The sequence below is a fragment of the Anas acuta genome, chromosome 3, assembly GCF_963932015.1.
Source record: "Anas acuta chromosome 3, bAnaAcu1.1, whole genome shotgun sequence".
NCBI lineage: Eukaryota > Metazoa > Chordata > Aves > Anseriformes > Anatidae > Anas > Anas acuta.
This window is the reverse complement of record NC_088981.1, coordinates 23,470,752-23,531,699: the sequence shown is the minus strand read 5'-3', so window position 1 is coordinate 23,531,699 and position 60,948 is coordinate 23,470,752. Positions and strand designations below refer to the sequence as shown.

Here is a 60,948-nt window from a genome sequence, read left to right as displayed (position 1 = left end):
TGCCCGCTGTGCGGCTTGGAAAAGATGAATTTCCCTGCTAGCAGCTCGGGCACTTCCACCAGGTGCATGTGGCAGCCGCGGTTTCGTTTGCCCAGAGTGCATTTTACAGCACGAGGGCAATTCCTCAATTAATCGCCAATTAACCGGCAGTGTGCGGCTGGCTCCTGGCAGCTCTCCCCCAACCTGTGCCGGCATCAAACCGTGAGCAAGGCCCTGGGCAGCTGCAATCCCACCACCCTGCAAGCAGCCCCTCGGCAGGAGGGGCAGGGAGGTGAACCAGCACCACCAGGCTTTCTGCAGCCAGCCTTTGGAGGCAGGTAGGTGCTCCTCAAGGTCTTGATTAACCTCATTTTTGCCCTGCTTTAAAGGGAAGAGCGCGTGGCGTGCCACCTGTACGGCAAAGAGAAGCGATGTTGCTTAACCCAGCTGCTCAGTCCCATTGAACAATTTGGTGTGTTTTCAGCAAGCTGTAGACTTATTTGGGCTTTGCAGAAGAAAACCGTCACGTTTTGCCAGCCCAGCCTCACTGATTGTCCCTTTCCAGAAGCTTTAGATAATTATTTGGTCTGATGTTTATCATTTAAAGAGTAATTCATGTGCTAATATGCATAATCCCGCAGCACAGTTTGATTGCAAGATTTTAGCACTACCGTTGAGCTGCATTGTTGGGATTCACTTCTCTCCTCCTTGGATGGGCTCTAATTAGCGCAGTGCCAGGAACTGATTTTCCTGCCTGTTCACAGCACGGAAAGTCTTCGGCAAAAGCTACCAGGGGCAAAATGCTTTGTTCCTCTCCAAACGCTGAGAGAATTTGAACTTGGAATTTCACTGATGGAAGGGAAAATTGGCAAAATGAAAAGCAGTTCGGAGGCAGGTTTTCAGGAAATATTTATGAAAGTTAAAGTATTTTTACACACACACACACACACAGCCCTCCCAGAGTCATCGCTTCAGTGAAGGCACCACAAGCTGGCAACATGTTTGCACTGGGAATTTCCAAATTTGGGGGAGGATGCAGATTCCCTTTCTTGCTCTTGCTTTAATGACACTAAATGAGCAGAAGTTGAAAGCACGCAAAGCAAAGTGGCTGCTTATTCACGGCCTGAGACAGGGCTTTGTACGCCCCAGATCACGGCTGTGCTTTCCAGTCATGCCACAGAAGATGCAATCTCCCTAAAAACCCGGCCTTACTTGTTTGTAAGTTGTAGTTTTTTTTTTCCCAAGCAGTAACACGGCCAGGACAATCCCCACCAGCAGATGATGGGCGTATGGAGGAGCCTACCTACACCACAGCTCTCCCTTGCACCTCACATGGCAGGGGCCATCCATCCACCACCTGACACACAAAAGCAAAAAATAAAGTCAGAAACATTATCACCACCGAGTCATTTCGGATGAGCTGAGACCGAACCCAAACCAGGAGCATTTTCAGCGTGGCAGACATTTTCCCTCGCTTCCAGAAAAGAAAAATATGAGTCAACAGGCTAAAGAAATCGCAGAGACAGGTGGTGGGACATGCTGTGTGGGGTTCAGTATTTGTGCAGTTGCTGTGCTCCTCACACGGGCCTGTTTTAAAATGAACCAAAATACCGCTGGCTGCTCGCGGTTCGTGCACACTCATTGCCTTCAAGACAGTAGAAATCTGTAGCTTTGCCCCCGTGATTTTTATTCGTTTTGAGACAGTTTTGAGAGCTTCTTTGGATTCGTAATAATCAAAGGTTAATGGGAGCTCGTTTCCAGCTGCCTAATGAGAAGTCATGCAAAGTGGGAAAGGAAAACAACTGAACAGCAAACACGTAAACCCTCCCTCTGCACCTCGGCCTGCCTCCTGCTAACGAAGGAAGCCGTATAATTCTCTTATGGCAGGGCACAGCGTTTTCTGGCTGTCTTTCTGCGTGGATGTATGGGTTTGGTTAACAGAAGGTGTATCACTTACATCACTTGGCTAGCGAAGTGACACTTTGGGCAGGGTGTTCTCCTTCGGAACCAGTCTGTCAGCACTAAGGTGTTCAAAACCCAGGATGATCGGATTTGGGTAAAACCCCAAGCACACTTTCACACAGACACACAAAAAGAAGAAATGCCTGTGCTCCAGAAATGCATCCATCGTGCTCTCCACTTCTCTCTACCACATTTTCACCGCCTGGACAAACCATCAGCGGGACTGACCTGGTATTTCTGGGGTAAAGTGATCAGCACACAGTCAGCACCACGGCAGGTCACTTTTGCAGGATGTAAAACAGAAGCAAAAATGCCACTTAGGAGCAGCTACGCAGTTACCTTCATAACGCTGCAGTGGTTTCTTCTCCGTAAAACTAAGGAAAACGTTTTCCCAGCCTGTTTTGTTGCTCTGGTCCTGGTCTCACAACGTGCTCTGCAGCCACTTGGAGCTCCGCACGCTGCTGAAGCGCTTGTTAGTGGCAAGTGACCTGCAGCCGAGGTTGTGGATTCCTATGTTTTGTGAACTACTTGGATTAGGAACGAGGATACAGAATTTGTGAATCATTTTCTGGTTGATTATGAAACACCATATCAGGAGAACTAATTATTTAATTTGAAAACATTCTTAGTAATATATAAAAATATTTGCATTCGAACTTTAAAAGCTTGGAAGCATTTCTGTCAGCTAGAGAAACTTCCAAGCCTTCTTCATCACTGAAGTAAGATCTATTAAAATTTAGCTGGTTTCGGGGTTGCAGATGCACTGCACTGAGTTAACCTCAGATTTGTAATTGAAGGTTTAGAGATAAAGGGGAAGGGAGAGATGGCAGCAGTCCACCCTTGTTTATCTTGTGTAAGCAATTTTTGCCCCAGCCCCGACCAACAGGCTTCTGTCTCCAAACCGCTGTTTCGAAAGGGGAACTTCACATTGCATAAGGAGTCTCTGCATTTTACTTTACCTTCAGTTATGTGGAGAAATACTGCTTTGTCAGGATTTAAGTGCTGCCAACAAGAAGACCTCAGTATGAAGACATCGCTTTGGCCAGGCTGCCGTCTCTCCACGCAGGCTGCTTCCCAGGCAGCGAGGTGTGACACCGAGCTTCTGCCGCCTGATTTTCGGCACCGTTTGTACCGCAGGGTGCCGAGGGTGGTGCTCGCACTCTCCTCCCCTGATGCAGCAGCTGAGGCAATGCTGGCTGCCTGCTCGGCCTCACAGTTCAAGGTCTTGGTTTCACCTGTGATCAGTTTAAGGACTTTTCCCCTACTGGCCACAATCTTTGGTTTCTGCAGACAGCACCTGTAGGTCTCACAGCGAGAAGCTGTGAGCACTGCAGAGCTAGAGGGGAAGAGCAGAGAACATCGCTTCTTCACCAAAACAGCTGCAGGGAAAAACAAAACCAAACGAAACAAACAAACAAAGATAGCTGGGCCAAAAGGAAAATCCACACACACCGAGTTGCTCGTTTTTCTCCACCGATGCCACAATTTCCTGTGCTCCCCCTAACCACAGCCACCACCCCAGTGAAGCGTTCTGCCTCCATTCCTAAAAAAGGCTCAGACCCCCAGTCCCTCTGCCCTTCTCTTTCCGGGTGCTGCTGGTTTTGCTAACACCATCCCAGCAGAAGCCGGCCATCGGGAGCACCAGAGACGGGGCCTCGCTGTGCTCCTGCAAGCAGAGCAGCCGGCAGCAGCCGCTGCATGAGCCCTGGGCTTCGTTATCCCCCCAGGATGTTATTTTGACATTACCTGGCATCCGTGGATGCTTTTGGAAAGGGCGCACAAGGACAACAGCGTTCAGCCCTGGGTTCAATGGGACATTTTCAGCTCGAGCTGCTGACCGGGGTCTAAAGCCCTCTGGCTAACCTCGCGCATCCTTAGTCAGGTGTTTGTGGCACAGCTAAACCCCTCCAAATACATCAAGGAAAAGCCAAACCCATGAGTCTGCAAATGCTGTCGAGGTTTCCAGCAGGGTGCCTGCCTTCGGGGCACCGCCAGCACCGCCCCACGCAGCGGTCCCGACGCAGGGGCTCTGCCCACGGAGTTTGCCTCAATGTTTGCTTCTGCTGCTTTCCTGGTGCTTGGGAAAAGAAAACTGGGACGTCGTGGTGCCGGGTGGCATTCCACCCCCGGGCTGCAGCATATGGAGCAGACACCTCCTTTTTCGTGACAGCTTGCCAGCTAACGCGCCTAGGTCTCTGCCGCGCGCTCACCGTGTGCGGGGAGGTTTTCAGGGAAACGAAACCCATGGCTACTGAGGCTGGCTAATAGTGCTGGTGGTAGTTAAACACAGTCCTTTATTTCTTTTAACAGTGCAAGAGGAAGAGCTAATTCCCTCCATCTGCAGCGGGCTGGGGAGGAGGCCTGGAGCATCCCAGGACCCGGGTGCCAGGCTGTGCCTCCGGTCCGTGCTGGTTAACACCAAAATCTCGAGGCTCTAAGCCCCACATGCAGCATTTCTCCTCAGGCCCTAAGGAATTCACCCGGCAGCTCCGGCGGGGCAGAGGGAGCCGAAGGGGCCGGCAACACAAGCACAAATGCAGGAAACCCAGCAGGTTGCACGTCCTGTCCCACGGCATCGCCGCGGCTATTCTGGGCTGGCGTGAGGAAAGCCGTGGGGGGCCTACAGCACGGCGGCCAGAAACGGGGCTGCCTTGAGGAGAGGGGAACAAAGCACAGCCACGCACAGCCCCTGGGGCATCGGCCCCTCGGGTGGGGAAGCAGCACCGGGGAGATGTCCCGGGAGCTGCGTCTGGTCCCCGAGGTGGCCATGCGACCACCCAGGGGAGCAGGTCACGGTCTAGGAGCAGCACGGGTAAAGGCAAAGGCAAGATGTAGGCCTGAGGCTTCCCTTCCCGTTAATTAAAAATCCCCTCATTAGCATGGAGGAGAGGAGAGGAGAGGAGAGGAGAGGAGAGGAGAGGAGAGGAGAGGAGAGGAGAGGAGAGGAGAGGAGAGGAGAGGAGAGGAGAGGAGAGGAGAGGAGAGGAGAGGAGAGGAGAGGAGAGGAGAGGAGAGGAGAGCAGAGCAGAGCAGAGCAGAGCAGAGCAGAGGAGTTGCTGAAGTCGCACCAAGCTCTCGAGCAGCTCGCGGCAGATACAAGTCCTGCCCCCTCAGTGATATTCCTGGCAGCTGCATGTTTCTGCAGTCGGTGCTTTTCTCCCAACAGAGGTGACAGGCCGCAGTGTTTCCAAACTGAAACAAATGGAGCTGAAAAACACCGAAGCATCTTCTGTCCTTGGGCAGCTCCGCTCCAAAGATTTTGAAACCAACTATAGCAGGACAGGCGTCTGTTAGCAAAGCCGCTTTATTGACCCGTGCGTTAGGTAATTAACAACTGCCAACTAACAGCACAGGACAATTTTTTCGTTCCTTTCCAAGGCTATTCTTCTTAGGAAAAAAAGTGCATTTTGCATGATTGCAGTTAACTCTTCGAGTATCAGAACCCAGCAACTATTCGTGTAATCGCAGCAGGAGCCCAGGTGGTCGGAGGGCACCACCTGACAGCCCGTGTTTTAACTCCTCTCCTCCTCGTACTTGCTTCTGAGATTCCGGGTGAGCATGAAAGCGCACTGCGACTTGTCAATTCCTTCCTAAGGACTGAGCTAAGGAGGAAATCCCAGCTAACAGTACTTGACATTCAAGAGCTCCATGTATTTGCTCAGGACTTTCAGTACTTCATGAAAAAAAAAAATAAAAAAATAAAAAAAATAAAGTTATAACATTAGCATTTATTTAAAAGGAAGCCAAAATGCAATTTCAGCAATGAAATCTGGCTACGCCAATTATATTTCAGCATTGTTCTGAAACAAGATCCAGGACATGAGAAAAAAAAAAAAAGCGAAATTAATCCCACGTGCTTTGGGGAGACATGAAATGTATTTTTCAGTAGTGTGGTTTTGTTCTTAAGCCACGGAGATAACGTAGCAAATGCGAAAAAATCTGAATGTGAGCCTGCTAAAACACGGTGCTGCACCTCGGAGGCAGTCAGCAGCACGGAGCAAAGGTCAGAGGGAATCAGACCTCCCGTTATCAGCAGAGCTACATTTGATTTGGAAAATTGTCAAGCCTGCCTTTAGCTCAGGCAGACGGAGCATCCGCCTCTTCCTATCCGGCAAGGAAAAAGCCAAAATTAATACAGAGCCGGACAACTAAAACACATATCTGAAAAGGGAGTAGCCGATGCCTTGCTATGAAGCTAAAATAGTCTGAGCCTATTTATCTGCTTTTAAAAATAGTTGGCAGTGCTCCCCGCGCGGATCCCGGGCCATCCAGCTGCACGGCTCACCCCCTCGGCCCCCGGCTCTCCATAGCTGAAGAGATTAGAAGGTGCAGCCCAAGGGGGGCAGGGGAAGGAGAATGGCAGGAATCTTTATCCCTCCTCCCCAAACCCCAGCACTCGGTGTTTCATAAACCCAGACGCCCAGACGTCAGGAGCACAGAGCAGCATCAGTTTGGCTCAACTTGTTAACCGGCCGTGGGATGCTCGGTGGGCTTCTCTTTTGGGAGAGTGGGTGAAAGGAGTGAGCCCTGCTATAACCCTGGAAGTTAAAATGAAGTGAGTTTGTAGAAACACCAAAATGCTTCTGATTGTAAAACACCCATATAATCCAGTAACTTCCAGCCGTTCTCCAAGAGACAGGCTGTACCGGCAGCAGCTTTGGACTCACTCCTGCGAGTAATTCCTCGCATGCAAGTAACTACTCGTCAGCCCGATGAAACGATTCATGAAAGCAGAAATTCGCAGGACTGAGCCCTTGCCATGACTTTTGGGGAGCCGCAAGTTGGAGCTAGTCTTGCCTTTTACATAACTACGTGTGCATCCATGCTGAATACCGTGAGGCAGCAATAAGAGATATCACCAAAAGCCTAGAGTGGATGCTGCACACTGCCGAGCCCAAAGCGATAAGGAGCTCTGCAGACGTGAGTTACTCTGCTGAAAAGAGCGAGTTTCAGTGAACTGTGATGAGCGCAGTGAGCGCCCCGATTAGTTCTGCCCCCCAAGCAGCAGGTTTCCGGATGAGATATGAACTAAACACAAAATCTTTCACCCAGCGACGTTTGGCACATCTCTGAGACATTTAATCAGAAGCATAAACAATCCAGACACCGAAATACAAACCGATTTTGCCTTAAAATCAGCGTTCCGTTTCTTTTTATTTTAAAAATTCAGGAATGTGATACACAATACAATCAGCTCCCCACCACTGCAGTGTTCACTCACATGAGATTCGCTAGTTTCATGCTTTGTGGAAAAAAAAAAAAAAAAAAGACAGATTGCGCAGTGGTTTTGAATGCTCCTGGTATGCTGGAACCACAATCTTCGGGATAAAGCCGGTCTGTGTAACCACAGACAGGTCAGGTGAAAAAAAATCAAGCTGCACTGCAAGGTAGGAGGCTGAGGCTGGGTCAAATACAGCCAGGAAGAACCCCAAAATTGCGTTCCTGCTGCTGCACAGCCACCTGACCTGACTGTATGCCTTCGGTGAATTGACCACTGAGGGCTGGAGAGACTGGAGGGCCCCGTTACCACCAGCTGGTGCTGGTCCTGCTCGCAGCACGCCGCAGGACAAAGAGGCCGCACGGCTCCCCCTCCTGCCCCCTCATCACCATCATCACATTCGTATCCTGTCCCGATAATAAAAATAACGCGGGGGAGAGCTTCTTGTCTTTTCAGCTAGCCATTGCCTGCAATGGACACAGTAATAGAAAAATATGACTTCTGGCACAAAAAAAGATTAAATAGTTACAGTGGAATTAGTGAGCACAATTCCAGCTACGCAGATGCATTTACAGAGACCGTCAGCCAATGGTGGCAACCGCCACGACTTAAGGGTTGCTCTCTTTCTGTAAAAGCAACAGGAGAGAAGTAACTCAGGCTTGTCAGTGCTACAATGGGGATTTTTGGTGATTTTTCTTTTTTTTTTTTTTTTTAAATAAACTAAAGAGCAGTAGTATTTATATGGCGCGTTAGTGATATACAGCAGGACCTCAAAAATTCATACTAATGACTGAGACCAACTTTAAACTAGCAAGCAAAATAATTAGTGAAAGTTTACCATAAAAAGCAAGGACACATTTCAAAAAAAAAATAGTACTTTGTTCGTTTCAAAATTTACTTGGATAATACTTTGTAGGATACTAGCAGTGGTAGCATATTTTGCAAACGTAGTCTCATACAAGATCTCAGTTAACAGTCAACTCTAGATCATATACAGGTAACAGGAGAAAGCGTCAAGGTAACCCAGACAAAACAAACCCAGGTATAAATAGCATATTAGCACATTTCAGTCAGTTCAGGAGACTGTACAACCAGCGTGACCACGGAAGCGGCCCCACAATGCTGACACCAGTGGGGCACAGCGCTGGGCTGAGGGGACGCAGTCACGCATCCCATGGATGCACCTCCCCAGAAAGAGGTGGGGGGCACCCCAAAGGCACCAGCCCCAAGCTAACCAAGCCCCCGAGAACCCCCTGGGGCCGAGCACCACAGGGCTCAGCCCCGCTACTCTTCTGCCTTGGCGCCCGGTGCTCGGCCAAGGTGCAGGGAGCGAGGCCAGGCAGCCGCGCGGGTACCGCACAACACCGGTAACCCACCCGTGGATAATCGAGAGTTGACTGCAGTGCTCTGCTGAGAAGTTCGGTAAGACTACTGGCACAACCCGGGTGTGATGAGCAGCAGGCTCTTCTGAACTACGTGTGAGCAGTTATCATACAAGATGCGCAGTAGAAATGCGAACTAGCAAGGTGTTCTGTATCTGGAGGCAAAGCTACATTCCCTTCACTAGCAAAACATTCTTTTAAAAAAATCTACATTTAAATACTGTTGAAAACCTGAAAACCACAGCATCAAAGAATTTTGTAAGGCCAAGACTATCCTCAGTTCCCTCTGGTGTGCCAAGGTATTGCAATACATTTGCAGGAGTAAACACAAAGTAATTTAGTATCTCGTACTCCTTCCAGCGCCCTCCAGTAACAGATCTCAGTGTTCCTCACGCAAGAGTTAAGCCTCACAACACCCCTGTGAGGTAGGTATTATCCCCATTGTAGGACGGGGAAACTGAGGCAGAGTGTTTATCTGACATGTCCAGAGTCATACAGCAAACAGTGGAAGAAGTGAGCTGCTTTCCAGTTTGGAGCACGGGAGCAGTCAATTCATCACAAGCCATTATTTCCCACACACAGCTTCCAGGTGGATCAGAAGGGTCAGGGTTTTAGCCCAGATTCCTTTCCTCTTCAGCTCTCATCCAGTCTCTGCCAAACTCCCAGTCCACGGGCCAGCTTCTCTTCTGTTAAGGTGTAAGTTGGCAGCACACTGTAACAGCTTCGTTAGAGCCAGTTGTCAGTTAACTGATTTAACATCTTAAACCATAGAATCAGATACCTGCAAGTGAAAATTCGTGATACACGTCTCGGAAAGTGAAATACAGTGAGTGAAATCCCACTCCCCCAGACACTTCAGCAGAAGTCAGTGGGACGCTCCCGAGGGTGCGGCGGAGATGGGGACTGCAGTCACTGCAGGTGCTCACAGACACTCAACGACCAGCAAAACGCATCGCCGAGTCACTTCGCACGGAGGCGACCATCATTGCTTTTGAAAAACATGAGTTACACTGTCAGTGCTCGACAAACTTTCCCCCCACAGAGCTCTTACTGACATAACCAAGGAATTATTTATTACCAGCAGAGCATCAGTTAAAGTTGAAGCCCCAGCTCTTCGTTCCTAGCACTGAGTCAAATATTCTTTAAGCTCGAGGACTTCTATGATGAGACACAACATGGAAATAATGAAAAACACCAGAAAATACATAAAATATTGAAGTATGCGTTACTTTATCTGCCAGTCTCACATCTTGATCACAGAGCAGTATACAGTAGCTTGAACTTCCATTTCGATAAAAACCCTTTCACATCTGATATTGTCACAGGCAGTTACCTTCTTTACCTCGCTACCTTACCAGAAAAACCGGGGACAGCTTCTAATGATCATATGATGCTTCCTTTAAAATATGCTATACGATAAATTTGTTAGAAAAACCTTCACATTTTTTTATTATATAGGTTTAAGAAAAATATGTGAAACTGACAAAGTGGTTTCCAGTTTTAAGTAGTTATATCTTTAAAAACGTTCTATCAACTTTGGTTTCCTTAGGGCTTCTAAATAAACAATATATTAAAATATCTACAAATCAAATATTAAAGGAAAGAGCAGGTCCAAGAAATTTGCAATACAATCGAGTTCCTATATGCTTATCCCTCAGATACCTTTTCGCTGGAAAGAAAAAAGTAGTTTGAAGAACAACAAAAAGTGTCTCGGCTGAAATGCTGGAACTGGTTTTCTGACGTTGTTACAGCATCGGTGCACTTTCTGTCTGTCTCAGTACAAAGCCAGCACAAATATTGTATCATGACAGTGACATTATGTTCTTTGAAACAAGCATTCTAGGTTTAGCAGTATGACGAGAACAAGGACTTCAGCAATTACACTACTTGGCAAAATTGTGTCTCCAACATCTGCCTCTTCCTCCTGCAACGCAGCTGTTGTCAAAGTCACCACAACTCGGGCAGCAGCACCCCGGGAGTTACAATGACGACTCAAACTGCTCGTTTTGATCGGTGTTTGCCTCTAGCTTCACTGAAGGAACACTCTCCGATTTAGTCCTTCTGGTTTTGTTATGCGGGAATTCAATGACAACCTCTGAGCAAGAAATACTAAGCGAGGAAGATTTTTCCGTCTTCTTTCCCGTACTGTCTTCCACTGCTCCGCAGCACTGCTTCAAAGCACACTGAGTTCTGCAAGGAAACTCGCATTTCCCTCTCCCTGATTCGGAGCCAACGCTGGCAAACTCGGGCTGAATGGTCGTCGCGTGGATCCCTTCGTCGTGAAAGATCTCCTTGATGCGCTTTGCCACCATCATGTAGGTGGAAGGGTCGGGGCACTTGATGTGAGCAGTGCCGATGATCCGGCTCCCCGCCAGCTGCCAGATGTGTAATTCGTGGACTGCTTCGACTCCTTCGAGGGTGCGTAGCTTTGAGTTCAAAGAATGCACATCTATTTGTTTGGGAACAGTCTGCAGAAGTATAAGGGCCGACTCCCTCAGTAACGGGTAGGTTGTGTAAAGGAGTATGCAAACCATAATCAAACAAAGGACAGGATCTAAGTACAGCAACCAGCAGGGCCCCGCCACCGTAACGCTCTCCTGCTCAGACTTGTTGGCTCTGCCAAGTGTTGGGGCTAGGGTAGCGTTCTCCATGCAGTGGTTATTGACGCAGGGATTAATGCAGGGCCCATCTTTGGGGCACGGATTCCACAAGCTGTAGAAGAGCAAGGCATTCACTACCACAATTACCGAACCTAAGGCATCTCCAAAAACATGCAGAAATACTCCACGCATGTTAAGCTGCGCGCTGGAGTCTTCTTCCACCTCCTCTACGTCCAGAGGATAATGGCCAGCATTCCCATTCACTTGTAGGTCAGCCGCGTCGTCTTTCACATCACCTGACAAGAAAGCAGCGCAACGATTAGCCACATGGTCCCACACCACACGTTACCACAATTCTGTATAAAACAGGAACCAATGAGAAGCTTGCCCCAAAAAACAAGCATCTCGACCCATAGCATTCAGCAACGTTTCCCCTGGCTGAGAAACGTTCAGTTGTTCCAATAAGCAATCCACAGTCTCAAAGGTAATCGCTCGTACACGGCGTTTAAAGGTGTCGAGTGGCCAAGTATGAAGCTGAATGCATTTTGTTTTACCAAAGGCTGTTTTCACATTTTCCAGTTGTTTAACCATCACTGTTTGTTTCTTAAAACCACACGCAGACTTGCAGAACACATACATACAAGCTGTTCAGTAGCTAACTAACTGATATTTGCTTCCTCTTCTGAAAAGCCAGGAGAATGCTGGCTGAGAGTTACATTACTAAAATCTCTCTTGAACCATAGGAGTGCATTTCTATTTAATATCACATTTTATGAGGCCAGAAGCTCAAAAGCAGTATGGCTACTGCTTCATTGTCACTTTTTTTCTTTTCAGGTTGAGTGGTTCATTTCCAAAAGACTTCTGAAGCCAAGGAAGAGGGAGCTTCCCTGAGATGGCGCATGCAGCCAGCCGAACTGTGAGGTACCACGAGCTGAGCTTTTGGGTCTAAAAGGCAGAATTTATCAGCAGCATTAACTCCAGGACAGTACACGCTACCACTTACATTCTCAGAGGCTACAAACTAGTGTATTTGTATTCTGGTGTACCTGAAAACACATTTTCAGTACTTTTCTTCAAGCAACTTATAGCTGTTGAGTGGCATATAGCTGCTGATGCCCAAAGCCATGTAATTAGCAAATGAACATTTCAGTGCCCTCCTTTGTCAAAATCAGCTGTGATATTACCACTGCACCACACCTCGCTAGCTATATAAGAGCAAAGGTACGTCCCATTACGAAGAGGTAGCATGAAATTTTGGGGAAAAAAAATACATTTTGCAAACTTCACAACTGAAACCAGTGTATAAGTTGGACCTCTCGTGCTTCTTCAGGAGATCTTTGGACAGCAAACTCTCAGTGTCAAAGAAATGTAACGAGCATTGGTCACGGGCCTGACCAAGTACAACGAGGAGCGCTTACTGCTTCCATGGTCATTCAGTTCAGAGCTTTGTAAACATTAACATGTTAGTATGACCTCCGGCTTCTGCCACTCTGCTCTCATGACTGTAATTCTGCCATCATAAAAGTGTCTGCAGGCTCTCTCCTCCCCAGAGAGGAGGTAGGCTCCTACAGGGACTGAGCAGGACAGTCCCGAGCCCCAGGCTCGTTTTGTTGGGCTCCACACGTCGTCCCAGGCTCCAGCTCCGTTTTGCACACAACTTATAGAAGTTATTAAGTATGGAAATGTTCCTGAGGCCAGCAATTTTCCAGAGAAATTAATAAATTAGAGGAAAACAGCTCAGGTTACAGAGTTCAGACCTCAGTGTCCACAATGAGAGCAAGGAGAGGCCCTCTCCTGGAAGCGCTGCAACGCAAGGAGATCTGGAGAGTCTCATCCACAAGGGGCAGAAAACGGGAAGCGTGGCTCCAGAAAGCGCCAGTCTTTTTAAGGGTAAATGTGCCAATTGGAATTTTGATTCGTTTTAATCTACCTGTACCCGCGCAAGCCCGGCCCCTAAGGCTATCGCTAGGTTTCCAGGTCAGCCCCGGGAGAGGAGGGTCCACCCCACCCCGGCTCCAGCAGAGGCAGGCACAGCACCCCTCACCGCTACCTCGTCCCCGGGGCAGCGGTGAATAACCCCAGCCATTGCATAACCATGACATGGCAGAGCAGGAAACATAAACTCACTTTAAAGATTCTCTGTGACCAAAATTACGCCCCATTACTTCCTAAGCACCCACAACCAATTACCTTTTGTTGCCAGGACATCCACGGGACGTCCCGGACACGCTACCCCAAAACGGGACGCATTTTAATCCACACTACAAGTCAATCTCTTAGCCTACAACCAGGCAAGAAGGTAGCTAAAAGCACAATTTATGTTTCAACAAAGCCAAGATATCAATTAGATCAACGGCTAAATGAGTTTTACATTGTTTAAAACTAATTATTAAGATACCTTTGTTGGGACTAACACAACATTAAGAGATTATTATGTGGTCAAGAAAATAGCGTAATGCATTCAGGGGAACTTTCCTATCCTCTTGTAAAACCTATCTTTTCTAAACCAGCAGAACGCTAGAGAATAAAAAGAAGGAAAAGAGAAATAAACAGAGAAACTGCAAGTTTCTCACATGTGGACTGGAACATCTGAAATACCGAAACTGTAGCAAAGTTCACTCCAAGGAAGAAAGCTCAGTGTAAGCTAAACCAGCGGTGTCCTGACGCTGCCCTGGAAATAAAGGAGGGACGCGGGTCTGAGGACTGAACCCTTTCCTCCCTGTCACTGGGATGCCACACGACTGAGGCTGAGAAGTGGCAAACGCACAGAGGACTTGGCTTAGACCAAGTGACTTCCACATAAAGCACCCAGGCTTCTACAGCTGTTAAAAACAACAACCCAAGGAACTCCCTCCCACAAAAAAGGCAGTTTAGTCAGCATTGGGAAGGGAAGCTTTAATTTTTTGCTCTGCACACAAGGGAGCGGGGAGCTGCCTGCTATGGACAGCTGAAGGAAACTAACTCCAAGAGACCACGTGTGTGCCCTGACACCAGCTCTGCATTCAGCACCTATCGCACCACTTCCCCAGGTCTGGCTGGCAGTTTCCAAGAGTTTCTCCTTCCAACACGCATGTCACCAAGAAGTACAACACCACAGTGCAAACAGTGTGCTGTGTCCCAAGGGAGAGCCCCTCGGGCAGCTCAGAAGCCACCCCGTGGAGGGGTCTGGCTGTCAGGAGCACGGTGCTGAGCTGCGCCGGGGCTGATGCACGGCCAGTTCGGGAGGCGTCAGGGTAACACTGTGTGACAGCTGGTGTCGCTAGGTGAAAAGCACCCGCTGTGTGCCCTCACGGCCAGCCCCAGCTTCTCCCAGGGGAGACCGCTTCACCCTGAGGCTCCTTCACGCTCTCACCTGTCCGCACGACAAAGGCACAATGCGAGGCGCTCCTTTTAGCGCCCGGGGAGAAGGTTTTGGGTAGGGCTGCCACTGCTCACTGCCCTTTCCCATGGGGACAGGTGGGTGGTCCCCACGGAGCTTGTGCCGGGGGGCACGAGGACACCCACCGGGACACCCACCGCCACCCTCACGCTGCCTTCCCCCCTGGGGGCTTACCCAGCTTCTCCTGGCCGACCCCGTTGGAGCTGCTGCAGTTCTCCACCAAGGTGCTGGTCTCCTCCCGGTGCAGCGCGGCCTCCCCGTCCCCGGGGGGCTGCTCGGGCTTGGCTCCGCCGCCCAGCCGGGGGTGCCGGCCGCCGCCGCCGTGCGAGTGGCCGTGTCCGTGGGCATGGCCGTGCCCGCCGGCGCCGTGGTGGTTGAAGAGGCAGAGCCCCAGCAGGTTGACCACCAGCCCCGCCACCCCCACGGCGATGACCACCAGCGGCTGCTGGATCTCGTGGGGCTCGGTGAAGCGCTCGATGGCCTCCAGCAGGATGGTGAAGCAGAGGGCGGTGAGGAAGACGGCGTTGACCAGGGCGCCCATCACCTCGGCGCGCACCCAGCCGAAGGTGTTCTTCTTGGTGGCGCGGGTGCGCTGGGCGAAGCGCACGGCCACCAGCGCCACCACCAGCGCCATGACGTCGGACAGCATGTGGAACGAGTCGGACAGCATGGCCAGCGAGGCCGTCAGGCGGCTCACCGCCACCTCCAGCACGAAGAAGAGGAAGGTGAGCCCCAGCATGCACAGCAGCCGCGCGCGACGCTGCTGCCACCACCACCGCCGCCGCCGACGCCCCCCCGACACCGCCGCCGCCGCCGCCGCCGCCATCCCGCCGCGCCGGGGGGCTCCCGGCCCCGAGGGGAGGACGCGGAGCGCGGAGCCCAGCGCGGCCCGACCCGGCCCCGGCCCCGAGCGCGGCCCCGGCCCCGGCCCCGCCGCCGCTCCCTGCCGCGGCGCCGGGCGAGCAAACTTTGCACCCGAGCCCCCTCACTCTTTCCACACGGAACCCGAGCCGGCCCGGACACGCCCCCCCGCCCGCTGCCCATTGGCTGACGGCGACGCCCACTCCCGCCCCCGCCGCCCGCCTCGCTCGCCATTGGCCGGCGCCGCCTCGCGACGGGCCGGCCCCGCCCCGCCCGCCGCGCCCTCAAGAGGAGCGGTGGGAGGGCGGGGCGCCGCGTGACGTCCCCCCCGCGCCGGGGGAGTCCATTGGCTGCGGCGCCTCGGCCGCGCCCCCCCCGCGTCGCCGGCCACGCCCCGCGGCGAGCGGGACTCGTGCAAAAGGTGCGCGGCTCCACACGGCCCGGCCGGCGGGCGGGGCGGGGGGCTCCGTGACGTCACGCGCGGCCGTTACCCGCCCGGCGGCTCCCCTCAGGGAGGGCTGAGGCGAGGCTGGCCCCGCACAGCCAGACCCGCACTGTGCGGGGCTTACAGCGTGTTAAACATAACGTGTGTTAAACATAACGTGTGTTATACATAACGTATATAACATGTACAGAACGGGTATAGTGTATAACACCAGTAACACTTAACACATCTATAACATACAACATCCATATCACATATAACACCTATAACATATATAGCACATGTAACACCTATAACACATAACACCCATAACACATATAACACCCATAACACCTATAACACATATAATACCCATAACACGTGTGACTCCTATAACACCTATAACATCCACAATGTATATAAATGGGCATTCACACATAACAGATTTCCTAAGAAGGGGGTAATTTTGCTCAAGAAAGCTGTAATGTAGCAAAAGCTACATTCGGGCGCTAATAAATCACTATAAATTTTATTGAATTTGCTGTAGACAAGGGCAGACAAGGGAAAATGATCTCCTGAGACATCTGGGGAAAAAACAGATAAATGTAATTACAAAAAAAGGCAGGGTTGATTCCTTCCTTCACCGGCGGCGTTGCAGGGGGCCAGCAAACGTGGCAGCAAGAGACAGGGTGCCCGAGAGTATCCGCGGGTGGGAAATGAAGGGAGAGGACACCAGCAGCCACCGCTGTGTGTGTGGAGGCAGTGAGGCCGGTGCTCTGACAAGGAGATGTAGCAAGACTGCCAGGGCCTGTTACTGTACGGAGGCAGAGGTTCAGGGTCTGTGCAGAGGTTTCTGACAGCTGGAGAGCACGACAAGGCGGTCACGCTACCACACGGGAGGAGTATCAACAGGCCCAACAGACCGGTAGTTCAGGACCGGCTTACGCTGGCCTCAGCAGTCCCAGCAAGTCCACATCTGTCCACCATGTCTTTCTGGTCTTTGTGCGCCGTCTCCTCCTCACTTACACTGCACTGTTGTGCTCTTTACGTTACAGGCACAGGTTGGGCACCACAGGCACTGCTCTACTGCCCTATGACCCTGAGCTGTATCTGCTGTGAGATTGTTCATGTGTCAAAATCTAGGTCTGCTCTGTTTTTAGTTCAGCTTGGGAAACCATATGGAATGCTTTAATGACAACCAGCACTTCAAGAGTACTGTAAGAGTGTCAGCAGTTAGATTGCTGTAATGTTCTCCTCATCTACTTGACTTCCCATATGCCATAATATCATTTAATAAGGTGTTACACGTAATCAGGCAGCTGAGCAGCCATTATACTACAGTGGAACATGTGTCCTCTCCTCACCACCACCACCGCCTCGGCCATTAGTTCATAAAGAAGAGTTATCCAAATTACGTTATACGGGTCAAGGAAACTGGCACAGCTCAAACCGTTCTTAGTTCCTGCAGGTGGGGTGGGTTATCATTTCACGGGGATCAGTGTTAATCCAGAGGAATTTAGGTAGCAATGCAGGACAACTGAGCACAAGCTGGTTCCCCCATGATGTCACTGTGCTTTTCTAGGTGACTCGAAGTACTCGGTCCCCTCCTCACGAAACTAAGGACGGTACTGATATTGATGCTCTACTTACTAATTAATAAAATTTAATCAACATTGAACATAAACTGTGTAGAGAGCTTTCTTGGCTTCTTTCTTAGGATGTAAATAATGTCTAGGTCAATTTGGGATCCTTTTAACATTTATTCACCATAAGACCTCCTAATCTCTTCAAAGATACCATACGGCTGGTCAATTTGCTGCTGTCTTCCCCTTCAGGGACAGCACAGCACATTCTTGATCCTGCCCTTGTCCAGCGATAGCTTTTCTTCCTGCTATGCCAGGCTGAATACCGAATTTCTTGGGCCCAAAAGTTGTGAGATGTGGACCGTACACCTCAGGAGACTGGGAGGCCATGACTGTTTGCCAGGCTAGAAGTGATAATGGTTCCTCAGGCCTTCTACTGTCCCCTGATGAAGAGGGACGGGCATCTAGCTTTGTCCTAGGGGACCCAGCGGCCACTGTTTTATTCATTTACTTCAAATATAGGGCCGTGGGCTAATAATCCCCAGTGGGATCCCAGTCCCGCTGCTGGTCCTGTCAGACACAGAGCAGCAGCTGAGCTCCCATCACTACCTCTGCCCCAGAGTCCTTCTTGTAAACCAATGTGCTCTGCACTGCCGTTCCCAGGCTTTTCTATTGTTTTACCATATATCAGCATCCAAGAGGAACAGGGATAGTTCCTAAATTTAGGGCTGTCCATGTGGCAACATTATGAATTTTAAGATTAATAGCAAGATGACTGATAAAGGTACCTAATCAAGCCGTAAGATGATGTGCTTACAGGAGAACATTTTGTTCCTGCTTATGTGTTTGAAGAGAATATTATATCTTCAAAGCGGGGAGGACTGGTGTTGTTTTTTTGTGTGTGTGTGTTGGTTGTTTTTTTTTTTTTTAGGCTTCCAGGCATTGTGACTAACCCAATTCTTTTCTCGGCTCTGCTTCCGGTCCACACATGTGGAATGTACAGTTTCCAAATCTGCTTGCTTACTGCAAATGCCCCGTGTCGTGAGGGGAGAAGTAACTCTGAATCTCCAGCGTGCAGCTACACACCACCCCAGATCTGGGTGACAAGATAGCAAAAAGCTAGAAAGACAGCTGCTGCTTGTTGCCTGGTCTCGGGCAAAAATTTCTGCACTGAGTGCTGCCGAACTCTCAGAGTCCGCTCTAAGCGCTGTGGGAAGAATTAGGACTTTGGTTGGGAGATTCACTATTACTCACATGTTTGCTGAGTAAATAAAGTCACTGTTTTTCCTTTGAATCTCTGTGCAAGTTTGCATGCGGAGAGAGGTCAGCCACAGGAGGCTCTTCGTCGCTACATGTCTTTCCACTTGGAAATGACTGTCTGTAGGCCTCCAGTGCGGTCACATATTACAGGGCACACAGCCTCCTTTTAACACCTAACTTGTTCCCTTTCTGTGCAGTCATCAGACCTGTCTGCTTTTAATAAGGGCTTGTGGGACTCTGACAAACATGACTCCATCTGTCTGTTCCACTTCAGGGCTGTCAGCGTTCATTGCAGGCTGCGTTTCTTGCAGGCAGTGTGTCTCTGTTAACCGTCCTTACAAGGTTTCTTCAAATTAGATCCAGCCAGCAGCACCAAAGGGAACAAAAGCATTCACTGTCCAGTTACCTGTACTACCAAGTTGATTTCCTGGAATGAAAAACAATACAAATGAAAAGCGAGTATTACTGTTCACACAGCTCTGTGGCAAAATCACTATTGCATCCTGATGCAGGAAATCAGCTTTATCATGGAGAGGACTTAAACATGTGTTTGCAGATAATTAAAAGGCCTTCTTTGAATAGAAGCAAGTTCAGCATGTGCTTAAATGCTTTCACTTGTGGTCTGTGAAGAAAGTCTATAAGCTGCAATTGGCTCAAAGATAGGAAATGAAGAGCATCTTGCTCTGTAAAGAGATTTCTTCTTCCAGGTGGTTTCTGTGTCTGCAAAATCTGGGCCCTTTGTAAGTCAGCAGCAGAACTCCAGACAAGCTGAGGGGTCAGGATAACATTCTTTATACCTCTTCTGAACCTTGCAGAGCAGATGAAAGAAAAAAAAAATCCCCTTCTGATTTTTTTTTTCTCTCTAATAAAGAAAATGGTTCTAAAATATGCCTCTTATGTTCAGTTTTGACCTTTCCTTTGTATGTTGGTTGTTTTGCTTTCTTGCTATCCGTCCATTTATTTGATCCAATAGCATTTGGCAGCCTGCAGCTGCATCATAACTTCTGCCACGATTAGCTGCACAGCCGATCTATAACTGGTTGTAATCAACATGCGTTTTTCAATGGACTTGAGAGCATTTCCTGACTGGTTTGATTACCACTCACTCTGCTTACTGTACAATTAGTATTTTTTTTTAAATTCACAGGTAAGCAGGTGAAATTCTTGCTCTAATCAGCTGTGAACAAATGTTGTGGTTTTAGAGCTAATAACTTATTCAACCAATGTTCAAGTGCACCCTACTAGAAAAATCATCACTATATTAATCATTAAAGGAAAAAAAAAAAAAAAAAAAAAAAAAAGGAAAAAAATGGTGTTATTCACTTTTCCACACAATGCAGCTTCCCACTGGAAAGATAAGTAATAATGATTCAACAGGGATGGGAAAATTCTGTAAATATAGAATTCATCAAATGAAAAAAAAATGACTATACACCTGTCAGTAACATTTTTTATTATTACTGAAATAAATTATCCTTCATATGGCGTTTGAAATCATATTTGTTAAGGTCTGCCTTTTATTATTTTTAGAAAGAGCATGTTCTCTAGCTGTAATCTAAGCATTATCTGAATCTAAATATTCTTCATTAATTTAATATAATCAATGTATTTGTTATTGATATAAATATTCTTGTTTCTAACATTTACACACGTCATAATCTCATAAGTGGCTGGAGCCCTGGCACACTCTGCTCAGCAATTTGTTGTTTGGAACACCTGTGGGACAAATAGAACATCTATGACATGCTCTGAAGTTCGCTTTCAGCAGAGATCCTCTTGGACATGCAGCCAATGCACTCAGACTGTGCTGGTTAAACTCTGGAGCCTCCTGTCATGTTCAGGTGTAGGATCCCAATGTGCTGGGCACCCAGCTTTCCCCCGGGACAGCTGGCAGAAGCCCGTGCCACATATACCAGAAATGCAACCACGCTCCTAGGTGGCTGACTCTGGAATGTGTCTAACCTAAAAAACGGGTTTGGGGAATTTTGCTCTTTAGGGACCTGTCTTGGGCATCACGTTGGTGGTTGTGTTTTTATTTTATTTATTTATTGAATAAGTGCAGTTTTCTCTCCCTTTCTGCAGTTGCTGTGTGAGGACCAGGTGACAGGTGGGAGGTGGAGGCTGGTCGCTCACGTCAGGTGGTAACTCCAGCATTCCTACACTGCTGCCATTACCAGCCTACTTCTGGGACACCCCTCTTGTCAGCAATGCAAGTGAATCTGGGTGGCTTTGAACTCCAACACTCATTTTCCTCCGTACCGGGACTTGAACGCTTCAGGCAGAGAATCAATGGGTTTTTACTGAGCACAGACGCTGAGAGAGACGTGCACTTATCACTGTTGTGCTGCTTGCAGCAGCTGCCTGTCCCACCTACCTACAAAGCCTGTCAGTGACTACACAGTTTTCTGGCATTAAAATTGGTTATTTGGGGGCAGGGGTTTCCACTGTTTCTATAGGACGCTGGATTTCATTGATGCAGGACTTTTAAAAGTTGCTTGCAGGAAGAAAGGCACTCAGGTCCCTCCAGATAAGTCCCAAGAAGTCCCTACAAGACCCGTGAATATTGCAGAGAAATCATAAATGTGCATGTTCTGGCACTTGAAAAGTCATTTCAAAACTAGTTCAACAAGTGCAATTCTGAATCATGTGAGACTGCAAAACACCTCCGTGTAGAGAAGAAGAAATGCCCTATGGAGGCACGTTTTGCCCTAACAAATGGAGTCATGTTGGTACACCTCTACATCTCCTGGGAGCCCGGTGACATCAAGGGAACACCATGCAAATATTTTATTTCAGTCCCAGGGACTGCACTAGCCAATGTCAGAACTCCGTGCAGGAACAGTATTGGCTCGGAAGAGGAAAATCCCCAGGCAAATTGGAGCGAAAGCCATCGCGCTGGCTTTGTGTTCAGAGTTTAAAGGATGGTTCCTGGAAGGGCCATGAGCACAGGATGCGGCACATCTTATCGCTTCTGCTCGGCGAGACCAGCCTGCCAAGCAGCCTGGTGGCACAGGAGCTGCAGGACGTGCTCGGGCACGGGGACCCCTGTGAAAGGCTCACAGGCTCCCGCTCTGACCCCGCACCAACAGGTCTGATCTTGAGGGCGGCCTCAGGCTCATCCTGGGCAGGCAACCCAGGTTCACCTGGTGTTTCCAGTCGGCTCGTCTACCCACCCAGCTCTGCTGCTCCTGGTGCCACAACACGCATCAGGTCAGAACTGCATCCAGCCGCCTTGATGACACAGGTTTGTTCATGTAAAGCCTTTTAAGCAGCTGAGAGCTTCATCTTACCGTTTATATTTTAGATATTAATTGTATCAGCTTGAGAAGGACACGTTTCCCTTTATTACACAATGGATATATCCATGGAAAATCATCATTTATTTTGCCACTCAGAGTGTTTTTGTAATAATTCCTATCCCTTCCCCATTTAGGGCTGTAGGTGCTGTGGATAGCTGTTCCTCAGACACTAAACAAGCTCTTGACAAAGACTGTCCTTTCTAAGCTGCAGATATTTAGAAAGAAGCCATTTTAGCAACTGGTGTCAAATGATCAATGCCTTCTGCTAACAGCAAGCCTGCCAACACTATAAACGTTCTGTGCAGGTAACCATTTGGGGACCTGTTTGAAAAGCAGCTTTGTCCAGAGCAAACGTGACATTTTGTCAGTCCTGATTACTTAAAATTTCTCCTCCCCAGAGCCAATGTGATTTGGAACATGCTGTGAACCCGACTCTGAGACCTTCTGGACACTGCTCCTCTCTTCAGGCATGGAAAGTGGCCTTCACGTAAGGAGGGAGACATGAAGGTTTGTGCTTGCTAGGTCTCATCACCTCTTTTCTTTCCAAGGACCAGTTGTATTTGATGTTTGTCGAATCATATCCCAAAACAGTGAGCATAAGCGTGTTGACTTCATGTTCTGTAACTCAATCTATTAATACTTGTTATTAATACTCCTTTCATGGAGGCCATTTGGTGGTCAGCTTAAGCCAGTCTAATTAAAAGCTGGTGCCAAAAAGGGCAGCCAGATTTCCACATTGGAAAGCTGATTTCTGCGGCCAGCCAGGCCTCAGATCTAGCAGTTGCTAGATGCCCCGCGAGGGGCACCAGCTCTGCCTGGTAGCACAACCAACACCCAGTTCTTTTTCTTCAGCATTAGTTTTCAGCCAGTTCAGCAAGTTAATCCTATTTACCTAGGGCTGTGGGATTGCTAGGGCTGACACACAGGACAATGTGATTAGGGCAGGGAAAAGTGTGTGACCATAAACTAGCAACAGCCCATAGCTGTTTATGCTGATCGTGAAACCACAGCTCCTAGTGGACAATAAGGGAGGGATTCATGCCTGGGAATCGGTAGCTGACACACAAACATCTTCAGATCATGAGTCTCCCTGTCGAGTCAGTGGAGATCGAATCAGCTTTGTCAGCGGAGCCTACAGTGTGATTTATCTCCTCCTAGAGTCATATGTACTTGATCAGATGAATCCCACCCTCAGAGTGCCCATTTCTGTCCATGACTATAAAGGAAGCCTGGTGTGAAAAGCTCAGAGATGAAGTCAACAGCTAATGAGGTGACTCCTGCCCCCAAGCGTTAGTTCTGCCTATTGTAGGGGAATCTGTTTAATTGTTTATTTATGTATTTATTTATTATTTGTACACTAAAATGTGAGTTAGGTGAATTCTTTAATGACCCAAACTGAATAATGTCAGAAGGAAGAGTGGCACTTCCGACTAATGTTGATGCTCATGCAAATACTAGAAATGTGATTCTCAAAGCTGTGTCTCCGAGCCAAAATTCACATGCACAGAGGAAGTATTCAGATATAGTCAGCCCTGGGTAGCCTACAGTTCCCTCAGAAGCAAACAAGAGTGGTGGCTACTTTTGGAAAGCAGAACATTTATGTAGGTGATTAAGCATGGAAGGGCCAATTGAGGCATTTTTCAAAAACCTTCTTCTAAATTTCTTATCAACTAATTCTGTGCAGTCCATTACAAATGGCTATTCACATAGAGCAACTGTGAATATTGCTTCTTGAAAGCCTTATTTGTGTTGATCTGCTTAGTACCTGCCCAGGTGTTTCTGTCATCATGTTTGGGAAAACCAAGTTCACATCAGCATGGGTGGATGAAGTGATGTGCCACAGTATCCGCAGAGCCAAAGGAAGGAATCTGTTTCTATTGCTGCTGAGGTGGCAAAGCAAACATTAAATACAGCAGTTACTGAAGCTGTCCTTGGAAGGGCTTGTCCATCAAGTTTCCAAGTAATCTGTTCATGAAGTATCTGCTCCATCTCCCTTATTGACTAACAGTGGATATCATCTGGTTAGTTAACAGTGGGGTAAAGGTCTTTTTCCTGCTGTATGTCAAGCTCTTGTGCAAAAAACTGCTGTTAAACTGTGTATAACCTGAGAATTGTCCACAGTTCCAACTGGAGTTCTAGGAATATGCTTATTTGTTTTGTTATTAGTCACATATAATGGACATACTTTGTGCCTTAGATAGTTAGATAAGCCAAAGCCTATCTCTTGCTTGGAAATTTCCCTGTAGGAAGATATTTTCCATGTAAAAAAAAGGAATAAGTAAAAAAAGCAAAATACGTACTTATTTGATGAGCAGCATCACAGCATTCCACCGTTGTTAATGCACTGGTATTTGCCGTTTATACCACTATACTGATATAAAATCAATACAAGTACTATCAATATGCACATAAATCAACACCAGTTGTTAATAATCAATGAATTTATAGGTCTTTGTCTAGCTGGTATTCAGAGCTTCTATGCTTGTTAATAATGAGAGCCAACAACTTTATGTCTAATCCTAAATGGGAAAAATGCTTCCCACTTGACCTTTTGGATTTCGGTAGGCCTGACAGTAGCCCATAAGCACGCAGAAAGGCAACTGATAGCGTTCACATGTTCATGCTTCCCCGAGGAGTTGCAACAGGCTGACCTGATGCAGTCCTCCGTGGGAGGTGAGCATAGCTGTGAGTTGCCCTCCGGGACACTCCATGGAGGTGAACATGTAATCAGGTGTGTACATGCATGGCCCCTCCCGAAATGTTCAGTGTGGCAGCACGCAGGCGGCACGTAGGTTAGGAAGTGTTACAGGAGGGAGAGGAGGAGCGGTTTGATCGCTGTCATTACCATTCACCCCGGTCGTGCTTAATGGTTTCCTGGCATTGACCCCGGCCTGATCTAGCAATTGCAGCAACTGGGTCGCTTTTGCAGCACTACATGGCCCAGCAGCTCCTGCTGGCACATACAGCTTGGCCAAGTCTTCTCCTTGCTGAGGTGATTCATCCTAGCCCACATACCGCACTGTCCTCCTGACCTTCTTAGTCTCCCTCTCACCTGCTGTAACTGTGTCACGCAGCCTGCTCCTGCTGCTTGGTTTGGTAACACAGGGCCGTGCAGGCAGGCCATAACTCAACAGTTTGCGTGCTACCCTATACAGTCTCCGTGGATCCCACATCACGTTCAGACTATCAAAAACCTCCTCGGGGCTGTCCAAAAGGCAGGACAGACCACAGGCAGCAAAGGGGACTGAATGGCTGTGCCATTCCCAGCTCCAGCCAGGTGCTGCAGCCTTCAGCACCCCTTGCCCCAGGCAGAGCACAGCCACTGGCCACAGAGCTTAAAGCTCAGCGCAGTCATCCTGTGACTGACGTGCTCCAGCACAACGCCAGACTTGGAGGCAGCTCAGCTTCGTGTTTCTGTATTATCTGCTCCACCCAGCAAGGCAACCTTGCATGGGTCCGTCCCTCTGGGCCAGCAGGATAGCACAGACGCATGGAGACCCTCCTGCCTGCAGCAAGCTGACTAGCAGGAGCAGCAGCACTCAGACCAGCTCCTTGACCCCCGGGCTCACTCCTGTGCAGCTGTTTGTCTGGGATAGATGGAGCCTGTGGGGGGGAACGGTCACCTCCAGCTTTTTCTTTCGAGACTCTGCCTGTGCAGCCTTTGGGTGTGCCTGAGAGCCATTATCTGCAAAGGCTGCATGCAGCCTGCTGAAGCCACCAAGGTGGCAAAGCAGCTAATAATTAAACCTGCTTTTTCGGTTTTACTGCTGGAGAAATGCTTCTGCAGCAAAGCGCTAAGGAGAACACAATACTCCTTTATATCAAGAGATTATTCAGATACCCAAGGTAAATACTGGCCTGCGTTTAGCATGCTAATGTCTGTGCTGCTATCTATTTCCCCTGACAATTTCAGCAAGATCAGGGAGTTCCTCAGCCTTCTTAAAAATTCTTGGGACTGCTGCTTTTGAAGTGAAATGGGGAAATAATTGCATTTCCAAAATGGTTTAGAACCTTAGAACAAATCTTAGTTTGTGAAATTTCAGATGATCACAACTGTAACAAAAAGTGTACACAGGCGTCTGTCTGCACACAGTCTTACAAACACGGTCCTCTTCCTGCTGAGTGTTGGTTAGAGGTAAAGAGCAAGGATTCCTGGTGCCCAAAGACTTGGGAAAACACTGTTGGCTGCCTGGTGCTGGAGACTAGAACAGTGTCAAAGCGTACCATCTGGGGCTTTGCTTGTCCCAGTTAAAAAAAAAAAAAAAAAAAAAAAAAAAGACTGAAAATATAAAGGAAATGGCATGAACAGACAAGGTGGAGCAAAGGCAGCAAGAGAAAAAAAAATTAAAAACAAGGAACAGGCAGAGTTGCCTCCTTCTGCCAGCCTCACCTGATTATTGGACGGTGGGGCAGCTTCTGCAGGTTTCTCTTTAGCTAAATTGGCTTATTAATAAGACTTATTACTTGTATTAGACATAAGGGTGTCACTTAATGAAAACATTCTTCTTCAGCAAGTAATGAAACATTTGCTCAGTTTAAAGTCTGTCCTCAAGTGTTTTTGCTGGATGGGCGTTAAACTCATGTGGCTTTATTCCACTGAATAATCCCCAGGGAGAGCAGCAGTGAGGGTTGGTGGGGGAGAAGGACTGGAAACAAATAAACATTCTAAATCAAAAAGGCAGGACTTCATATGCAACCCAGGCCAGAACTGAATCAATGATTCCCCTAGGGCCAGGATTCCTCCTGCATTTACAATCGAAGGACAAGCCTTATAATCTTCCCCTAAGCTTTGTAAACTTCAGCAACTCTCCTTGGTTTGCAGACCTCTTGGTTCATCAGTGTCTGATACGGGGCAGCTGTCTGCCAGAGCTGTGAGCACCCACACTTTCACACATCTGGTATCACCCAGACCTTAAAACTTAAAAGAGTTGCCAGCTGGGGAGCGAGGGAAATACTCAGCATTTATCTGGATAGTGGGATAGTTTTTAGTTGGATATATTTTGCCAAAAAGACAGGACAGGTTTCTTTGGGAAAGAAACACATGCCTTTCACAGATGCTCTGAAGAATGAGGAAGAAAAATGTGCAACCTCAAAGACAAGTTCTGAAGTTACTGCTCAAAGGCTCAGCCTTAAGATGAGCATTGAAGTAACCTTAAAGCCTGACTCAGAGAATCTCACATCAAAGATGACTGCCTAAACTGTGGAGTACCTTTCTGAAATCCAGCCAGCAGTGGTTTCAGGTCATTGGGAAGCCGTCTCATTCCCCAGTACATCCAGCCCTGCCATCTGGCTGTCCCCTGGCTGCCAGTGTGTTCTGGCAAGAGCAGCAACAATCACTCACATCCAGATGTTGGGAATGTGGCAGGAGAGGATAAATAAAACATTAACAATCATAGAATCATAGAATATCCTGAGTTGGAAGGGACCCACAAGGATGATCAAGTTCAACTCGTGGCTCTACACAGGACCACCCAAAAATCAGACCTTGTGTCTGAGAGCGTTGTCCGCATGCTTCCCAAGCTCCGGCAGCTCAGTGCTGTGACCACGTCCCTGGGCAGGCTGTCCCAGTGCCCGACCACCCTCTGGGTGCAGACCCTTTCCCTAACCCCCAGCCTGACCCTCCCCTGTCCCAGCTCCATGCCGTTCCCTCGGGTCCTGTCGCTGTCCCCAGAGAGCAGAGCTCAGCGCCTGCCCCTCCGCTCCCCTCGTGAGGGAGCTGCAGGCCGCCATGAGGCCTCCCCTCAGCCTGCGCTGCTTGGGGCTGAGCAAACCAAGGGGCCTCAGCTGCTCATCATGTGTCCTGCCCTTCAGACCCTTCACCAATTTCATGGCCCTCCTTTGGATGCTCTCTAGCAGTTTCATGTCCTTTTTATGCTGTAGTGCCCAGACCTGCACACAGCACTGCAGGTGAGGCCGCAGCAGCGCAGAGCAGAGCAGGACAAGCGCTTCCCCCAGCCAGCAGTGCCAGGCTTGGTGTACCCCAGGGCACGGTTGGCCCTTTTGGCTGCCAGGGCACACCGCTGGTTCATGTTCCACTTGCCATTGACCAAAACCCCCAGCTCCCTTTCTGCAGTGCAGCTCTCCAGCCTCCCATCCCCCTGTCTGTACGTGCAGCCAGGTAACAAGATTCAGTGCAAGAGAACACCTCTGAAGGAATATGCTGCAAAGAGATGGCCTTAAAACAACTAGAGGGATCAGTGGACTTTTTGGCCCCAATGATTCTTGGTCAATTTTGTGAAAAATTCTCCCCAAAACCCATAGAAGAAGAAGAGATTGTGAAATGGTCATAAATGAGAATTCTCCTGTAGAACATGCACCTTGCAAAAGGAGTTACATGGAAATCCTTCGCTTCCTACACCGCTGATGTAGGGTTAATGTTTCTACCACCCCAGACATAAGACAATGAAACCCCCAGGAGCTGTAAATAAACTACTGCTGTTTAAACAGCCACTCCTGCTCCCATGCCAAAGGAGGATTAGCTCCGACAAAATAAAAAGAGGGGAAAGGATACCAAATATTATCATAACTTGATACCTTCTCAGTAATCAGTATAAAATTACTTAAAATTATCCTTCCTCTTCTTTGAAGTAACCACTTTCTAAAACAAATAAGCAAAATTGACACAAGTGTGAGGAACCCTGATGAGAAGACAGAGCAGAGTGCATATTGGTGACGGTCTCACCCTGTTAATTCAGAGTGAATTCGCCTCCTGTGAAGGTAGGAAATCAGGCTACCGGGCTGTCAACCCAAAGACTGGTATTAAATGAATTAAGAAAATGAGGAGGGTGGATGTTGCTATAGAGAGATTTCCAGTTTACCTAATAGCCTGCATTGGTAAGTTATGAATGACCCAGTAGCTGTGTAAAGACAACTCATCAGCATGTTTTTTTTCCTACTAGAAACGTGCTTAAAAGTAAACAAAAACCTTACTGACAGGTGATGGAAGTCCCAAATATGAGTTTCCCTAGAATAACTGTCAGGTTGAGAATTGTCTGTTGCTCTTTTCGTACTTTTTTTATTTATCAGGGGCAGGAAAGTACCTCAGCAGTAGCCAGGGGTCTTGAAGGCGTTAGATGCAGTTAGGGGCAGGTGGTGCTAACACTGAATACACCTCCTGTTTCTCAGCACTGCTGAGGCTGAAACATGACAGGATGATTTAGAGCATGATAAGGAGTTGCCCTGGCATTAAAAAAGTGAGCAGCTACCATTCTTCCAGGGCTGAGTCACCAGGAAGAATGAGGCTGTAAACTGGGGAAGAGGCTAATTGTTTTGTGTTTGGCTAGTCAAAAGAAGACAGGTCTATGTTTGCATATGATGAAAGCTGTCCTTACCACTGCAAAGACTTGGTTTTATTCAGTTTCTCTTCTTGATGCTTCTGAATTTCTATAAGGAAACAACTGGTGATTTTACTATAGGACCACTAAAAACGTTTGTTCACAGCCTGGTACTGTGGGATACTGGATCAGGACTAAAGCTGGCAGCGTCTTTGGCAGTACACGTTTATATGATAATAAAAATACATCCCTGAAGAACATACACAGTTTTTCCCCAACTATGTACCAATGCCAATTGGTTACATACGAGATATCTTTACATGTCCACTAACTCCAAACTTCTGAACAGCTAAATAGCATTATTCAGCATGTGCTGTTCTCAAAGTACTTCACCATGGCATAGGAATTTCTTCAGTCCCACCTTATTAAGCCGATTTTTTTTTTTTTAAGAAAGTTGGCTGTTCGCCCAAGCTGAAGACGTGGATAAACATCTTGGTAAGCAGGACATGGAGCCCGTATGGCACACAGGGAGCCTTCAGAAACAGTTTCCATTTCAGACAGGGAGTTTTGCATGCGACTGGGGCACTGCAGATATGGCAGGCCACTTGCAAACGCTGCAAAACATTGCAATAATGCTTAGAATCGACCCTTGTAGCAAGGGCTACTTCACTTCCAGAAAATGGCCTTGCAGCTGGAATCCAAACCGTCAAAAATGAAATTTAAAAAAAGCAAGGGACCATTAGAACAGCTGGTCAACTTAAGCCAAGCTTCTAGGGTTTTATATAAGAAGTTCCCGCAGAGCCAGATTTGAAAACAAAGCTCATGGTTATTGCCTGGCACGAGCCCAAGGCCGAGTTCCTTGGCTGGGCTCTGCTGTTCAGTTGAGCTCATTCCCTGGAGCACAAGCGGAGGACCAGGCTTCCAAGACCATGATTAACCCACCGCTTCTTGCCAACACTTAACTGTTTTGTTTGCACCCGCAGCCATGCCAGCAGCAAGTGCAAATTAGCAGCAGTTACAAGACTGGTCTGCTGTGGATTCTTTTAGTCTGAACGTGAGACAGCAAAATGAACAGGGAAAGAGGTTAAAAACATGCACAAGTGAAGGCTGCGGTTGTTCATACACAAATTCCCTTCCAAGCTTCTGAAGTAAGGTTTTCAGGGCTCTGCCCAGACAAATTCCCTGAACTTAGGCAATGCAGGGTCTTGTTTTCAGAACCTTAGTTAAGATCAGTAACTAGAAAAAATTCTTCCACGGCCTTTTGCTTTGTGCTAATGGAGGTCCATTGGACGTGGCTTCGCACGGAGGTGAAGTTCCCATGTTTCTAGTTTCCTTTTGAGGCATCAAGCCCTGAGTCAGGAATTCAGCTTTGAAGAAGAGTGGGAAATTTAAAGGAGGAAGCTTTGCTTGTTGCATCCTCTGCAGAGACTGAGCGACACATTCTTGGCTGCTCGCCTGTATTCACCACGCTGTTGATCTGTGCCCATCACATGGCTGAGGGTGACTGAAGGAAAATAGGTGAAAAGTGACCTCATGTATGAGGGTGAGGCCCAAGCCTGCCTTATGGGCAGACAGCTCCCTTTGAGCACATCACACAATTGTTTTCTGATCACACAGGTCCCTCTGGAAACGAACCTAATGGTGAGAAGGTTTTCCTAGCTTTCAGTTCACCTGGGGAGAAAAATTCAAAATGTGCCCTAAAGGTAAGCCTGTAATAATTCTTACAGAACTAGGTTATTTTTTCCAATCAACCAAATACTTCCTTGATTATATCATTTTCTTTAATGCTAATGCTTCCTCCTGCTTTTAGTTGCAACCACAAAGTACTTGCAATCCAGTTCAAGCTAATTACGTGGATCATTGCCATAGGAGGTATTTGCTTCACCTCCCAGGAAATCATTATCTGTCATGGTCTGCCATTTGCCCTGATGGCTTTGTTTATGTTATCATCCAAGTCTCAGAAAGTCTGTATTATCTTTCCCTAGTGGCAACTAAAGATTGATTAGCAGTAGCCAGGAACGACTTTAAATGGCAATTAGTGCTCAGGTTGGTCCGTGACTTTTACACTTGTGTTTGTCAGGCAGGATTTTCTAAACTTCCTGGATGACCTAAATAGGCACCTAGCTCTGGGGTCACTGCAATATTCCCTGATGGTCTGTGAAGAGCTGAGAGGTCAGGTATATAATATTGCTTCTAGTTGCAATTGGATGATAAAATGCATTATGAGCAGAAAAAAAAAATGCATTCACTGTTCCCTAATACTACATACAACTCCAGAGAGGTCTGTGGTGCCCCAGCTTGCCAGAGGGCTATTGATGTGACTCCTTGTCAAGGAAAGTCCGATTTGGTGGAAGCCAAGATTGAGAGCTCTACCTGAAGTGGCTTGTCTTCACTTCTGGTGAATAAGATGGATGCATTGTTCCTGCCGTGCCTGTGGCAATGGACGTTGTCCACACATCGCAGACAAGCGTAAGTATTTACAGACATCTCATGCTAATGAAGTTGAAGTCCAGCCAAGGTTTCACTGAATTTGAAGGGAAGCTTGTCATCTGCTTTACTGGGCTTCTGTTGTGTCCTTGGGACTTAGACTGATACATACGTGCAAAAAATTGTCTTATGCATAAGCTTCCTTCTGTTGACCTTACAAGAGCAAGACCTGCTGAAAGAGCTGATTAATCAGTAAAAAAGTTTTCAGCAGCTATCTTTGCAAATAAAGTTTTTCAGATTAGTATGAATAAATGAAAAAATTACTAGCTCTAGCCAAATATTCAAGCACCTGTTAGGTTCCTGCCATATTCCTCAGAAATGTGCATGTTGCATGTTTTATGACAAAAACAATGCATGTGGAAACTGCATTGTTTAGTAATCATCAGTCACTGCATGTCACGTCCTAGCCAGTTTCAGTTGCCAAGTGACACAGACATCATGCATTAAGACCATTAATATATATATTTATAAATCACAGTAGAGAACAATGCAGCAATAACTGGGCCCATGAATTACTTCTGCTCGAACCAGGTGAAACAGAAAGAAGTGTTATACATCAGTCACGATAGAAACCACTCAAAAAATGAAAGTTAATTAGTGAGATTTTTTCATAAATATCTTTTCTTGTCCAGAAAGAGCTTACATTAAAAAATAAGACAATTTGTAGCTAGATAATGCTAGGTACCTCTGTGACCTTTCTTCTCCTTCTGTATCATAAAACTGACTCATATCATTGGCAGCAACTTGAGTTATGTACTTTCATTTTGACGGAGTAAAAACGCATGTTGTATTAAGTCACTAAATGTCCGCAGATTTCTGTATCTCGGATCTAGTAATTGAGCGTGGGTGCAACCTGAAAGTGAGATCCAAATGGCAGGAGTCCACTTTGCAGAATACAGAGGATTTTTCTTCCGATAAAACTTCATCCTTTCATGGCAGCTAAGCCTCAGAAGTGCACTTTGCCTTCAAAGGAAGAAGTCAGATAAAGGCGTCGCTATCCTCAAGTATAGTCACTTCCCAGCACTGCTGATCTAGCTGAAAGCAAGATTAAATGACAAAGCAGTATAACATGTGGCACAACACTATCAGTCTGTGGAGCCTTTTAAAGTTGTAAAGACTAATATTTAACTTCCAGCTAACTTCTAAAGTAAATATACAAATAAAACTCACTTCTTATATCTGAGGTGGATTATATTATATGTAGCCTTAATTATGCCAAAGTCTTCCCCGGCTTTATGGTTATCATAATTCTTCTGGCTTCACGAATTACGCAAGGGAAGAACAGGGCACAGACATGGCCCGAAGGCTGTCACTGTACCATCACTAGGCCGACTGTATTTTGGGTTATGAATGCTACGAAGAGCTTACTGGGAAATAGACATTGTCATTATCGGCATAGCAAGAAGTGCACGCAGACACTAAGATGATGAGCAGCATAAGTGAAAGCACCTTCTCTTTTTGGACAAAGAAAACTTGTAGCAGGGAGCTTCTGCTCTGCACGTTTTTGTGCTTGTGGGAAACTGCAGATAGACTCTTGAAGTGAGCACCTGCGAACAAGTTTGTGCCATTATTAGGATCAGATCGCCTTCTCCTGGCTTATTCGCTGAGTAAAGGTAGAAATGTGAATTTTCCTGGGAAAAAGTATTTTGTAGTTTGTTGTTACAGAGGATTTATCCTTCCACCTATTCAATAATATAGACCACATTAAAGGACTTTGTGATATTTATGTTTATAAATAGATGGTCTACTTTTAAACCTGATTTCCTTTAAACATTAAACATCTGCCAGAAGTGCAGACCTGTACAAGATCCCAGCGCTGTCTCTGAGCTCCCCCCTGTGCCAAGCCTGTTACTGATGAAACGTAAGGCACACGGCAGGGTCTTGAGCAAGGTCTCACACAAAGGCTGAAGATGAGGGATCTGGTCCACATTTTTCCAAAAGCGATGCAACTTTCCTTCTAATCTATCTGAGCCAGAGTATGTTCCACACACAGAAACCTTCTGTAACTTAGAGGTGACTTCCGTATATCCTTTGAGTGCCCACAACTACAGACATTTCCAAAATTCCCGGTACTAATATTAAACAGCAGCGAGTATCTCACAACATCCAGCAGTGAACACTATTATCATCAACCTGTACGCCATGCAAGAGGAAGGTTTAGCTGTACTGTGTATATATATGTACAAATACACCCTTACTCTTAGGAGGTGACTATACCCCTCAGCACGATGGCAATGTTTCGCAAGCAGTTTATAAGCAATCTCTATTCCCATAAATATTCTATTTATTTCCTTGTATGTATTTGAAAACCTGAATGTGACTCCCATGCATGCTCTGGGGAATACAATTATGCATTTGTAGAAAAATGTAAATTTCAGGATTCCAAAGCAAAAAACCTGAGACATAATGAAGACAATCCACAAGGATATCTCCCCCTATGTTCAACATATGCTGCTAAGAAGCTCTTATTCCAAAAAAGAAACTCCAGAAAGACTACCTTTATCATACTAGAACAATAATACTTCAAGAGAACATTGTTCGTAATGCATCTCAAGTAGCTCAATGCTACAGATGTATCTTAAGCAAAGTTCTCATTTATTTCTGCCAACATGATTGATAGTTTGCACACTCTGTAGCATTTCCTACTCATAATAGTGTAACTGTTAACTACGATTTTGATTTGACTATTTTTATAAAACATGCATAAAGATGCAAAATGGCAAATTACAGATAATTACAATCAATTGCACCAGCAAGTACAAAAGCATCTGTAACCTAAAAAATCCATCTTGCAGCAACACACTTATGATTTTCTGAAACAAAACAGGTAGAAACATATTTCAACCAGATCTTAAATTTTGTGTTAATGAATGTATCCATAGGCTACAGGAGAGTCCCGTTGATTAAAAGGCAACAGTGCCATCTTGAGGTCAGTAGAGAATGAAAGGACCGGCCCCAGAAAAAAAAAAAAAAAAAAAAAAAAAAAAAACTTTCAAACCCGCAGCATCTTAAGCAATATTTAAGAATGCAAAAGGAAAGTTACATCGAGCTACGTGGCACAACCACAGTCCTCTTTAATATCTTCATCGATGATCTGGACGAGGGCATTGAGTGCACCCTCAGTAAGTTTGCAGATGACACCAAGTTAGGTGCGTGTGTCGATCTGCTCGAGGGTAGGAAGGCTCTGCAGGAGGATCTGGATAGGCTGCACCGATGGGCTGAGGTCAACTGCATGAAGTTCAACAAGGCCAAGTGCCGGGTCCTGCACCTGGGGCGCAATAACCCCAAGCAGAGCTACAGGCTGGGAGATGAGTGGTTGGAGAGCTGCCAGGCAGAGAAGGACCTGGGAGTGATGGTGGACAGTTGGCTGAATATGAGCCAGCAGTGTGCTCTGGTGGCCAAGAAGGCCAACGGCATCCTGGCTTGTATCAGAAACACTGTGACCAGCAGGGCTAGGGAGGTGATCGTCCCCCTGTACTCAGCTCTGGTGAGGCCGCACCTCGAGTACTGTGTTCAGTTTTGGGCCCCTCGCTACAAGAAGGACATGGAGGTGCTTGAGCGGGTCCTGAGAAGGGCGACGAAGCTGGTGAGGGGCCTGGAGAACAAGTCCCACGAGGAGCGGCTGAGGGAGCTGGGCTTGTTCAGCCTGGAGAAAAGAAGGCTCAGGGGTGACCTTATTGCTCTTTACAGATACCTTAAAGGAGGCTGTAGTGAGGTGGGGGTTGGCCTGTTCTCCCACATGCCTGGTGACAGGACAAGGGGGAATGGGCTTAAGTTGCGCCAGGGGAGTTTTAGGTTGGATGTTAGGAAGAACTTCTTTACCGAAAGGGTTGTTGGGCACTGGAACAGGCTGCCCAGGGAAGTGGTGGAGTCACCATCCCTGGACATCTTTAAAAGACATTTAGATGTAGAGCTTAGGGATATGGTTTAGTGGGGACTGTTAGCGTTAGGTCAGAGGTTGGACTCGACGATCTTGAGGTCTGTTCCAACCTAGAAATTCTGTGATTCTGTGATACTAATTTTATTTATTTTTTTTTACTAATATTGTTTGGTGATACTAATAACAGCAAATACATCAAAATACATATTTTTTCAAATTAGATTCTCTTTTCCATATACTAGACATTTAGAATACCTCTTTACATAAGATTAATGGTCCAAGAAGAAAACAAGTGTTTTAAAGATCAGCTGTTTTCTGTGAATGTTTTATAGCACTTCTACCTAGAGATAATAAATCTTTGTATGTAACATATGACAGACATTGCAGTTCCAAAGGATTTATTTTAATTCTTGAGGCAGAGTTCATTCATGAAACTTAAAGCACCCTATGCAACACCCACTCTAGAAAAGAACAGTGATAGCTAAGAGAGGCTGAAAGCTTCTAGAAAATACAGACTTGCTATTCCAAGTAGAATTGCTCCTCCCCGAAACACAGGTGCTAATACCCTGGACGGTGTCCTGTCCAGGACAGCAGAGCCAGGGGATCAAGTCTACGTCTCAGTTTCAAGAGAAACTGGTGATACTATACCCTGAAGCCAGTCTTTTAGGAGCTGACAAAAAGCCCTGCAGCTGTCCAGGCAGCAAGGACGATAAACTCATCACTTACGCTAAGCTGACAATCCCACTCATTAGTCAAAGACATTAAACTAAAAGTAGCCTGCTTTGAGAGGTCACCTAGTTAGTGAGAAGAGATACAAAAATCTTTTTGCTCTTTTGAGAGTTAAAAAAATATTTACAATCAGATAAAAAGCCACTACTTTCCCACATATACAAAATATCAATACTTCTATCAAATATTCTACATTATGTACAGCATCATTTTGACACAAACTGCAAATCTCTGTACTTTTTCAGCTGGAAGTTTTTTACAACAGATCTGGAACAATCTGTTTTATTACATTTGTTATTTACTTTTTTCAGAGATGTGTGGTACACAAAGAGAAACAAAAGGTTGTTTTTTTTTGTTTGTTTTTAAATAGTACAATTCAGCTTGGTATCAAAACTACTTATTTTTGTAACATAATCTCTCACATCCTTATTTTGAACTAGCTGTAATAGACTAAAAGAATTCATATAAGGACCGTTAAGCTCTATTTTCAGTAGGTTCCAGCTCAAAAGAAGGCATAAATATCTTCCTATACATTTAATCAACTCTAAAAAGATAAATACCATATACCTATATTACAGTTTCAGCGCATGCCCAAGATTTGCCTGCTTTTTAGCTGATAGTTTTTCTCCAGTTCACACAGAGCTTGAGCGCGCAGATTTGCAGCATACAGGCGTCTTTTGAGATCAGAGCATTTCCCTTTGGGAAGGGGGTGCTTTTCCACATTAGCAGGTGGCACAGCATTCTCTTCGCTTCCATCAAAGTGGACTTTCTTCTTGGTTGTAGACAAGGGGAACAGAAGCTCATTGTCTTCAGAAACAAACAAACAAAAACTGAATTAGTGCACCTCAGCATTTATTGCTTACCTTTTGTCCTTTAAACCTGTCACCCATTTTACTGCCTACCTATGGATTTAAACGATCTAACTGAATACACTTCAGATCATAGCAAGAGTTCTTTTCCATTTTTGAGTAACATTTGAAAACAAAGTTTTAAAATCATTGTGGTAAAAGGATATATATATATATATCACTGCAGCTTCTGGAGAGAATCTAAGGAAATATTACTCAAAATAAGAAGAAAAACACAGAGTTTCTCCTGCAGGACAAAAAATAGGCAGTAACAATCCGGGTCAAAAGGGAAATGTGGAATTAAGCTCTCAGCTACTTAAAAACCTTGTCTCTCCTTCATAGCAGGGGCAACCCCAAGCTGCCTGTTGTGGTCCTTCTGTCCTACCCACATTGCTCCAACCCTATCTGCGTATTAAGTCAATGGCATACAAGCTAGGCTCCAGCTCCATGAACGTGTTCAGGTGCATCAGTAATTAATAAGGTGCTTCCTCTGCAACCTTCAGAACAGGAACTTCCACAGTATAGCTATGCCTTATCCACACAACTGCCACAATCAAGAGGCAGTTTATTATTTTTGGTGACTCACTGAACAAAAACAACCATCAAACATTACTGTAACAGCTGAGCTGTCCCTCAAAAGAGCCAACTTCATATGACTTATCTTGAATAAGAAATACAGAAAAAGACCTTATTAGCTGTCCTATTAGCTGTCCAACTGTCCTAATCATAACTCTGGTGAAACCCTAATTCTCAATTTGTTAGGCTAAAACAAGGATTTAATAAGCACAGAAAGGTGAAAAGGATCAAACTGAAAATGCCAGTGAATGTTTGAGAGCAGTGTAATTTCATACTAGTAATTGATACCTTTTTTAAACATTAAAAACCTTCCTAGGAAGCTGAAAAATCTCTGCAGAGATAGGGGCGTGTCTAGGACATGGTCACAGAAACTCAGATTTTTGGTATTCCATTTCACTGTGAAGTGAACCACACAACTGACTGAGGAAAAAATTAGGTAGCTGTGTGAGAAAGGTGGTAACATTAGAGCAACTAAAGGTAACAGTAGCAAGTGATCTTGATAACATATTTCAAGAACACTTAACACCATTTGTGTCAGGAGTGGAAGTATTTTAGAAACAGTATTACAAGAATACTATAGAATGAACTGGAAGAGTAGCAAATATTGATACAGAAGTGTCTAATCAAATGACCTACAGCTGAGAAATAGCAAGAGCTGGTCACTCTTCCGCTCTAGGTTCACTTTTCTCTATTATCTAGATGTATTAATTACTCAAAGTGGCTTTGCTCCTCATAAAAAAATTAATGTATATGTGAAGATCAAAATATAGTATGAAGGGGTTGCAGAAGAAAACAGAAGCATGTGCTGGAGCTTGTTTAGCTTCAGTCATCCACTACTAGAGGCAGCAACAGAAAGCCCAAGACAAATGAATTTTGTGTTCTTTAACGTATCAAATAGAGAGGGGCAGAATTGTCAAAGTAGACAGGTATTTTAGAGATGCTCAGGCACCACTAACTTCCAGTGGTATTTTACTTGTGTTCTTGCCTGCCATGTATAGGCACTCCACAAGGAGGGGGGGGGGGGGGACAAAAAAAAGTTTGTTTTATTTGTAGTTGTGACAGTGACATATGTTTATCTCACTTTATTTCTGACCAAAACTAAATGAAAAGATCTCTTGCTACATGGTGTGTTCCCATTTCTTTGTTCTAGAATTACTAACAAGACTCAGCCATTTAATAGCCCATGTCTGTCTCACTCTTGCTCTCCCTAGCAGAAAAGTATTTAGTCATCTATACTGTTAAAGATATCTAAGTTTCAATGAACAGTAGGTACTACCTCTCTTTTTGTAGCAAGGACTTCAATATTACCAAGTCCAAAGCCAGTGTCAAATAGTCATGAGCTAGTAACTCTGTAAAAATGAGTGGAGTAGAGGTAGTCAAGTATGGCAGCACCTTTTTGAAGCTGTTCTTTGTTCTCGTGAATTAAACTGAAGCAAGCAAATATCACTTTGAGATTTCTTCAGAGCTTAGATGATGCTTTGATCACAGCTAGGTGGCTTGTAACAAGTATTAGTCCCCACTTTAAGGACTTTAGAAGTGGAACTAAAGCTGCAGTGATTAAGGACATATAAATTTATTAACCAAATCAAACTTCTGTAAGAAGACAGTTAAAATAAGTACAGCTCTGAGAAAGCTTAGATTACAAGTCTGTACTTTGGTATTTCATCAGAAAAAATAGTTTTAAAAGAAAAAAAAAATAAATCAGTGCTGACAGTGGTAACATATTCATAAGCAAACATCGTTCATCAAGTCTTTCTGTAAAGGAGAAAAGCAGAAGTCTCTTCCCAGCCATGCAGAGATGATTGGGGTTTGGATTGCTACTGTGGGACTGGGTACAGCGCATTGGGTACCACAGGCATCCTTCTGGTCATACCAGCCCACATCTATCAGTGCAACTGGCTTCTTGTGTACTTCCATACCTGGGCCATCTGCAGAAGCTAATGTCCTCTGCTGTTTGTAGAGATTGTAGTTCCGCATCAAGTTCTCAGCTCTGTTTTGAAAAAAAAAATAATAATAAGTTTAAGCTTTTTGTTGTAAAATTAGAAACTCTACAATCTAGCCAATGATAGGTTAGTAGATACCTAGCAAGTTTGTCCTCTGCCAGTCTCTCTCGAACACAGAGTTCTCGTTCTCTCTCTGGAAGTAGAAATATGGCAGTATGCAGGGTTAGAATGCAAGTGTTAAAGGGATTGTGCATGATGGATTTTCTTGCAGAAGATGACAGTAGTAACAGCCTGACAGATGCACCAATGTTTCTAACCCTATGGCTCTAAACAAAGCAACATAGCTGCTGTGTGAACCCAAGCTTTAACGAAACATTAATAAACCACTGTACAAGAGCTCCAAAGTGCTAGTCTTTAGGAAAAAAAAAAAGTCTGCCACACCTACAACAATGAAGCTACAGAAGCTTTCTACTCTGCACATTATATCATGGCACACATGACACCAGGTCTGAATAATCATTTAGACGCCAGCTAACAAGTCAGCAATGACTGAACACCATGTTTTGCAGCAGCAGCTGTTATTCAGGCTCAGAAAGCTAAACATACATAGTTAAAAACCTGTGTTCAGAGCCTACTACATATGCAAAGTAGTATTTTATCTAGTCAAGATAAGTGACTAGATGAAACAGCCACCTGCATTGTTTGACAGGTAAGCTACCTGGAGGGTACAGCTGCTATAGAAGTGGCTACATTATGCTCACCTTAGGCTATACATTAAGGTAGCTAATGTTAATGTACACAGAGTGGGTGAAAAGCAGCCTACGCTGCACAGTGCAGGGCAATATATGCAGGCTTCCTGCATACTTTGCAGTTATTGCTCATTTTTAATGATCTTCACAGACCAGACTTCCATTTCTGAACTGGCAACTACATCCTAGTAACTGAAACCCAGAACAAACCTGTCTATGTGATCAAGTCCAAGCATTTTTGTTTTAGTCTTTAGACAGAGTTCTGCTAGCAACAACAGGGACATGACAGCCTAGGGCACTAAAACGAGGGGTTTGAAAATAGTCTACCTTTCCTTCCTCAGCACTTAATCTTTTCAATCAGAATCTTACTGCCACCCCCTTCCCAAAGGGAAATATCATACGCTCCAAACGTTGCTCTCTGTCTTTAATGGCTTGCTCTCTTTCTTTCAATTGCCGCTCCTTCAGTTTCAGCTCATTCACTGGAGCATCCAGATGCTGCAGCCTCTCTGGCTCCCCAGATCTCCGGCCTCTTTTATCAGAGTTTTTTTTCAGCTCTTCTGTCACCAAGTCTGCTATCAAGGGGTGCTGCAGAATATCTTCAACAGAAGGTCGGCAATAATCCTAAAGGGAAGAAATTACCAACAGGTCACTTTACAACCAAGAAACATTATGGCCAGGGATTCCCTAGCAAGGCACACCCGAGGTAGAAACCAGCTACGTGCCATACAGCAAAAGACAAACTCAGAGCATGAGTGGGGGCAGGCAGCCTGCAGAGGCAGGTGCCAGTAGATTCTGGAGCCAACACTCTGCATCTCCCCCTGTACCGGAGTCCTAAAGGATCCACACCTGTCTCAGGTTCTTGTTACAGCTTTGCTGTCCCATGCAAAGCTCTTCTCAACACCCCCATCCCACTTGTGTGGGCCAGGCCATATATTAGCCATGTAAAACAGAAGTGAAGACAAAACCTCTTCAAAGTTCCAAACACACTGGGTGCCATTTTAACCCCAAAGTTAGACCACAAAACTCCGCATGGGCCAGTACTGAGACACCATCTCACATAAGACGGCGTAATGCTTGAGCTGCTTCTTTTATTTATTGGTGCCCTGAAAACACTGTTTCCCCCACTTCCCCATGCAAGCGATATTGCAGGTGACAAGATGATAGCATCACCACTTCAGATCAGTTTGTTCCATAATTGAAAAGGGAAACTTGTACTTCACTACTAGTTCATATCATGGGTGGAAAAATAATAAATCGGTTCTTACCTTTAAATTCAGCATCTCTTTGAGAAGTTCATTCAACTGCTCTGAGTAACGATATGGTATTCGTCTGAACTTCCCTTCCCTTATCTTCTCTGCCAACTCCTTTTGGTTGTAAGCTCTAAATGGAGGCCTAAAGAAGAGTTTTATTGAAGTCTCTCACTAGTTTTACAGGACTTATTTTCATTAGAGTGTCAGATTAAGAAAAAAGCAGCAAGATTAGTTATGTCAAGACCAATATAGAAATAAAAATCCTAGGATTGGTCTTTGAAACTTTTAAGCTTTCATTTACACAAAATGTAATCACTTACACATTAAAAGTTACTCTTCTACATTTATTACCATGCTACTGTACTTACGAGAGAGCACATAACTCATACAGGAGACATCCTAGAGACCAGATGTCAGATTTTTCATTGTATGACATGTGGTTTATTTGTTCCTAAAGAGAGAGAGAACAATCTTTATTAGAGACGTTGTTCTCCTACTGCAGGATCAGTTGCTGTTTGAACCTGAATTAAACCATTGGTTGCTGGGGGTACTTTTAAGGTTCCTTCTTAATTAACTTCCTCAAGTATCTTACTCGTAAGGTCTTATCACGATAGCAATGCCACACTACAGAAGACTGAAGCATTGCACCAGTTTTCAACTGATAAAACCCCACATTCCAGGCAACATTAATCTTCTCCCCACCAAAAGGTACTATCAGTGGAAACACATTCTTGTTCGTTTCTCATACAAATTAGAATCTTACCCTCAGTGTGTAATTTAATAACTTCTTTACCTTGACACTGAGAAACAGAAGAGCTCTCTAGCTTCTCTGTTCCTTTTACAGGAAGCTACTCCAACGTAACTACCTTACATCTATAATATTCCAAGCACGTAATACTTATACAGTGAAAAGTAACCTTAATTAGAAGGTAGCAATGGTGTGAGGAAGAAATGAGATGAAGGTATCTGGAAGCTAACCATCTGCAAAATAACCTTGTCTCCAGAACATACACACACTTTATCAAAGAGTCACCTGCATTTAAGACTAATAACTCTTCATTAAATCCTCCTAAATATTAAAGGACTCTGAGATCAACACCGCAGAAAACAGTTCTCAGAGGGATGAAAGGGAAGACAAGGCACAAAAGGGAGCTCTTACCGGAGACATGTAATATGGAGTTCCAACAAACGTTTTGGCAAAGCTGGTGTCGTGGTGCAGTATTCTAGCCAGTCCAAAATCTCCGAGTTTAACATTCTGCTTGCTGTCTAGAAAGACATTTGCTGGTTTTATGTCACGATGCACAGTGACTGCACCATCACTCCGTCTATGACATTCCTTCAAGGCCAACGTCAACTGAGTCAACACTCGGAGAACAAAGCTTTCTTCCAAGTAATGCCTGAAAGACAAAAACATTTAACAAACATTAATAGATGCTTTATAGCATACACCAACTTCAGTAGTTGCTGCCAGTCTTAGTCCTATATTTTTAACAGTTAGTAACGTTATCAAGCTCATCACCTTTAAAGATAAGCTATCAGCAGGCATCTACATGTGTTAATTTAAAAGTAGAAATTGAAAAAAATAAACACATTGTAAGATGTAGGCTTCTGTTGCAGAGTCTGCATGACATTCCCTTCCTCCCTCAAAAGGTCTAACAGATATGCTGCATTTCCGTGCCTAACAACACGGGCATCAAATTGTAAACAAGCTGAGAGCTAAGACACCTGATTTTCAATGTAGCCCTCCTTAAATGAGGGCACCGGTTTGGTTTATACAGCTCCAGCGCCACTTTGGACTGCTCTCACAGAGCAGCACCATGTACTTGTTCAACCTAAGCCTGTGAAGATTAACATTATACTTCAGAAGTAGGGTTTTTAGAGAAGCATCCGATCAGCTGGTGCACCCGCTAGCAGAACTCCCAGCAGCGCTTCACACCGCCCTCTGCACATTTCACAGCAGTTGCTGGGTCCAAAGGGCCGGACTCAGAGGCACAAGCTCAGAGACACAATTCACCTTAACCTCGCTCCTTTGGCTGCCCAAGATGCTTCACCCTACACACCCCCACAGCGCCCCGAGGTACTCCACGTGCCTTTCCCTCGTGCAGCGGGCGATGAGGCTGGCCAGGTCCCCGCCGTCGCAGTACTCCATGACGATGTACAGCGTCGTGCTGCTCCTGTCGATGATGCGGTCGTGGTAGCGCACGATGTTGGGGTGCCGCAGCTCCCGCAGCAGGTTCACCTCCGAAACGAGCATCTGCTTCTCCGCCTCCGTCATGGAGCCGTAGTCCAGCTCCTTCCACACCAGCACCTGCGGGGGGACGGACACCGGCGCTCAGCTCGCCCAGCCCCGACCCCAGCCCCCCTTCGCGGCCCCCCACCACGCCGATCACGGCGCCTGCCGCCGCCCCTCACCTTGCCGTCGGCTTTGCGCCGCACCTTGCGGCACCTGCCGTAGGAGCCGGCGCCGATGGTGAGCAACACCTCGTAGTCCTCGGGCCGCCCGGGCATGGCGCTAATGGCGGCCCTCAGACCCCCGCCTCACCGCCGCCGCCGTTTGAACGCGCCGCCCCGCCCTGCCATTGGCCGAGCGGCCCCGCCCTGCCGGGGATCCCCGCTTCCCATTGGCTGCCGGGGTAAACAGCGCCCGCCCGCTAACGGCCGTTGCAACCGCCGGGAGGCGGCGCGCGGCCGCCATGAGGAGAGCCACAGCGGGGCCGGCCTGAGGGGGGGGGGGGGCGTGACCAGAGCCACGCTGTTAGAAACGATAGAAAAGCGTTCTGGGAAATAACCCCCCAAGACCAGCCGGGAGAAACTGATTCTTCAAGAAATCAGTGTTAAAAACTCCACAGAAGTGACAGAGAAAGCATATGAGGACAGCTGTCCTCCCACAGACAAACAGCTTCTGCAAATAAACCAACGGGTGCCAAGGGTCGAATGTAAATTCGGCAGCAGGAACGTGTGGGTCCATGTCCAAATGTTGAGCCAGCAATTATCATCAGTATTATTATTAAATTACATTGTATAACACTAGAATACACTGAATGGCATTACAGAGATTTTAAGTATATGCTGTATGATTTAGCATCATTTAGGGTAATTTTGGAGTGATACTGGAGTCAGTTGTGGACTCAGTTTAATTTGATCTCTCTTAATTGTGTGGAAATGGCACTCTGAAGCAGAAGTTGTAACACACTTGTATAGATCCTGAATCAGGTACAAAAATGAGCAGTTTTAAGGCTTTAAAAATGGTATGGGGGCATAGGTGTTATGCTCTCACTGAATATTTATGAAATATTCTCATATTTTGAAGGTTTAGAAAAAACAAAGCCTTTGCGTTAATCATCAGAAGGCACAAAAGCTCCTTTTTTTCATCCACTATAAGAATTCTATAGCTTTCTATCTATAGGTGCCTACTCATTACAGGAAAAAATGAGCAACTGAGTATAAAGATATGTATAGTTTTGTTGTTAATGAGTAACAGGGTACTCTAAATCATTCATTTTTATCACTAATTTTAATTATTACCTTAAAAGAAAATTCCCATATACAGTATTAGCTTTGTAAATAAATTATGGCATTATGCAATAAGAATGACACAAATTGCAGTATGCATTATGCAGGCTGTAAGCTTCATTTCTGGTGCCAAATCTCTCTCTGTTTCAAACTTCTGTACTTTTAAATTAGCAAAAGGTCATCATGCATCCCCGCTGTTATCAATGGGAGCCTTTCTATTTATATTTCAAAAGAAACAGAGTAGATTTTGAATACTGTGTTTCGTCTAGAGTCTATCTTAAAAGTTTCCTTAGAAATGTTGGTTTGAATCATACAAATGTCAAAAGGTCATGCTCCAAAAACCAGTAGCACAGTCATTTTTGTTCTAATTATTCCTATTTTAAAGAGCTTGATAAAGTGAGAAAAACGCGTTTCTAAAAATTAGTATTAATTTTTTCTGTAGGTGCTCATTTTTCTTTTTCTTTCCCATTCTTACCGTATAAGAGAACCCAGAGTCCAATGATTCCAATAATATATTTCAAGTTTGAAATGGAGACCACTTTTGACAGGTGTTGTATTTTCAACTCTGATCTCTAATTCAGAAGCAACTCTTAGATTTCTAGTCTTGAAAATACATGTCCTGACTTCAGGTCTTTGAAAGCTACAAAATAGTTTTTGATAATCTATTTATCTATTTTTAATATTGCTTGCAATATTTTATTTTTATTTTTTACATCAATTTTCACCAATTATTTTCTAAAACTTGATAAAAAAATAAAATTACTCTATAGTTCATTGCCAAAGTTTGGTAATTTGTGTGATATCTATCATTTTTTGCCATAAGGGGTACGATTTTCCTTACTCTAGGGCCTAGTTACCTGACAAAGTATTAAACACTGAAGATAGATAATATGGTAGATGAAGTTCTATTTCTCTTAGATATTTTCTCTTTTGTGCATGGAAATAAGTAACACAAATGGTTAACACTTGCTGTGGGAGTCCAACTGAGTATATTTATCCAGACTGATAGCAAAAATACGGTATTTTAAAATACTATAGCAAATTAAATTATTTTTGTGGCGACTTTATTTTTGTTAGCCAATCAGAGAAAATTGCATGGAAGTAGAAGTTCAGAAACAGAAAACATGCCCAACTGGAAAAGTACTCAAAATACATACAGACAGAGCTTTCTAATGAAAAATAAATGTACTTGGTAAAAAATAATTACAAAAATATCTGAAGAAAATGTTGTCTTTTCTCTTCAAAGACACATGAAATCATATTCCAGGATCTCAGAAATATGTTGAAGTCCACCAGCAAAAAGGAGGAATTGAGTACACGGCATCAGCAAGGTAAGAGATCTTAAAGAATTCCTTTAAATGACAAAAAGAGAAATTATAGAAATTGAAGCGACTGAGACATTGGTGTGTTATTTTAGTACATTTTCACCATCTAAGTAAATTGTTTTTTATTTGATTAGCAAGCATATGTTTGTTTGTTTCTTTGCTTGTTTTTCCAACTTTTCTCACTTGGTCTCATGAACACAAATTTTACGTCTACCAAGAATTACAATACACAGATTTTATCATCAAAATTCATGTCTAGAACTAAAACAAAATCAAATAATAAAAATGCTGGGATATTACATCGTAGCACTCTCCTCCTTTAGAAACACCCCAGTGTGGAAAACCTTCTGTATCTAAACAGATGACCGGGTAAGCAAAGATTAATGAAGCATGCAGAACTGTTTATTTGATTTCAAAAAAAAAAAAAAAACACTCAAAAAACAGCTTTCTAGAATAATTTAATTTAATGTGGTGAAGCAAAGTTCGGTATAATCGCTATCAGCTGAGATGTAATAATGCTTTCCATGGAAATATTCCAGTTTACTGGAAATTCCAGTTTTATGCATTCTGGAATATTCCAGTTTAATGCTTTCTGGAATATTCCAGTTAACAGTATTTAGAATCAGAAAATTTTAGATGTTTATACCTTTGTCAGACATCCATATTCAACAAACTTACATATGGAAGATGAGGATAATAGCTCCATAATAATAGAAAAATTACAATGTATTTATTCATGGCATGTGATTAAATGTCAGGAAAAAAAGTACCACAGTAAAATTTCCTAGTATTTTTCCTCTACTGGTTTGAAGGGGGAAACAAAGAACATGTTCATTGATGAATTTCTACACAACACAGCTGTGGACAGGGCAGAAAGGAACAAAATTTAGAAGCATCAATTATAGTGCTTAAGTACACTTTACTTTTCATTCTTTGTAATGTTAGGATTCAATGCCAACTTAGACTCCAGAAGAAATATGTGCAGCAAGCAAGCTTCAATAGGGGAGTTTGTTGCAGCAGCCACACCTTTACAGTTTTGTAAAAAAAAACTTTTAAAATTAGGAAAACCATAAAAGCACATGATATAAATACAAATTCAGCAGCAAGTTAAGTTTCTGCATGTAGCACTGAAAAAAAAAAAAAAAAAAAAAAAGCTAACAGTGAGGGATTTCATGAGACAAAGACTGAAGAAAGTAAAAAACACATTTTTGCATTTAAAGAGGGCAGCCCGTGAATTCCACTAAATCCAGATTTGCTTTATGCGTTTCTTATATTCTGTAAGGGAATATTTCAATACATGGCTGGACATTTTGAAAGTATATAATTACCTAGCTCTGACTCTTGAAGTGAAACTAATGTCCCTATCAACTATCTGTGTCTCCATGTATATGCGTATAGCATTCATTTACTTCATCAACAGAAGGCGCTTGAATTGTTCTTTAAGAGTACTATTTAAATTGAGTAGGAGACCAATTTTTAAGGTGCTTTGAGGTGCTTTTTTGAACTTCAAATGTGAAATGCCTGAGTAGCATCAAATCCTGAACTCATCAAAATCTGAAGAACTGGAATTGTCCCCAGGCAAGAAAAATATTATGGCAATTTCTGATTTCTTTTCTGGTCTCTCTTGCTAACTCATCTCTACAGAGATAGACAAGTTTATATTTTATTCCTTGTTTTCTTCTCTTTTGAAAGAGAAGTACTATAGTATAGTAACCTTCCAGATTGACATTTGTAGGTAGTATACATTAAAATTTTTGACAAAAATGCTTTAAATAAAAGAATAAGTGAGTATTTTGCGTATCAGAGCTGCACATTTTTGTTTTTAAATAAAATCAAGTATTTTAGGGCTTATTATGTGTAACAGTCCGTCTCAAATATATTTTTTTTCCCATTTATTTATTGCAGTCCCTTCAGACATACTGGGAGAAATGTTTTCAAGCAAAGCCATCACCAGGTTTGCATGCACTGCACCATTGTTGACACAGATGGTTTTGTTGCCAGGCCACTCATTAAGTCTCTAACCTCCATGATTATGGACCCAAAAATAACATTATTTCCTCTACCTTCTGTCTCCTGTAGGAGAAAAAGGCACAGGAATCGCATTAGACATTAAAGCAACATCACAAATAGTGACAGCAAAATTTCTTCCACATTTTCTCTGAGGCCTTTGCACCTGGGAAATGCCACGCAGTTCAGACCTGCTCTGTAGGGATCCAGCACCTTTCTGTACGCTCAGGAGGTAGTAAGGCAGTAAGATAGCGTGGAGCTGCCAAATATCTCCTGCCGCACGAGACACCATGCCTGGAAAGACAGGCAGCAAAGCCTTCAAATGGAAGGCTTTATATAATTTGGAACTCTCGTTAATGACACAACAGCTTCTGCAAAGTCTTGATATCTCAGCTTTTAGGCTTGGAGGACAGCCAAGCCCTGTCCAGCTTCATTCACACCACACATTTCTTTGGCTGAAGCATGCACTGACTGACCACACTTTTAAAACTGACTGACAGCAGAGACTGAGAGTACTACCCCTATTCTGTTCTATTTAGGTAAAGGCAGAGTTTAAGCCTCAGCAGTCCTACATTTGCTTATTTAGTAGCAAAAGGAGAAAAGTTTAGTTATGTATTACAAGTAAATACCTGTTTCGGAGATATTTTATAGCATATACCAAGGGAATCAATTTCTCTAACATAGTGATCTCAAATTAGAATGCCTACTCTCATTCAGGCACTGTCCATAACGTGCATTCAGACATTGTAATGTTAAACTTTATGTTAGATGGGCTAGAGACTGCAATTTCCATTATGCAAGACCCACAAACAGTTGTAGCAGTGGACTCTTGGCAGTACATGTACATGTACATGTACATGACATACTGTAGGCAAATGTAGAAGCAAGAAGAAACACCAAACCAATCATTTGCTTTCAGGGGACAAATAAACTGTTGTGCCAAGAATACCAGTTATATCTGATTTAATTAACTTAAGGAAAAGAGGCCATGTGGTTGGAGCAGAGGATGAGGAGACAGAAATTTCTGGTAGAAGAGATAATCTGGTACCCTGTGGTACGGAACTCCCTGGAGTCCCTGAGTTCAAATTACAACAAGTTGCCTGATTTTAAAGAGGAAAGAAATGAATTTTGATGCAGCTGTAACCCATCACCTTACAGGAATTCCTTTTTTTTTTAAAAAAAAAAAAATATATATATATATATATATATATATATATATATTTAATATATATATATATTATTTTTTTATTTATTTGTTTGTTTTTTTTTTGTTTCTTTTTCCTAATGACGATATCAAAAAAAAAGATTATAAAAACAAGACAGTCCACATACAACCATCTGGAGTGGCATTTTCCACTGCAAAAGTTAAGAAAACAGTGTTTACTTTGCACAAAACTGATTTTTATTTATTTATTTTTGTCTGGTTCCCTATGGAAATGGAACTGAACCGATCATCTCACATGTATGTTTCTATTAGTCGCTATCCCTTCCCCATTAAGTTATTCCTAAAGATACTACATTCCTACAAGTTCCAAGAAAATAACTCAAAAAATAAAGGAGAAACATCCTAAAGAGCTCAACTATATCATTAAACCAGAGAATCCATGTGGACGATGATGGTGATGATGAATGTGTTTATACTGGCTTGCGGGAAAACATTTGACTAATGTGTGTACCCTAGACACCAGAGAGTATAACTATGAGATATCCACAGGAAAGCAAGCTTCCTTTGCCTACTTAACTATATGGTTTTTTGATCTGCCATGTATTATTCTGAAACCAAATTGAAACCCAGTCCTACTTATGTTACAGTAAGGTGATTACAGTGAGTAAGTGCTTTCATGTGGAGAAAATGCCTGGTACTTACAAGCTCTTTAGACTAATGGAGAAAGGCATAATATGAACTGATTTTTGGAAGACGAAGTCAGACAAATTCGAGGAAAAAGCATAGATTTTTAGCCAAGAGAATAAGTAACCTTCAGAGCAGACAGCTGAGGCAAATGAAGATTCTCTTTTTTTTAAAGTTTACAGATCAAGACAATGCCTTTTTTTGAAAGACAAACTTTAACCATATGCAGATTATTAAGCTCTATCCATAACAATCAGCATGAAATCTATTCAGGTAGTCAGACCAGGTGAGAACATGTTCCTTCTGGCTTAAATTTTACGCTGCAAGCAAGGGGTACGCAGTCAGGCTTGTAGAAGAGGCCCACTCTCATCAGTGTAAATAACAAAGGGAAAATAACATGTCTGAATATAAAAACAGACAAGTATAAAGTGATTTCTTTCTTTAAAGAAACCCTTTTGTTATGTCGGGGGCCCATCTATTTTAGATGCCTTTAGATCATTTGGCACCTCACAAATACAGTTTAGCAAATGTTGATTTCATGCTCAGATAAGTTTAAATATTTTCATCTGTCCTCATTTGAAACAGTCAGCAGATAGAGTGGTTAGGCCTAAGCCTTAAAGAGCAAGGTGGCCACCTTACTTTTTTCCCTCACAATTCTTAAGCCTCATTACTGTAGGAAGCTTCCAGGAAGAGACTTAATAAGATTAAGATGACCTCTTGCCTAGGGAGCACCACGTTTAATTGTAATATCTGAGCAGAAGTCATTATGGAAAAGACAGACATAATACATACAGATTAACTGGGGAGAGAAAAAAAAAAAAAAAAAAAGAAACACCAGGAAGACAGCTACTGCAGGACTGATGTGGCCAATGCAGACATGAAATCTTGTTCTATTTTTCATATTTTGCTCATAGAGAAGGAAGAAATGGGAAGGACTGCTTCAAACAGAAGTATATGTATTTCTTGTCCGATCAAAAATGGGGCTGCTTTCAGTGGCAGTCGGTCGGGCTGATTCCTAAAACCAGCACAGCCCTTGAACGCAGGATTCCCCAGTACAATACAGTCGGCTTTTCTGTACCTCACCCATGCTCCTGGATGCCATTCTGTAGCAACAGCCTGATTTATCCTCTCAGAGTCTACGCTGATTTGTTGCCTAGGTGTACATTAAGCTGACTGCAGAGAAGGTGTCTGAGGCTAATGCTGGGAAGTCAGGCTGAGAACACAGTCTTTCTTCAATGCGAGAGCTAAGGACACCTATGACCATAGGTGGGAGAACGTTTGCAGTTTTGGTATGGCCACAGGCATCAAGCAGGCTCAGCACTAAGGTCGTAGCGCTGTGACTCATGCCACACACTGCACCTTGCAAACAGTGAGACAGCTACTGGTAGCGAGCGTCAGAAGTTCAAGGTTAATTTTCCAAGCGGAAGAGAAAAAACAGGTCACAATTTTCCAGGTCAATGAAGCTGTTCCTGTCATGTTCAGAGGAGAGTTATCTTGGCACTTTGCAAATCCAATAAGAGAAAATGTCGAAATCTACCTGGACGTGTCTTGGACTACAGGGGGAATCTGCTGCATGAAATCAGGGCTGATATCACTTTCTGGGGGATTACCTGTTCAATAGAATTATTTGTTCTCAGCCCCATGACAGAGCAGAAGGGGAAAAAAAAGACCCACTACATCTCAAGGTAGCTTTATATCTACATAAAAAATACCTACAGTCATAGACTCCTGGAAAGGCTGGACCACAAAGTCAGAGTTTAGAGGCAGCTTAGAGCGTTTAAGTAAAAAGGGTACTAGGGACATATTGACTGTAATTGGCAGGTGTTTTACCTCAACTGTCTGCACACAGAGTGCAAAAAGCAAGGACACCTATAACAAGAGCAGAACTGTGTAAAGAGGCTAAATACATCAGGAATGGCTATGTGAAATTTGGAGCTAGGACCAGCTCCCAAACCAACCATGGTCCTTGTCACTTGTTGCTCAATGTTTAAGAACATTATCTCAGAATCACATCAGGTTGTACTATCACATGCTAAAGCCACTGCTAAGGATTACTGGGAAACAAAAATGTGGCTCAGCAGTGCTCAGCTCCCACTCCAGACACTTGGCCAAGGCTTTAACATTGTCTCAGAGCTCAGTGATCATTTTTGGGGAAGAACTCCGCCATCTCCCAAGACACACGAGAGCTGATGGAATGACTTGCCAACCTGAAAGCCTTCGAGCTGTAAAAGATGCTGGTTGCCTAGATATTTTCTGGTGGGCAGCAGGCTCCAAAGTTCTGAAAAGCCCAACTGCCTAAAAAAAAACTCTGCTGGATGGCAGGCTTTTGGAGGCAGAGCAAGAGTAACCCTTCCATTCACAGTAAATGGGAGGGTTGTGTGGCTAAGCTTTTATATGTGGGAGTGTTTGGGCACTGAAAGGTAGCAAAAAGGTGCCATCTGCAGGCTCAGACCTCCTCAGAATACCTCCCAGAGGAACCACAGCTCCTCCACGCGCAGCCTGCTGTGCGTGTCAGGATGCCTTGGGCACTACTCTCAGCTGCAGGGCATGCTCAGGTGCTGCGGCTCTGTGGGGCTGACTGACTGGTCCTGGACCCAGGAACACTCCTGGGTAGGAACGGTGTCAAAAGCCAACTTGGTAGGAGCTCTGGTTATTGCTTGTTACAACCTGAGCTCTTTCCTGCAAGACACTGCACATACCGCATTACAACAGAAGGTAATTCTGTGATTGTTCACAGCAGCACGCATCGAGCAGCTTGTGCAAGACACCTGAGAGATTTCTGTTCCTAGGGTCATATTTTCTGACATACCTATCAGAACAGCACGGTTTTAAACGGTCTTTTTAAAAATAAATAAATAAAGGAGAGAGAGAGCTGTCCCTGTCTTTTGGAGGAATTTATTCTCATTTAAGAAATATCAGTGCTGGAAAAAAATCTGAAGCATTTATTTCATCAGGACTATTTTGTGACCTGGCAGAGTCCCTTTAAATGTGGGTAGTAATTCTTCTTTGCCCTTTCAGTCTGTCACCTACGAAACAGTCATCAACAACCACAGCTACCTATCGGCTGTTACAGAACCATCTGTGCAGCCTTTGATCATGCACTTTTTATTTTTTTCCTTCCAGATTGTTATCATCCTTCTGGAAACAAAGAATGGGACAAAATGTTGCAGCACTCTTACACGGTAGGGTGCTATGTTTTTAGTTGCTACAGTATAAAATAAACAGTTCAGGGTAGCGGCTGCTGACACCTCAGGCAGCCCACAAACCTCAGGTCACAGCAAACACAACAAACAAATATTTAAGGCCATTAAGATTTTCTCAGAATGTGAAATCTGGTTTCTATGATACCTCATTCAGTTTTGGAGTGGCCAAAACTCAGAATCTGATAATAATTTTGTTTCCATTCTGGTGATTTTCATGTCGTCTCAAGCTCAGCCTGAACCCTGGAATATAATCAAAATTGAAATTGGAATGTAATTTGGGGGTCATGTTGATCTGTAATTTCCATCTCTTTTTCTACTTGAAAACAGAAAAAAAACCTTTACTTGTACCTGTATTGTTGGCTGCAACTTGTTTCAAAGAATCTGATTACAGTTGTCTGTTATCACTAAAAAGGAAGAATAGACGTCGTGTGCTCTGAAATTCACAATTCAAGAGCAGCCACGCAGGCTACTGAAGACTTAAATCAGCAAAACAGGGGAGTTATGTAGAAAATTGATGCAGAGTTTCAGTAAAAAAAATAAGCAGCCCTGATGCAGGTTTGCAATGCTAGCTAAAAATAACATAACATTTTGTGGTCAAATGCACATTTAGTTAATTAGATCATTTGATTCACAGAATATTCGTTTGAATAAAAACAGGGCTCCAGAGCTTATTCCCTTCTTGTCCTCAGGGACATGCCCACATGATGTAGTCCCAGAGAAGACAGTGGCTTTGCCTGGGTCCCTGGGGCACGGTGCTCATCCCTTACCACACACGAGAGCACGAAGTCTCTTACTGTCTGCCAGCCTGAGAATCTGCTCATTCAATTTCTCAGCGTCTTCCAACTTGTTCTCTCTCATCTTTTAAGTCCTGAGCATTCAGGCAGTTAATGTGTTCTCTGCTAGAGGTGATTATTATATTAATTAGTCATACTCCAAAGCTTTACATGGAATGGACTGGAGCATTTAACAGCCAGAAGTTATAATGCCACCTCTTAGAATCATTTCAAAGTGACTCCACAAACAAGATCTTTGCAAAAGCCTCCCACCACAGAAGTGATTCTCCCTGTGGCCACAGGGAGCCACACAGCCACCATTATGAATCCAGGGGAGAAGGCAAGGGAGAGAGCAAAATCCCTGGTCTCTTAACACCCTGCCAGGAGTTACAGGGGTTGCTCTGCCCTTGAGGTGACTGTACTGGTTGCACCTGGGCTTCAGTTAGCTGTTTTCTCGCCAACTCCTGCTGGGAGTCTTGCACTGTTTTTAGCCAGGCGTATAGAATGCATATGTAGCAAACTACTTGTACCTACCTGCAGGCAAATGGGGTAATTAGTGCAGCCTGTCATCATAATTTCTGTGTTTGTTTTTGACTGCAATGTTCAGGTCACTTTGCAAGACGTAGGATGACTGTTAATCTCTGAAGCCTTAAGCAACATCATGAGGTGCTTGACCCCACAGATAATCCAGTTTTTGTGTAATCACCCCGAGGTGTGTAACTCAAACATTTAATTGTACAGTACAAATTCCACACCAGCAGCACCATAGACCAGAAGGCCTAATCATTATCTCACAGTCCATACATCTAAATATTAGTGTACAGGTCCAGTAGCATGCAGCTTCCTAGAGCTTTTGGGACAAGACTATCACGGTAAGCTCATTCAGCACCATCAGCCTCTTTACCAAGACCCCTAACTGGCTTTTAGGGGCAGAACTTGTGGTGCACTTTCCTGTTTTCTCCTTTAAAATGTTGCCACCAAATTTCAATCTGGTAAACTGAAGGACTCAAGAAGAGGGAGAAGAAAACTTAAAAGAATCAGCAACTTGATAGAGCAGCATCCAGAGATCAAACTGATTAAGGCAGAACACAGAGGGATCAGTTTTCCTTCTTTATTTTCTTTTCAGCATGTGATCATCTTTTCCTTTCTCCAAATGTATGTACAGTAGGAAGGTAGAAACAAACCTCTTTGGTGATTTTAATTCTAGCTAGGCATCTGATTAGATGTTCTTTCATTCACTGAGATACTTAACAGTCATTGTGGTTCAATCTCATTTATCAGAGCAACCGAGCAGTTGCCTAGATTTTATCTAAGAGTTTAAAGATTGAGGTAGTTATCTTGGATGAAAGGGTCTGCTGCACTGAGATTCTCACTGTGCTGGATTAGAAAGGGAGTGGTGATAGTGTCATAGACTTGCCTAGGGCCACATGAGAAGCTATTTGTTGAGCCAGAAATTGAGCTTGATTATCCCGAATTACTTCAGTCTGGTGTCCCATCTACTGGCTCATTTCTGATTGCAAGTCAAAGTACATCTGCTTGAAGGTGCCCATTTGGTCTGTAAATGTTAAGTCTCAGTCTAAATGTAGTCTCAACTGTAAATGTCCCCAGCGTTGTCCGAGAGCTGATAATTCCTAAATAAAAAGCAGCTTCTATTTCTCTGCTCTATATATGTAGCAGAGATAAGTGTATGGAGCAAGGACTGCTCCTCAGAGGACTTAAAAAACACTCTTTGACCAAATGCTATTTGACATTTCCTTTGCCACTCTGCAAGGCTCCTCAGAGGGCTTAGCTACTGTTATTTCTGCCAAGGAAGCAAAGACACCATTTCATTTCCCTCAAGCTAAACAGGGTATGATGTGCAGCAATTCAGAATTAATTTGACAGTAACGGAGACGGCAACTATTACTGTGAGGTATTTCTGCTCTGCACATTGCCATCCTGTCCTCATTTCACCCCCACCCCCCAAGTTTTGGTGTTACAAGGAGTTGCTGAAAGCAGGCAGGCCCATGGACAAGGCACACTCATGTACACTGCTCTGTGCTGGCACAGCAGCAGCTTTGGCCTTGACAGCCTCTGTGGGTACAGGAGCCCTCAAGTCCCACAGAAGTGCAGCTCTCACTTTTAGGAAGAGTACTGTCACAATAACACACACAGGTCCACGGGAAGTAGCAATTCCTTCTAAACAGGAGGCTGGAATAGAATTAGAACAATTTTGTTCAGCTGGGATTTTTGGAGAACATGTGGCCCAACACCTTGCTCAGCTCTTAGGAAATCTAAGGCTGTTTTCATCAAGAAACAGCTAGGAAGACTTTCTGTTTTCTAGCTGGCTCTTTTTTCCACTACCAATGCCCAAAGCAAACTGATGATGAAAGGATGCATTCTGTATACATGGCTAAGAAAAACAGGACAGGGTAAATTTAAAATATACACAGCCACTTTCTTTCTAACAGTGGTATCAATGCAGAATGAGCAGCGCTGAGGCCAATATGGTTATGAAAGCAGACACTACTGGCTACAGTCCCACAATACACAGCATCAGGGGATCCTCTCTTTATTGATTTGATTTATTAATGTACACGCTGTAATTTAGGCCTTGTAACATTGAGAATGAGGGCAAAGCCCTGAAATAATGAATGGCCTAGGGTGAAGAAAACCAATCTGTAGTCTCTTTATATTCTCCTCAAAACTGCCTCACTTCCTTTCGTTATCTCTTCCCTTTCTAAAAAGAAATGGAATTTCAGCCTACCTTGTCTGAGCTTGGGTCCTGCCAGGCTGAATACCTGTGCTCAGCAGAGATTTATTTCACCCACTCTTCCACAAATGCCCACAGAAAGTGTCGCACAGAGCTGCTCTAGGCTCACTGCCAGGTTCCCAGACGTGGCCTCTCCCTGATCCCAACCTGCCCTAATCATTTTGCAACCTTCCTGTGTAGATGCAAGCTAAAGATGGTTGCTGAAGCTGGTCGCTGAAGAAACCCACACATGGCAAGAATACAAAGATGTGGGAGGACAGGCATTACATGCAAGGGAGCGGCAGGTAAAAGGGTTGGGGAGGGCTGGGAATAGGGCTCAGTCCAATCTGTTCCTAACTCAGCACCCCAACAGTCTCCCATTCATGCTCAGAAAGTACTTTGGGGCTATTGATATTTTTACACACAGCACGGAGAGGTTCCTGTCCAGCTGATGAAAGGAGTTTCCTTAGTTTTTAATATCTTCACAGCTGAATTTGTAAAATCAAAACTTAATATTGTACTAAGGTATTAACATGAGGTCTCAGTTCTGTTCAAGTCAACATATGCCTCATCTCTATCTTCACTCTGAATAGCTAGATTAGGACTATTTTAGCAACTAGCCCTGTGACGATAAAGTGCATCATTTATAAAAATCACTTTAAGTCATATACATGAAAAACTTCAGGAAACAAGACCATTTCAATGGGTTTCCATAAACTTAACTTCTACAAGAACAACAGACTCACCTGCTTGGCCCAACAAGCAACATACTTGCTGCTTCCAGGTAGCAAATTATTTCAGTGGATTAAAACCAGGACACACTCATCTTCAGATAATGGGTGAATAAGTCTTTTTCTTCCTTTAAACAAGGACAACAGGAAGGTCAGTTATCTACATGCTGCTGTTGAAAATGGTGAGGTTGTTTTTTACTGAAACCCTCCTACTGGTGTTCCTGTGTGGACACAGAGGCTGTGAGGCATTTCTGTAGCTCTGGAATGAAATGAGCACTGCTACAAATTTCACAGGAGACAGGTAATGATCAAAAATTTGATCTTTTGATGGGTTGCAGTGTAGAAAAGTAGGATGCTTTCATTACTAACATTCTCATACATTTAATCCTGTGGTAATCTATTGCATAAACCAAGAATTATTCCTCAAAGAAATGTAGAAGCTAAACTCTTTCAATTTGTTGTATGAGCAATGAATGCTGGGCTCCTACAGATTTTTCTTTTCTTGCCTGAACTCTGTTTCCCACCACATAATAGTAGCTCTGCTGCGTGTTCCCCTGAGATGCCCACTGGGCACAGGAGACACATGCTGCAGTTACTGTGCAGCCATCCACATATTGGCCAGCTGAGGAAATTCTTTGAAACGCGTTGTCCTGGTTTCAGTTAGCACAGAATTAATTTTCTTCCTAGTAGCTGGTGGAATGCTGTGTTTTGGCTTAGGATGAGAAGAGTGCTGATAACACCCCGATGCTTTAATTGTTGCAGAGCAGTGCTTACACCAAGCCAAGGACATCTCAGCCTTTTGCTCTGTCCTGCCAACGGGCAGGCTGGGGGTGCAGTAAGAGCTGGGAGGGGACAGACCCAGGACAGGTGACCCAAACTAGCCAAAGGGGTATTCCATACCATCTGACGTCATGCTAAACAATATATAGGGGTGGCTAGCTGGGGGGAAGGGGCCGGACTGCTCGGGGTTAGGCTGGGCATCGGTCAGCGAGTGGTGAGCAATTGCATTGTGCATCACTTGTTTGTACATACTATTATTACTTTCCTATTATCACCATTGTATTATTATTGTTATTATTTTTATTATTATTTTGTTATTATTATTTTCCTGTCTTATTAAACTGTCTTTATCTCAACTCACGGGCTTCACTTTCCATTTCTCTCCCCCGTCCCAGAGAGGGAGGGGGGAGGGTGAGCGAACGGCTGCGTGGTGTTTAGCTGCCAGCCGGGTTAAACCACGACACGCGTGTATTCTACCTGTATTTTCTTTTGTATTCTTATGGGACTTGCTAAAATGGTGAGCCTGTCCTCCATGCAGCTATCAGTTTTTTCAATAGAAATTCCTCTTAGGATCACACTTGAGATTTCTACCTGATTTAAATGTAGCTGAGTATGGCCAATAGGCCTGAACGCTGTGGGGCAGGGTAACAGCAGATGGACCAACCACAAAGATCATATTTCCTTGGGAAACTGGGGATGCTTCTGCCATCCCTAATGGATGGGATGGAAATGCAATATTAAGACTCCCAGAAAACCTGTTTTATGGCAATTAAATGTAATACAATGCTCTAAAGGCATATTGATGTTATAAGGTAATTTTCCTATACTGCCATGACAGAGCTGAATCATTTTTATGTCCTAGATAAACATATAATAATTATATATCTTAATTTGATAATTCTAGATTTGAAAACCTTTTGGGTTTGGGATAATCTCATATTCCTATAGCATATTTCACTGTAAATTGCTAATATGACTGAGGGGATGGACAGCATGATTTTGCCTATAAGTTTTATAATTAAAAATGTCATATACGGATAAGGTGCTTTTCCAATACCTTGAAAATGTATTCAGCCTAATTTTAGAGCTGTCCTTTGTTACAGCTGAATCCAGCTATTCAGTCTTAAAATGAGTTTCCCATTAAGCCACAGTCTGACAAAAAAAAATGTAGGTAGAAGAAAAAGCCTGGTTTTGGCCCAACTAACTACAGACGAACCAAATACAGTCATTTTAATGCATCTCAGTGTTTATGAGAATGACAGCATAGAGCACTCATGCTTACAATGTTAGCATTGACGTGAAGGTCATAGGTAAGCTCAATTTTGTTCTCTGATGTTGACCCCCAGTGCTATTGACAGCATTTTAACACCAGGAGTATGCTTTTGCCTAAGCTAACCAGGAGACCCAAGACAGCTCTATGTAGGCCGAAAGAGAGCAGTGTTACTGTGAAAGTTAACAATAAAGATGTTAACTGGCTCAAATCAACATCAGTCCGTGTATAAATGTTCGTGGAGGTTAAGTGACAGACTAGTGTGTCTGACTAGCTGTGACCAGTAACTCAGCTCAGAAACAAGAGTTAAGGGTATAATTTAAGCTGAGGTTAGACTTTTCTCATGAGCTCTGGTACTCACTTCTCTCTCTTACATTAATGTGTCTATTAAGAATTACCTTTCTATGACTTCTTTTTCTGTTCAGCTTAGACATACCCTGCAGCACAGTTCCTTGAAGTCCCATTCTTGCCTGCTATACACTGTGTCAAAGAATCTAAAAATGGATTCTGAACTTTCTGTAGATCCTTGCAACTAGATGGATATGACTCAGGCAAGATTGTAGGAAGAGGCAGTATCTTTTATTATTTGATCTAGTAAAATACATTTGTAAAATACATTTCTTCTCCCAGTAGGCTTTTCCTAATGTCTTTAATAGAAAAATATACTGTACAGTCATTGTGTGATTCCTAATTATCAAGAACTGGCTCCAAATTGTTCTGCTTCAGATGTATTGGCCTGCACTGCACTAAGCTGAAATCTTCCATTCAGTAAAGTTAGTAACAGCAGGACCATTTGCTGTGTGCTGCTCAGAGGTACAGATCACTGAATTCTGCACTCTTGCTATGAAATCAATCCTGTCACCTGCTGGATCATGCTGCCAGCTTAGTCAGCTCCCTGAGAGGTTTCATTTTTGAAATGGAAAACGCAGGTGAAGATTGCTGCTTTAGCTGTCTGTGATTAAACTACTTGTAAAAAATAGCAGTGTCCTCCAGCATTCATGTATTGTACAGAAGGCATTCCTGAGGATGTTTCCAAACAGAAAAGAAATATCTTTCTGAAAAGATGTGGTTTTGCAAAATTCC

At 44.4% G+C, this 60,948-nt stretch overlaps 2 protein-coding genes and 1 long non-coding RNA gene across 5 annotated transcripts; all 3 read right to left on the bottom strand.

Moving 5' to 3' along the window:
• Positions 1-222: 222 nt before the first annotated feature.
• On the bottom strand, positions 223-3,620 carry LOC137853607 (uncharacterized). Of its 3 annotated transcripts, none has more exons than XR_011094593.1 (2): positions 2,901-3,620; positions 223-2,468 (listed from the first exon to the last, which is right to left on the bottom strand). It is a non-coding gene; the product is annotated as an uncharacterized lncRNA (long non-coding RNA). The 3 variants fall into 3 exon arrangements; XR_011094591.1 differs by having other exon boundaries at positions 223-2,465; XR_011094592.1 differs by having other exon boundaries at positions 223-2,429.
• A 3,378-nt stretch (positions 3,621-6,998) lies between these two features.
• On the bottom strand, positions 6,999-15,518 carry SLC30A1 (solute carrier family 30 member 1). Its single transcript, XM_068676127.1, has 2 exons — positions 14,695-15,518; positions 6,999-11,437 (listed from the first exon to the last, which is right to left on the bottom strand). Exons 1-2 carry the CDS (start codon positions 15,344-15,346, stop codon positions 10,521-10,523), a joined length of 1,569 nt encoding a protein of 522 aa, XP_068532228.1. The 5' UTR covers positions 15,347-15,518; the 3' UTR covers positions 6,999-10,520.
• A 20,451-nt stretch (positions 15,519-35,969) lies between these two features.
• Positions 35,970-44,254, bottom strand: NEK2 (NIMA related kinase 2). Its single transcript, XM_068676126.1, has 9 exons — positions 44,096-44,254; positions 43,774-43,991; positions 42,843-43,080; positions 42,052-42,134; positions 41,699-41,825; positions 40,835-41,054; positions 39,823-39,877; positions 39,661-39,731; positions 35,970-37,124 (listed from the first exon to the last, which is right to left on the bottom strand). Exons 1-9 carry the CDS (start codon positions 44,189-44,191, stop codon positions 36,898-36,900), a joined length of 1,335 nt encoding a protein of 444 aa, XP_068532227.1. The 5' UTR covers positions 44,192-44,254; the 3' UTR covers positions 35,970-36,897.
• Between the last annotated feature and the right edge of the window lie 16,694 nt (positions 44,255-60,948).

Excerpts from the sequence above, each read along its gene's own strand:
- SLC30A1 (XM_068676127.1), bottom strand. The coding sequence starts at position 15,346 with ATGGCGGCGGCGGCGGCGGCGGCGGTGTCGGGGGGGCGTCGGCGGCGG. Across the intron at positions 11,438-14,694 it reads GGTCGGCCAGGAGAAGCTGG|GTGATGTGAAAGACGACGCG; the intron begins GTAAGCCCCCAG and ends CTTTCTTGTCAG.
- NEK2 (XM_068676126.1), bottom strand. The coding sequence starts at position 44,191 with ATGCCCGGGCGGCCCGAGGACTACGAGGTGTTGCTCACCATCGGCGCC. Across the intron at positions 43,992-44,095 it reads GGCGCAAAGCCGACGGCAAG|GTGCTGGTGTGGAAGGAGCT; the intron begins GTGAGGGGCGGC and ends GTCCCCCCGCAG. Across the intron at positions 39,878-40,834 it reads CAGAGAGCAACGTTTGGAGC|AGAGAGAACGAGAACTCTGT; the intron begins GTATGATATTTC and ends TTCTACTTCCAG.